At 38.6% G+C, this 72,089-nt stretch overlaps 1 protein-coding gene across 1 annotated transcript; it reads left to right on the top strand.

Annotated features, from left to right (window-relative positions):
• Nucleotides 1-16,505: 16,505 nt before the first annotated feature.
• On the top strand, nt 16,506-53,892 carry LOC122642683 (DDT domain-containing protein PTM-like). Its single transcript, XM_043836234.1, has 10 exons — nt 16,506-17,363; nt 17,406-18,195; nt 18,298-18,912; nt 31,849-33,025; nt 33,132-33,417; nt 33,525-33,649; nt 33,751-34,211; nt 47,949-47,977; nt 51,961-52,701; nt 52,900-53,892. Exons 1-10 carry the CDS (start codon nt 16,610-16,612, stop codon nt 53,850-53,852), a joined length of 5,931 nt encoding a protein of 1,976 aa, XP_043692169.1. The 5' UTR covers nt 16,506-16,609; the 3' UTR covers nt 53,853-53,892.
• Nucleotides 53,893-72,089: the final 18,197 nt, after the last annotated feature.

The following is a 72,089-nucleotide window of genomic DNA, read 5'->3' as shown; positions in this document are numbered from 1 at the left end:
TAAGTGTTATGACAAGGGGAGTTTTACGGTGATTTGCTACTTACCCTCTCATAAACAAGCTATTATGGACTCGTCCCCTTGGTGGTTTAACAAATGTCATCTTCGCTTGGTTAAACACTCGATTGATGACCCTTATTACACTTTTGAGAGGGATCCCTATTTGGATCCAATTACATAACATTCCTGCTTATTGCTTTAACTTGCATGGTATTTGTTTATCGATTTCTAATATTGGCAAACCTTTGGAATTTATGCTTAACTTCAGTGAGTTGGGCCTGCCTACCAACACAGCTCCTGCCAAGATTGTTTTTGATAAAAGGAAGCCTATCATCATCTTGGCTCTGTTCAAAGTTACTGATGGCAGCTCTATCTCAGTGCCCATTACTTATGAACTACTCTTCTTTTCTCGTGCTGCGAGCGCATCTACCACAGCATGTCTCACTGCCCATATATTCGAGGACACTTGGACCCCCAACTGCCTCCATTGGGATTTTTCAACAATGCACTGATGACACCCCTTCTGCCCAATGCTACCTCGGGTGTTGTTCATCCTAATGACCCCTTTGCGACGGTGTCTCAATCCTCTTCGGATATGGACATTTCCTCTTCTACTGCAGCTCCTGTTATTGCACCAACTGAGAAGTCTTCAGCAAAGCCTATTCCTATTATGGCTGGTCATCCGCCTTCCCAGGTTCTGACTCAGGGAAGCCCTTCTACTTTTGACTCGGCTATGTTACCTCCACTTGGGGGCAACTTCACCCTACCAACTCCGTCTTTGTTTTTGGTTGCTGATGAACTGAACTGGTCCCTCCCTGAACACATCCCTGCTCCCAGTGTGACTCTATCTCAGGCGACATCTGGTGGCCAACGCCCTGTTATGGCGGATTCTTCTCTATTCCAAACTATCTCTTCGGCTGATCTTCCTCAAATGTTGTTTGGGTGTCAAGGCCCTTTTATGAACCCTTGTTCTATGCAGTCTACCGCTGATCACAGTGGTCTGAATTCCTGTTCGCATGGAGTTCATTTTCCTAGAACGGATCTAGCATTACAAACTCTTTTTTTTCAAGTGCTTTTTGTTTTAGCAAGTTTATTGGGAGTTCAAGTAATCTACCTGCACTCAAGAAACGAAAGCTCTCTTTACTGACCTGGAACAACTCCATCTTGCCAGATTTCTCCACCATTAAGGAATCTCTTTCTCAGTCTCTGCTCTCCTCATCTGACCCTCGGGCTCTGATTAGTCTTCTTCGAGGATGGTTTGCTGAACTTTTTCCTTCGTCTTCGGAGGGTGTTGGTATGCTTAATGTTCTTGGCCCTCATAATTCTGAGTTCACTGCTAATGACCCTAATGCGCCGAATCCGATCCAGGTAAGTAATTTCTTCCTCATCTACTCAGATTTTTCTTTATTTTGGTGTGTCTTCTTTCTGGTTTTTCTTTCCTTATCGTGGTGTTGGTTCAGTCTTGCTCGTAAAGCAAAATTTTGGTGTTTTATCCCTCGCAGGCTATTATCTGTTGGTCTCTTTCTTTTCTTGTGGATAGTTAACTCCTATTTGTTGCTTATTATCTTTCTCTTATTTGAGTGTCCAATGATTATATTTTCATGGAATGTGCGAGGGATCCACAGTCCCTTCACAAAAAGTTGCATCTTATTATACCCCGACCTAGTGTTTTCTTGTGAAACTAAGTGTGGGAAGCATGAAGAATTGAATTTCAAGTATCTCCAACACAATTACAAAACTATTGCATCTATCAGAAGTAGTGGAACTAAAGGTTTGAAGGGTGGACTCTGGGTTCTCTCTTCACGTTGTCTAAACTCTTCGGTCTTATCCATTAACCCTTATTTTATTGCTATCAATGTTTCTTCGAACTCAGGTTATGGGTTATTTTTGTTTATACCCCCCTCAAGCTTCAAACCGTTTACCTTTCTGGAAGGAATTGAATACTTTTCTTTCCTCTCTTTCTCATTGTTATATGCTTATTGGGGACTTTAATGAAATAATTTCACCTTCTGAAAAACTTGGAGGCAATCCTTTCTCTCTCCACCCATCTTCTCATGGCCTTCTATCCCTCATTTTAGATCAATCTCTTGAACCCATTTATCCCTTTGGCTCTTGGTACACTTGGTCAAACAAACAAAAACAACCTAATATAATTAAAGAATGTCTTGATCAAGTTCTTGTTTCACCTTCCTGGCTAATTCATTTCCCTGATTCCTCTGTTTCCAAACTCCCCTCATTAGGTTCTGACTACAATCCAATTTACCTTAATACTAATCCTGATAAAAAATTATTTCACTATCAAGCTGCCTGGTTATTTTACACAGCCTTCATATCTTTCTGCTATAATAATTGGAACCTTTTGAATAGTGATACTCTTCAAGCTAAGCTTACTTCTCTTAGCAGAATTCTTAGCTCTTAGAACAAAAATGTTTTTGAACATGTCAACTCTTTAAAAACAAACTATTTTACTCATTTTGGCAAAATTGAAGATTCTAATGCAGACCAAATGAACCCGAAGGAGCTTCAACTAATTGCTTCTAGAATTAAACAGATTTCTGCGATTGAAGAAATGTTCTGATTTCAAAAATCTAGACATGCTCATATTCATGATGGGGATAGAAACACCTAATTTTATCATGCCATCTCCAAAACTCACCTCAAAAAAGTATCTATTCCTTCCTTGATTGATGAGAATGGTCTTAAGGTTGAGGATCCTAGAAGTATGGCTCGTGTCTTTTCAAATCACCTTGAAAATTTTTTTCTTACTTCAAACCCTTTAGATACCAGCTTTGTAGAATGCCTTTTCCCAACTGTTTTGGATTCAAATTCATCATGCTCAATTTCCTCAATACCAAATGTTTCTGAAGTCAAAAAAGCTGTGTTTTCAATTGGTGGCTTCAAAGCACCTGGTCCTGATGGATTCCAGACCTGTTTCTATCATTAGTTTTGGGATTTATCTAGAAAGACATAATGGATTTTGTTTTTACTTTCTTTCAAAATGGTGTTCTTCCCCCTAATTGTAATCATACCCTTTTTTGTATGATTCCTAAGAAGGAAAATGCTTCATCTCTGGTGGATTTCAGACCTATTAGCCTATGTAATGTCACATACAAAATTCCTGCTAAAATAATGGCCAATAGACTGAAACCTCTTCTCTCTTCTTTTATCTCTCCTTTCCAATCTGCTTTATTCCTGGCAGACAAATAGTGGATAATATAATCATTGCTCAGGAAAAATTTTCCTTCCTAAAAAAGAAATCAAAAGGTAAGCTGGGCTTTGCTGCCATTAAGCTTGACATGTCCAAAGCCTATGATAGGATTGAATGGGACTTGATTGGCAATCTTTTTAGATTCCTTAGCTTTAACGAGCATTGGATTTTCTTGGTACATAAACTGATTTCAACTTCTTCATTCTCATTCAAAATTAATGGCCGTCTCTTTGGTTTAATCAACCCTTCAAGGGGACTTAGACAAGACTACCCCTTTAGCCCATACCTGTTTCTCCAAGCTTTGGAAGTTTTATCTAGACTTCTGGATGCTTACAAAGATTCTAGGATGTTTAAGAGTATTAAAATTGCTCGATTTGCCCCTGAAATATCCCATCTCCTTTTTGCGGATGATACCTTCATTTTTCGTAGAGCAACTGAGGAAGACTTCTTATCTATTAGATCTATTCTTGACCTCTTCTCTAACCTCATAGGACAAAAAGTTAATTTTAATAAATGCAAGATTTCTTTTAGTAAAAATGTTTCTCAGGATTGTAGACATCTGTGCTCTCTTCTTCATATGAAGGAAATGTGTTCTAAGTCTGTCTACCTTGGAACTAATCTTTACCATAACAGGTCCAAACACAAGGATCTAAGGCCCTTAGTTGAAAGGGTGTGTGGTAAACTTGCCACCTAGAAAGCAAATTTTCTTTCTTTTGCAGGCAGAAGAGTGATGATTCAATCTGTTCTTGCTTCCACCCCATCATACCTCATGTCTTGTTTTCTTTTTCCGAATAAGACCTGCCAGGAGTTTGTTTCAATCAACCTTAGGTTTTGGAATATTGATTTGGTTAAACGAAAAGGTCACTTAATTGCTTGGGATTTCATCTGTAGACCCTTGAGTCATGGAGGCATGGGCATTAGGAAATCTGTTGTACATAATAAAGCCTTAATTTTTGAAGCTTAGGTGGAGGCTCATTTCTGAACCTCATTCTGCTTGGGCCAAGGTGCTTAAAGCAAACTACTTTCCTCGATCCTCTATTTTTTTTTATACTAAAACAATTGCAAAAAGAGGATCCTAGACCTGGAATAGTATTGCGAAGGTTCTTCTAACCTTAAAAAACATGGCTTTCAGTTCTATTGGCAATGGGCGATCCACCTATTGTTGGTTTGACCCTTGGATTCCATCAGATTCAGGTAATATCTCTCCTCAAACTTTGCCTTTAAATTCCAATTATTCTCATGTTGCTAATTTTATAACTTGTAATACTTGGGATCGAGTTAAATTACAAGAATGCTTCTGCTCTAATTCTGTAAAGCACATTCTTAGGATTAACATCTCTTCATCTGATGATATTTAGAGATGTTCATTAGCCAAGAATGGAAGATTTTCATCAAAATTGGCAGCCAATTACATTTCCAATCTTGACCACTCGAATCCTCTTATATCAAAATGGTGGAAATTTGTTTGGAAACTTAATCTGCATCCTCGATTTAAATTTTTCTTTTGGCGTCTCTTGCATGTAGGACTCCTAGTCAGGGCTTCCATTTCGAAATGGCTCCCAGTCGATCCTTCATGTGTTTTCTGTGACAATTGTAATGAATCGATTTGGCACTTATTCCTATCATGTGATTGGACTAAGAGTATCTGGGCTTTTAGTCCACTTGGACTAAGAACTGAGCATCTTTCTGGCCCATCCTTCATCAACCTTTGTGCTTCTCTACTTGCATCTCATGATGTTGACAAACAATCTCTCATTTGGATGTTTTCTATTATTATTATAATTTGTTGTTTTATTTGGTTTGTAAGAAACAGTGTTAAGTGTGCTACCAAAGCTGACCCAATGGTGGTTATCAAAAATGTTTTAAAATGGGCTTCAGATCTTAAAATCAATCCCCCTATTATGAATCCATCTCTAATTTTTTCTCCAGTTTGTGATTCTCTTACATATAATTCTACCAATACCATGGTGAATCTGACTGGTTTAATGGTCGCAGGAATCTATGAACCTGAACTTAAATTAGTCAAGTGGAACTTTAACATTTTGATAGATGGACAAAGTTTTTTAACAGATGTCAGGTATAGTCAAAGTGTAGGATTCAAAGGAAGCAGAACTCTTCGGTCTTCTTCAAAATTGGGAAAGAGCAAGTTGAGCAACAAAAGAAAGCATCTCAATTCAGCATATTTGGCTATGCAACAAAGAACTTTTTTATCTCTTTACTTACCCTAACTTATATCCCATTCCCTGGAACCTTATACCTCTTTTTTTAACTTAGCTGAAAAAACTAACAACTTTGAGACTATTTTTTTCCACCACTGTAAAGACAAGGCAAGAACCAATGCCTCCTACATGTACTCTTCTTTCTAATCAAAAAAATAAAAAAACATTCATAGTTGAAAATTTAAAAAAGAACCACATATAATTTTGAGAGGGAAAAAGGATGGGCCACTCTATGTCTGTCTCTCTCGCAAGGTTCGTAATCTCGGTATCGGTTGGATCAGATTGGGATCATCCAAACTTAGACAAATATGACACTTTTGCCCCTATTTTTTGTAAAAAAAAATCTGATTTTTTTACCTTTTACCCTTGTCCGTACAGGTGGATCAGATCGGTATCGGTATCGTTCTCGACCGATATCGATCCGATCCGAGATTATGAACCTTGCTCTCCTGTACCCCATTGAAAGGACCATCCTACTTCTCTTATCCCACCCCACCCACTAATCAAGGCTACCCCATATATCTGGAGTTGTTCCTTGCTGGACCAATGGGAATGCGAACAGAAACACTAGTAGGGGTGTTGATTTTGCCTTTCATGGGGGTAGGATGGTCATTCCCCTCCCCTTTATTTGGGCGCAGTTGATACGCTCTCCCGTAAAGTTCTTTTTCTCATTTAAGATTTCGGCCAAAAAAACGTTATAAAAATGGACAAAATAAAAATCGAATTAAGGAATTATTTTTTACCAAACAAAAAATCGGACAAAAAATCTGGATTTTATTTTCAATACTGACAGACCATGTTTTACATTAATAATCAATTATCATATGTGCATAATAAAAGTGATATAAAAATTGAAATAATATTTATTTCATTAATCACAAAGCATGATAAAAATTCAAATTCATAACATTCAATCCAACTAATACCATCATCCATACAAATCCACTTTGGGTGCAGGCCAAGACAGACTAATAAGTACACCTTATACAACTCTAAAGTGCAATAAATTAGAGAATCCTATTCATATAATTCTGTCAAGAAATTTCATGAAACCAAATTCAACATGAATTATAGAACATAAAGTAAAGGAAAAAAAACAAAAGATTTTGATTTTTATAATATTCTGGTATTTTATAACTAAAAAAAATCTTTTTACTTTGGTGAAAAAAAAAATCCTAATTTTAGTTTTTTCCCCCATTCTAATTTTTATAATATTATGATATTTTGTTTTTTAAAAATTTTAATCTATAATTATTTTTCAGTCGATACGAGGTCTAATACTAAAAAAATACATTTTTAAACATTTTCAGCCCAATCTTTTTAAAAAGAAAAAAAAAACAAACATTTTCAACCCATGAAATCCGTATTAAGATCACAACATTTTCACCGGCAAAAAAAGATCACAATATTTTGTCTTATCCTCAATGAGGGTCGAAGAAAAAGTTAAAGGTGACATGAAACAGACAAGACATATAGTACCTAAAACTTTACGGCCGCGTCCCAAGTCTCATCTTGTCTGAGAATAGGTTAGAGGTACACGTATGCCTTAATAATGTATCCCGGAAAAATAAAATAAATAAAAAAATTTGCAACCATTCAACATAGTTGGAAAATGAGTCGTGTTTTCTTTTGAAAGTAAGTCCAAAACATTTATACTTTTCAATTTTCAATTTTCAATTTTAAGGTTGATTGCATTAAATGCATCTTCTTTGTCGTATTTGACTCCTCACAAATAGCAACAATTCTTCATTAGAAAGTTGATGGCATTAAATGCATCTTCTCTGTGGCATTTGACTCCTCTCAAATAGCAACAATTCTTCTTTTTCCAATGTTTAATCTTATCTCTTGGGTAATGGGTACATAAATCTTTTGCAAACTAAAAAATCACAATACATAAAGCTGCTTCAAGCTTTCTCTTTTTGTTTTTTTTTGGGTGAGCAAGCTTTCTCCTTCAATACTTTAAAAGAGGGGATAAATGGTGAAACATGGTGCCTAGGCATTTTTAAGCATGGGCGAGTCTCCAAGAATCTTGACCAGGTTTTAAGAATTTTTTACTCGACTCGGGTGACTCGTTCGAGTCAAAACCTAATTTTCCAACTATGTCATTCAGAGCATGGTATTGAATGGGGTATCGATTAGCTTCAAAACCAATACAATATCAATACGGTATCAGAATAGAAGGGCCGTATAGGATAAGTTTACCCCTGGATTTCCTTACAAAAATAGGTTTTTGACCATTTACCCCTAATCCATACCGTTTCACCAATACAGTATCGGCTAGGTGTTAGTATCGGTCACCTTTAAAACCGTGTAGTATCGACTGTGTCGAGCGATCCAATACTGATACCTCAAAGCATGATTTAGAGGTACAACTCATAGTTAGCAATTCAGATTTGAGAAATATTCGGACGAAGAATTATTCAAAATAATTTGTTCTTATTAATTTAAGTGGAAAATGAACGCTAACCGGTGCAGTGTGTGGTACCTGTGCCTAGACACAGCCTGGTACAAAAAAAGACCGCACCACTAGACCTTTCCACATTTCCAGGGTACACGACAGTCTTTTTGTGTTGGGCTATGTCTGGGTGCAAGTACACGCCCATACACAGCACCAGTTAGCGTTCTTTCTCCTTAATTTAAGATAAGGAAGTGTTTTCTATGGGAGAGCGTGGCCACTACACATGCACTGGGAACAATGGGAGCGTGTATAGAAACATCAATAGGGATGTCAATTTCGCCTTTTATGGAGAGTAGGCGGTCATTTTACCCTCCTCTGTATCTGGGCGCAACCGATACGCTATCCCATAGAATTCTTTTTCCCATTTATGATTTTGGTAAGAAAAAAATGTATAAAAAAGGGGCAAAATAAAAACACCATCTCATAGTTTCCCAATAACATATCATAATATTACCATAGAAAACACCCTTACCTCTAGCTAGTTTGTTTTACTCTCCAATCACTGGAAGCCAAGGCGGCAGTAAGTGTACCTTCTGTTTTTGTTTTTTGAAATATCCTGAAGGGGTTGATGTGCTAGTCATAGTTGGAAAATCAGGTTTTAACTGGGGTGAGTCGCTCAAGTCGAGTCAAAATTTTGGAAAACTAGTCAAGAGTCCAGGTCAGGGTAAAAAATGACGAGATTGGGTCATAAATCGTCCGAGTCAAATAAGACTTGTATTTTTATCCGAGTCATGACAAACTCAACGAGTTTAGTCATTTTTAAAAAAGCCATAAAGTCGGTTTATTTAGAAACTGAGTTGAGTAAAATACTAAATCTATATTCTAAAACAATAAGAAACCCTCAACTCTTCGACTCCCTTCTCTTGTTCAATGGGATAAATTCAAAATGCATTGATATGTGATTCCTTATTTTATCTGGTTTTTCCCATATTTTTTTGTATTTTTTTTTTCAATTTATATATATATATCTATTATATTAAAAATAAAAAATAAAATAAAAGGTGACTCGCCTTTAGCTGGTTTGACAAAGCCGAGTCACCAAGTTTTTTTGAAAGATGAGTTGAGTCAGAAAATTTGGTTTCCAACTATGGTGTCAGTAGGAATTATTTGTCAAATAACAATATCATCCTATAGTTTCCCAAGAACACATCATAACCTTATTATAGAAAACACCCTTACCCCTAATTTGTTTTGGTCTCTAATTACTGGAAGTCGAGGCCAAAACCACCTCAATCTATGGATATTTTATCTCAAAGCTCATCTCGTATATCTCGTGTAACAACCTGAACATTGTAACTCTTATCTTTTGTAATCCTTTTTAACAAGAGTTTTTCACTCACGCACTGTACAACTCAATATAAATATACAAACATGTTAATGGTGTATGAGACTTTCCATTATAGAACTTTACATGGTATCAGAGCTACACCGATTTCTCACCCACTACTAAATATCATGGCTTTTCCTCCTCCTCCTCTACTTCCTCTTTCAATTCGTCCACTACCTCTCCTTCCCCTCCCACTTCTTTTGCCTTTGACAATATCTCTCATGTCCTTCAAATCAAGCTGGACCACGACAACTACCTCTTGTAACGCGCATAATTTCTTTAGTATGTTGATGACTCATCTGTGACCCTCTTCAATGGTTCCTTCCTCCATCGCTGGTTCCACACCATCTTTTGATGACATCGATGCTACCACTATTAACTTGGAGTATACATCATGACAACATCAAGATAAGCTCATTCTCTGCTATCTTCTTCCCACTCTCACTGAATCCGTCTTTGTACATGTCATCGGCCTTGATACCTCCCATGCCACATGGGGAGCCCTGAGAAGATGTATGCTCCTCACACACACGCATAATGCAACTTAAATTCCAACTTCACTCCTTCAATAAGGGTGTTCTTTCCATCACCGACTATGGTCAAAAGGCCACATCCTTAGATGATCATCTTGCTATCACTATGCATTCGATTTCTTAATACCAATTTGTTCCAAGTATTCTTGGCAGCCTTAGATATGAATATGTTGTGTTCATTACATCCATTACCTCACGGCTGGAGCCCATATCTTTGATGGCTTACTTGGATTGCTCTTCAACTAGGAGGTTCTCCTTCAATCCCCCATTGTCGAACCACCCATCGATTCCAACCTCAGTGTAAATGCTGCCATAAAATTTACTGACACACCGACTTCTTCTTCCTTTAACCCTGGGCGTGGGCGTAAAATTTTGGGCACTCCTTCTCAGATGGCTTGGATTCTCACCCTTGTATCACCTATCAAGTTTATCAACACCATGGCCACTCCGCCATTTAATGCCACCAGCGTTACAATCTCAGTTACCGGCCTCCCCCATCACCGGCCTTTGCCATGTACGCTGCTCCATCCACTAGTCACTACAATCCTTATTGGTACTCTGACTCCAATGCTACACATCATCTTATCGCCGACTTTGCCAATCTCAGTACCCATTTTGATTACACTAGCACTGATCAGATTCATGTTGCAAATGGAACAGGTGTGCCTATGCCTCACGTTGGCTCATCTACTTTGTACTCTCCCTAATCCACTTTTGCACTTCAATCTCTTACACATTTCTTCCTTGTTCGAGGGTGCCCAACCTTCGTTCTTTGTGCATTCAAACTAAAGGAAAAAAGAGAGATGAAGCTTCTTGGGGGAAGTTGGCACCACACCGGGAACTTGCAGACAAGATTTTACTAAAAATAGTTTTCAGCGACACTGAAGTATCGACTATTATTACAAGTTCTGAGTCGGTAGTAAACCAATGGATGCAATAAACGTATCATCTCAATTCAGACAGCAAGATGATATTGGTCAGGGTCACGCTACACAACAAGTATTCTAGAAAAAGAAATATAAACCCAGTGGCTACCCTATAATTATGAGTGGGTAGCCGTTGTTTAATGTTGTAGTTTACTAAGGTCAAAAGACTCCATAGACGACTCCAGACGTTTCTATCGGATGAGAGAAACATTTTGTATGACTGTCGGGCAGAACATCCCTATTGTCTATCCTACTTCAACATTCATAATTTAACCATAGATGACCGATCCACCTCCCTTGATGTCGAATTCTATTCATCGACAGCCACTCGATGTTGACCTTATCCCCCTTTGATGTCGACTCGACCCCAGTTCATTGTCGAATTTGTGCAAATCCGAGAAGCCAAAACTTGCCATTTCTTACTCCGATCTCAATTATTTTCGCGACCAAGCTCGAATTTGAAAACTCATATATCAATTTTGGCTCCTTTAGGCCCCAATAAACCACTCTTAAGGCAACTAACCACTTACCCACACCCCATTGGCTCTTACCTTGACTTTACACCCACAGTCGATGCAAAGACACCTCTTTTGGATGATCCAAATCAAGCCCAAGATCCCTACACAAATTTAGGAGTGCACACACTACTCTACATCTATAAATACACCCCTCTCATGTTGAGGAGAGTTACATGGATTTATCCTAGCCTTCACTTCACAAAAATCCCCCATTCAACTCTCCATTCAACCCCCTTTTTAAAGTCATAGCTTTGGCTCTCACTTGGCCTTAGTTTATCACTCCTCCACCTCTTGAGTGCAATTAAAACCCACTTAAAGCTTTAAGATCAAAGCCTTAGTACATACATCCGATAATTCTGGCTTGGCAATGAAGCATCGCATACAAGAGACAAGAGAAGCCACAACAAGCGGTAATACTTGCTCAACGTGCAAACACCCTGAGTTACAAAAGGGAAACCTCCATGACTTCGTATTGATCATTTTCGAACTACGTAGGTCTCTCTTTACTCTTAAACCTTACTTGATTTTCGTGGTTTCCACCTTTTACTTCGTTTTGCATCTCCGGAGGACTGTGATCCCGTCTCTCTAGATGGTGATCACAAATACTCCTTGCCTTTTTCTTTCTTTTCTTCTTTTGTATGTTGTATCTTACCTACATGCATACATATTTTTATGATCCCCATCCCCCATAGTGTAAGACTCCCTCATGTTAGCATTCATGTTGTCAATTTTCATGTTTCTTTTTTGCACATGCATCCTCATGCGTTTGTTGCATCATCATGCTTAGATTAGAGTCAATCATGCTTAGGTCATTTAAGTTTTTAAGTCCTTTCTTATTTTTCTTGTATACTAACCCTTGCCTTGCAGCCGAACTTACAAGTATGTTTCCTTACCTTCTCTTTGCGTTTTATTTATCTTACTTGTACTTTATATTTTTGCCCAAAGCATGTTATGACCTTATGCTGCCTAGCCACAGAAAGATTGGCAAGTCCGGGCAGATTGGGGTACCTAATACCTTCCCCAGACCATAACTTGATCTGTACCCAGACCAATAGACCATTTGTCCCCCAAAAAGGGCATAGCATAAGACTCATTACATTACAAACTCAGGTTCTAGACCCTCCTCTAGGTGGCGACTCCCTACATACGATTTAGCTCTCTATCTCTCTCCTCTCTCTTCTCCCCAAAGAGGGATGAGGTGGAGGACATGTGGTGATCCCCCGCTATGTCATTGCTCTCACAGATGATCATTACTCTTATTATTATTTACCCTTTCTCTTTATCGTTCATTTTTATCAGTCCTCTTAACATTGAACAATTCATATGTATATGACCAAGCTCTTCATAACAATCTTTATATTCTTTTTAACAGTCAATTAAACAATAAGCAAATCATTTCATACAGTATAACCCTTCAAAACAAACATGAACATACACATATTATTTATTGTAAAATCATCCATATTGTACTAGGATCATTACTTTTCCATAACACACATCATTCACGCATTACCAGTAATAATTAACCATCAATTGAGTTAGGTTACTCACTTTGTACTATGACCAATAATAATCCATAGTACTCATCATAAACATAAACATATTTTTTCATAAAATTAGTCATATTGTACTATAATCATTTACTAATCCATAGCACAAATTATTTATATATTACATTTCATATTTAATTATCAGTTGAGTTAGATTACTCACAACAGTCCAGTACTTGATCGTTTTGATACAAAACTTCAATCAATCTTTGGAGTCTTCAATCTCTTGTCTAAGGTAGAGGTCCTATGATAGAAAACATCACATTCAAGAGTATTTCAATCACCAAAAAGTCTCTTTATAGTCTTTGAACAAATCCTAAAGAAAGCATTCAAGAGAATTGAGCATTATAAGGCAATTGAGCAAAATACAGCAGAATTTTAATGCTCTGAGTCGAACTTTTAGGGGATTTTTTACCCACTTTCATGTAGTTTTTAGAAAAACTTAAACATAGGTAATGAAGCCGTTTACTTTTCAATTCCTCCTTAAACACCCTATTTTCATTTCAAATGAATGAGTTATGCCACCCCGAGTATACAGAGGTCAGTTTATCCAGATTTAAAAATTCAGCAATAAATCGGATAATCAAGGGGTTTCAACACTTAAACCTCTATGCACAAAATTAAATATATAATTTCATCAAAATAAGCATCCTAAACACACTAGCATGCTTAAATTAAACATGCATTAAGAATCTACAAAACCAAAAAGATAATTACCTTGAATGCTCTCTTTGTTCGTCAATAACTAAAGTTTTTCTTTGATTCCTCAATCAAATCGTTTCAATTCTTTAATTCAAGTTAAAACCTAGGAGGATACATCATAACTAATATAAATAAACCATCCAAGACACAAATCAAAGCTTAGATGCAAAACAAATTCATTTCAATCTCTTTTACCTTGTTTTTCACCCCAAAATGGTGATTCTCTTCCAATTTCTTGAAATCCAAGGATTTCCTTCTTAAATCACTTAAAACTTATCATGGATATATAACACATCCAAGTCTTAACAAACTATTCTAACATCATTATACAAAACCAAGCCAAAACCAAATGAATTTCAAGTATTATACCTTAAACTCAAGCTCATCCTCGAGTGAACTAGGTTTGCATCTTCCTCTTAAGCGCTTATTAACTTCTTAAACCAAGAATCATCAAACCCCTCTCAAAGATTAAAGATTTTACGAGTAGAATGCTTTTCAAGCTCCCTTTCTTCTGTAAGCCTTTCTCTTCTCCTTTTAGTGTAAAGAATCTTTTCTCTACAATATAATTCTCTTATAAGCCATAATGATAGCTTTATAAATATCTTAACTCGTCAATGGTCTCCCATTATAACCTCACTAAAATCCCTCTCCATTATTTCATTTGATCAATAGAATCACTTGCATGGTTATTAAGTTTTTACATTTTCAATTTTACCCTTGGTGAAATCCTCTAAGTACAAAACTAACATTGCCACTTGAAATGAACCAAAACAATTTAAGGTGAACCAACCCTTGGTTAAACCTTCTCTTCTACAAGAACTCAAGGACTTACATGATTTAAACAGAATAAACCACTTAATTCATAAATAACAAAAGCCTTATAAAAAGTATAAAATACTTAAAATACACAATATTCTTAAAGCATGCTCATATTCAATAAAATAATAATGAACATAAATAAACATATTATAAAAACCATCATTTAAACAATACTTCAAGCATACGAGAATGCACCCGATCAACTCAGGCTTCCGCAAAAACACAAGATACCTCCTAGCACCATGCAAATACAAATAAAATAATATGAGTAAGAATGTGAGATGCGGGACATCACATTAAGGGTGTGCAAGATTTTCCATTATATAACTTTACAGGTTTAGAGTTTAACCCTCCCATTTGTCATTGCGTAATTAGTTTTTAATTCCAGTTAAATTAAATGTAGGATGTCTGACATGAATCAAATGTAACCAAACATGTCCTATGTTGGACATGAATCCAATGCAAATTGACCTGTGCAAGCCATGGTTTAAAAAATTGGATTGACAAATCACCCGATTTAGATCAGAATCAATGGTCACCGATCCTGATTTTGGATGCTTTATATCAGTGGTCAATGAAGTGGAATTATATCAGTCGATTATGAATCATCTTCTTTATAAAAATAGTTGGAACGAATCAATCTCCGACGTGAGTCAATTCTTGATTTCACAGCCGATCTTGCTTTTAACCCAAAATGGACAATTCAATTTTCCAACTCCTTATTGGTGGTAAACTGCACTATGAGGTCATAACGCTTTGTCTCCCGTTATCTCTTTTAGTTTTCCTATTCATCCATCTCAACATTCTTATTTTAATAATAATAATTAATCATATGGTGAAATAAATCTAAAAAATATACTTAAAAATTTAAAGCGTTTTTGAAAACAAGTGGACATATGAAGTTGTATACAAATCGCAGTCATCTCTAATATTTGACAAGCAGACATGCCAAATTATTCTCTCTCTGTTTTTTTTTATTTAAAAAATTGAATTCTCTATCTGTTTATTTATCTAACAAACAGAATCACCACATCATCATTTTACATGGAATGACGAGATTGGTCATAGAGAAAAGGCTTCTATGATACACTGTGCTATCAAATTTTTCCCTCTTAAAATGGAAAGGGAAAATTACATGATTAGCTACTTTTGGGTTTTTATTTACAAAACTGTCCACTCTATGTTTGAGTTAAGAAAAATACACAAAAACAAGTTAAAGTTTACAAAACTGGACAAAATAATGTCTCTCCCTCCCACACTTATTTTTTTAGACATTTTTACCCCTATCATTGCCTTCTCGCCCAGGCATCCTCCATTCCCTGCAACCCTACCCTTGTCCTAGCCACCGCCATTCTCTGCTACCCCAAGTAACAGAGGAAAAAAAGAAAATATTTTTTCAGAGAAAAACTACCGAGGAAGGAAGGAGAGTCACTATTTTGTTTAGTTTTGTAAAATTAAACTTGTTTTTGTCTATTTTTGTTAACTCAAACATAAGGTGGACAGTTTTGTAAGTGAAAACCCCAAAATAGCTAATCATGTAATTTTCCCAAATGGAAACCTTCCAAACATCTATCTCAGCAGTTACGAAGGACAGTAAGTACCACCAGTATCTTGTCTTACGGTCTTACCCACTTATCCTTCGATCCATAATTCATAAAACCGGACTCGGTTCATTACCATTTATCGTTCAATCTGATGTGTGGTTTGGCTTGATTTGATTCATCTTTTTTAATATTTTATCGCTTAAAAAGCCACAAAAGACCCAAATCACGTCTGTTTCATCTGCTTCCGAAAAAACAAACCGGAGTTTCAAAGATTGCAAAAGAATTGACCACAAATTCGGTGGATCACATCAGATTGATCCCATACGGTTTGACCGGATTCAAGTCTTTGAGAAGCTAGACAACATCTCGGGATACTCTCGAGTCTCTACTTTATTTCCGCTTTTTATTACACAATGGTTCGCACACACATGACCCACCTCGACACCCTACCAACAAGGGTTAACTTTTCTTATCCTGCGCACCCATGGTCCCCGACAACTCATCTCCTCCAATCAGAAAAGAGGAAAAAAACATAGAGCTGCCCAATACCAATACAAGCCCACTCGTTACATTTCCCCAACTCCCCTCTGTCTCTCCAGTCTCCACCGTTTTCTCTGATTCAGGCGTTACGGGTTTCTTACTCTTTTATCATGCAGACGCCCTGACCCCCCAACCTCTTCCTCTTGCCAGAATTTCCCTCCTTTGTCAGATTTCACTTCTTATTCCATTAAAACGTTATTTTGCAGAGGTGAATCAGGTACCACTCTGTTTCCTTCTGAAAATCACGGTTGGGATTGTCACATGAGGAATGGAGTTCGTGGGCAGGACTTTGAAGAAACGATTTCGAGGGTTTGGGACTTTCTCTGGTGTTGTTGAATCGTATGACTCTGATTCTGGGCTTTTCAAGATTATTTATGAAGATGGTGATTCTGAAGAGATGGAGCTTGGCGAGGTTGATTCAATTTTGAAGGGAATCGATGTGGGTGAAGCTGACGAACCCGTAGAGAAGAGAAGGCGTGGGCGTCCGAAGAAACGACGTCGGAGAGAGGCTGGAGCCGCAGTTCGTGATGGTTCAGGTAATTCTGCTGATAGTTTAGTGAATGATCGTTGTTCTGGGGAGGGGTCTGAAGATGCCCAGATGAAAGGTGATGTGAGTTGTGGGGGATTTTCTAGAAACTTAGAGAAGGAATGTGAGTTGGGTGGGAATTTGAAGGAGAGTGTCTCTGCCAACGCTAACTTAAGCGAAAGTGTTTCTGGTAACGGGTTTTTAAGGGAAAGTTTTTATTCTGATGGGTTGAATCCAAATGTTCTTTCTGATGAAATTTTGGAGAAAAATGTTTATTCTGATGATAATTTAAAGGGCAATGTTCCTGTTGGACCTGCAAAAGGAGTCCAGAAGGTAAGATTTGCTTTTGATTTGAATAATTTATTTCTTGAAGAAACCGAGGTGGAGAATAATATTTCTGGAGGAGATTTGGTAAATAGTACTTCTGTTGAGACAATTGAAGAAACCCAGATGAAGGCATTTTATGCTGATGGGAATCCTAGAGAAATGACTTCACTCGGAGCTGCTGAAGAAACTCGAATAGAAGGTGGGGTTTCAAATGGAAGTTTGAAGGACGGAATTTGTGGAGCTACGGAAGAAACCCATGTGAATTATAGTACTGGTCTTGCGGACCAAGTGATAAAGAATACTTGTTTAGGGATGGATGAAGGAGTTCAGAAGGAAGATGCTGGTTTTGATAGAGAACTGGAGAGGGAAGCTGTTCCAGAAGGTTTAGAATCCACCTCAGTAAAGGGCAGTGATTTTTCCATGCTTCAATTGGAGGAGTATAGTTCTCATGCAGGTTCTGCAAGCAAGGGGAGTGAAAATGATTTGGGATGCCCAAATAAGGAGGAACCTAGTCAGAAGAAAAGAAGAAGGCTTTCTGAAAATTTTAAGTCTACTACAGAAACTCTGTTGAGAAGGAGTACCCGCAGAGCAAGAGCTGCTGTCTCTTCTACGAAACATGCCTTGATCATGGAGGAGTTCCATGAAACTGATACACCTGCAGTGAACAGTGTATCAGATGAGAAGCCCGTTAGCCCAGGTTTTAGTGGACTCGTAGAGCCAAGCCATCTTCCTCCAAAGCTGGCACTACTGCCTTCGTCAAAAAATCTGAATTTGGACGAGATTCCTATTCTTGATCTTTTCTCTGTTTACTCCTTTTTGAGGTCATTCAGTACTTCACTTTTTTTGAGTCCCTTTGACTTGGAAGCTTTTGTAGCAGCAGTAAAATGCAAGTTTGCTAATTCGCTAATTGATTTTATTCATTTCTCTATCTTGCAAACTCTGAAACTGCATTTGGAGTTTCTTTCTAAGGAGGGCCCTGAATCTGCTTCGGCTTGCCTGAGGTATGCATTTTTCTTACAGTTTCTTTATACTTTAAATCTGTTGTTGGTTATGACATTAGTGGTTGATGTTATTCATTATTTTTGAATTCACTTTGGGTGTAGGGTTCTTAATTGGGAGTTTCTGGACCTAATTACATGGCCTGTTTTTCTGGTTGAGTACCTACTAATTCGTGATTCAGAATTAAAACCTGGTTTTGATCTATGTCAATTGAAGCTTATGGATGACGACTACTATAAACTGCCTGCAGCTCTAAAGGTTGAGATACTTAGGTGTTTATGTGATGATGTCATTGAAGTGGAAGCCATAAGGATGGAGCTTAATAGAAGAATGCTGTCATCTGAGCTTGATTTGGATATTGACAGGAATGTAAGTTTTGTGGGTAACAAGAAGAAGAAGGACCCAGTTGATGATTTGGGTGGTTCTTGCTTGACTCAGGAGATGGTTGATGAAACCAATGACTGGAATAGTGATGAATGTTGTCTCTGTAAGATGGATGGAAGCTTAATATGCTGTGATGGTTGCCCTGCTGCTTATCATTCAAGATGTGTAGGAATTTTAAAGGATCTTCTGCCAGAGGGTGAGTGGTACTGCCCTGAGTGTGTGGTAGGCAAACGTGACCTCCAGAGAAAGTCACCAAGATCTCTCCGTGGAGCGGAACTTCTAGGAATTGATCCTTATGGACGGGTATATTTTGGCAGCTGTGGCTACTTGTTGGTGTAAGTCTGCTACCTAGGTGCAGTTTGAGAATTTTAAACAGTTTGATATGTTGCTGCTGGTTGTTATTAATTCTATTCTCGAGCATAATAGACCCCGCATTGTTAAGTCCATTTCCGTATCAAAGATAAATAACTTTTGATCGTTCTTCAAGTAACTTCTCCTAAGATTAATATTTAGGCTCTTTTTAGATCTTGCTGCATGTCATTAACTTCTTAAGCATGTTAGTATTTTACTGTTGTAGTGGTTCTTCCAGTCATTTTTTTCTCTTTTATTGGGGGGGTCTTTATGAAGTATTTATTTATTTTCCTGCAGCATCGATACCATAAGCAGATTAATGTACGAGACTCGTAAATATGAATTCAATATCTTGCTGTTTGTCACCCAAAGTACTTATGCAACAGCAATGTAACCTGTGGAGCACGTGCCTAAAGGCACCAAACGATCAGCTTAGAACTCAGCTGTGGTTTCTTAAAGACATCTATAATTCTTTAATTTTACTTTTTGAAATTCAAGTTACATTCAGATAATCAGTTGTCCATGCTATGGAGGCTTCCACATCTCCACATATGTGTTGCAGTCTCCAACAATGTTACACTTGCACTCTTGGATTTGGAATCTGGGCTTGCTAGTATTCTTCTCTTTTGGACTTCCCATCATCTGACCTTCAGAAAACTTCGGCATTGCAATAATATTTGAAACCTTTGAGATAAAGGCCCAAAGAACCAGAGATTCTTCCCTACTGACCACAAACAACGCATGCACCTTAGGTTAACACAGTTAAACAACAAAACATGACAGTTGAGGAGTTTGTTGCCAGATTCTACTATTTTGCCACTCGATCTGGTTCTGAGTGGGATGAAGAGGTATTAGTGGCACAATTCCGCAATGGTTTGCACCCTCGTAGAGCTGCACTTGCATCCAATCGACTGTCTACAATGAAAGATGCTGTACAGTTGGCATATTAGGTAGAAGAAAGTCTGAAGCAGCCATACAGTCGAAGGGCTTTTACAGACACTTTTCCTAAGGGTTCCAATTCCAGTCAGCAATAGTCTCTTCTCCCTAGGAAAGTCATTCAGCAAACCACAGGCTATTGATTCATCTATGGAATCTTCATGGCCTAATCGACCATGTTATCCACCTCGGCGTGATTCCGATGTGGAATCTTTACGACCTAGCCGACCATATTCTTTGCCTTGGCGTGGTTCCAACCATGGTACTAAATCTCGTTTCGTTTTGATGTTTCGGTCCGACCGAAATTTCCGAGATACCGAAATTTCGTCGAAATCTCGGTCGAAATATGGTATTTTTCTGTGGGTGTAAAATGCCAAAAATGACCAAGATTTCTGAAATTTTCAAAACGAGATGACCGAAATAACCGAGATTTCCGAAATTTCCAAAATGAGATGACCGAAGAAATTTCATCGAAATTTCCAAAATATTGCATTTTTTCATATCGGACTTGCGTTTCGTTTCGGACAGGTTGAGATACTCGAAATATTCGATATCTCGACCGAAATTTTGCGAGTTTTAGTACTATGGTTCCAGCATACCTCATGGGATGCCAAAGGTTGCCATTCAGTGTTAGACATATTAGTGATCAGTGTCCCAACCATTTGGTGGCTTATATTAATAAGGATTCTCTTATATCTTATGTTCCAGAAGAGCACCTGGGTTTTGAGACAGTTGATTTTGAAGTAGAGCGTGAGCCAGGTGAAGTCAACGGTAATGACAGTGATGTGAGGCGACACCCTTGTTATGTTCTTCTTCCTGTTTTGACCACTCACAAGGTTACTTAGGATGAAGATTGGTGCCACAACAGTATTTTCCAGACTTACATGAAGTGTAATGACCAATTATGTAGTCTGGTGATCGATGGAGGTAGTTGCACTAGTGTCACCTTTGAAGATGTTGTTTGTAAGCTGGGATTGCAGATAGAGCCACATCCAACTCTATAAAGTTACATGTTTGGACAGCACAATCTCAAGGTTATTGATCGGTGTTTGCTCTTTTTTTTTTTGGTAAAAGATCGGTGTTTGCTCACCTACTCTATTGGTGGATTCGTGGATATAGTACAATGCGACGTCCTTCCTTTGAAGCATAGTACTAAAACTCGTTTCGTCTCGGTCGAGATTTCGAGTATCTCGGTCGAGTCGAAACGAAATGCAACATCGAATTGAAAAATGCAATATTTCGAATATTTCAGAAATTTTGGTCATCTCGTTTCAGAAATTTCAGAAATTTCGGAAATCTCGGTAATTTCGGTCATCTCGTTTCGGAAATCTCGGTCATTTTTGGCATTTTACACCCACAAAAAAAATACCATATTTGGACGAAATTTCGGTCAAAACGAAACACCGAAACTAAACAAGATTTAGTACTATGCTCTGAAGGTGTGTCATATTCTTCTTGGTCGACCGTGGTTGTTTGATAAGAAGGCACAACATTGTGGGTATGTGAATACCTACTCTTTCAAGCATGACAACAAAACTATGAAGTTTCTTCCCACCAAAGATCTCCCCGATATTAAACTCAAGAAAGTAGGGAGATGGTTCCTCCTCCAGCGTGTTAACTCAGATGGCCTCCTAGGTCCTTTTTCGAACTTGATGGAGTAGAGTTCTTTTCAGAGGAGGAGAATTGATGTAGTAGCACTTGACTAGTTGGACCAGTATGACCGAGTTTGGAAACCCAAACCCAGACGGAACCGGTCCAATCCAGGTTTTTTGATCTATTAAGGGTTGGAAGCAGTTTATTTATTTAAGCCTTTTATTTGTTTTTAGTTGAATATTTAGGACATATATAGAGTTTGGTTTGGGACTTGTCTCAAGTATGGCCTCGAATAGGACCGTTTGGAGGGCAACGATCCATGTAGCCAACCCCATTTAGGGAGGATATCCCTGAGTTTTTGTCGATGTTGTTGTGCTCTTTCCTTTTACTAGTTTGTTTACGTATTTATTTATTTATTTTTGTTTTTGATAGGATTCATGTAGCCGACCCTATTTAGTGGGGATAAGGCTGAGTTGTTGTTGTTGTATAGAGTTTGGTTGCAAGTTGTTTCAGTTTTAGAGTCTAACTAGGAGTCTGTGGTTTTCTCTTTAAATACTTGCATGTACCCAACAATGGACATTGGACACAGTGAATTAGATAGAAAATATTGGGTTTGCCAATGTGAGTGTGTGGCTGTGTGTTTCCTCTTCCCTTGCAAAGCTCCTTCTCAGAAATCTTCCCTTCTGCTAACTGGTCCTCCACCAGTATTATGTGGAGGTTGTCTTTATTCTGGATTTTTTTCTTCCTGGGATATGACTTGTGGTTTGCTGTTCTGTTCTATATGTTACTGATGGTTACAGTTTTTCATCTGAGATGACTACTGCTGCCTCATGAAATTTGATTTGATTTATTCTACTCCTTGGAGATCTGGTCTGACCTATTGGTGTGATATATTGCTGAGAGTTCTTTAAGAGCTATTTTTGCGATGTGATCATTTTTGTTCTCATCCCGTGCGTTATTTTTCCATGTTTTGTAGTGCTACACATGAGAGGGAGAGCTATTGAAGATTTCTCCCTAATTGGAGTTCTTCTTGTTGAAGTTTTTTTGGATTGAAGATTTAGATTTGGATTGAAGGTTTATATCTTCCTAGAGTTCATCTTGTTGAAGATTTTTCTGGATTTTGTGGCCTGCAGCGTTGAGTTTTTTTTTTTTTTAATCTTCTACCGCTGCTATTTCTGTCCTATTGCTATTTCTATTTCGTGGCCTGCAGTGATGAGTTCTTCATCTTCGCACGCTGCTATCTTCTTGCCTGCGGCTTGTGGCTGAAGTTTTTCTGCCGTTTATATTGTTTGTTGCTATCTGGATTTCTTCTTATCGAAGATTCTTTATGTTGCTGCTAATCCGGTTCTCTCTCTGTTGCTGCTAATGTGGTTCTTTTGTTTGCCACATGTCTGGATGTGGTTTCTGGCCACTGGTCTCTGCTTCTGCTTGTAGTTCTTTCAAGCTTGATATACACACACACACACACACACACTCCAGATTGAGGGGATATTTTTGTGATGGTTTTTTTTTTTTTATATTATTTTGGTCTTGTGTGTAAATACACATAAGACAGGGACTTTATTGTAGTTCCTTTTATTTTTGTGTTTCTAAAACCGATTGGTAAGCTCTCTATTTTCTTTCCCCTGTTCTCTTCTCTCTTTTCTTCTTCTTCTTCTTGTTCTCCTCTGTGGCTCTGTGCGTTTTTTGCGCATCTTACCTTGATAACTCTGGTTAAAATAAATGATACTCTGTCACCTTAGAGCCTTTACCCTTTAGAAGAAAAGTTATTTAAAGAACTTCCTTTTTGTGCTAATTTTTTTTCTTCATGAATATTTTTTTTTGATGATAAAAAGAAATATATTAAAAACTAACTAACCGAAAAATATACAGAGTTTTTAGTCTGTGCATGCCTAGCTATATTAAAGGCCACAGCTATACAAAAATTGTCTCCCTGTTTGTTAAAACAGATATCTTGGGATATATTAGATATATAGGTTAAGTCTTTTATAAGATGCCAAGACCAAGGAGATTTGGTTGGAGATGGAAGAACATCCGTGATCTGTTGATTGGAGCACCACACTTCTTTTATCTTCGACCCCATACTGGCCGCATGGTCGAGGCCTAACCGGATGCTAATTAGTTCTGGTTCCATATAATCAGTAGAAGTTATATGTCCTGCATCAAAACAGATAAACTTGCCATCTAGCAAAAAGATATAGGACCATCCTGCCAAAGTTAGTCCAAGTATATAGTATCCTGCACAAATTAAAACAGGAAAATTGTGTTTTGGTAATGAAGAAAAGGAATCAAAAGATGGACCTAAGAAATTCTCCTCAGAACTACAATATACATCATAGGACGAAATTAAAGGGCGAGGGGGATACTTTCAAATCAGCTAACCACTGTTTAACCTGTTTCAACACCCAAATTGGATTAGGCTTTTCTGACCCAATGACTACCTTGTTCCTGATTGTCCAAATAAAGTAACAGGTAATAATAAAAACACTAAAAAACCAACTCAGAGATTGTTTATCTAATGTACGGTTGAAAAAGATTGCCAAGCAGAAATCTTTTAGAGATGCATGATCCAAAAACTCAGTTCGCAGCCCCAGAGGTCTGGCTACCGAAATATGTTTGACCCAATCGCAAGATAGGAATAAGTGCTATAAGGATTCAACAGAGTTTCCACATAGAGCACAAGAGGAGTCGATCTGAAGCCATTTGGAAAGAGTCGCCTTGATTGGAAGACCTGCATTTAGTACACGCCAGAAGAAGATTTTAAATTTGGGGGTGAATCTTAAGCTTCCAAAAGAAATTCCACCAAGAGGCGATAAAAAATTATTATTGTTAACAGAAACAGAAATTAGCTCTTTAGCAGCTAGTTTAGTGCTACAAATTCCATTCTTGGCCCTAGTACACCACCAACTGTCCTCAGAATTAGATGAATTTATCTATTGAATGTGAGATGAAATGTGCAAAGGTAGTAAATCGTTTAGTAAATCAGAATTCCATCTAGATCCCATGGTAAAATAATCAACCTTCCTAATTCGATCAGAAAGATTAAGAGAATTCAGCAGATAGGTTATCAGACTACTAGGTTGAGAAGGGATCCAATAGTCAGTAAAAAAAAAAGTAGATTTGCCATTACCTATCTTCCTGACTACAATTTTCTCTAGGGATGGGATGATATGAGAGATACTATTCCAAGTCCAGGAACCCTTCCTCGCATAGAGTTTTGGAATCAAAGAAAGAGAGTTTAGGAAAGTATCTAGCTTTTAGAACTTGAGACCATAAAGAAGAACAATCAGTGATAAGTCTCCAACCTAATTTTATTAGTAAGGCTTTATTGTGGTGTTCAGCCTTACGAAACCCCAATCCCCCTTTGGCTTTAGGGACACACATTTTATCCCAGGAAATGAGAGAGGATTTTTTCTTCTTTTTCCCCGAATTTCCCATCCAAAAATTAAGACAAATAGAATTAATATTCCGACAAACTTTAAGGGGAAACAAGAAACAATTCATCAAATATGCAGGAGTAGAAGCTAGCACAGATTGAATTAAAACATTACGCCCTGCATAAGATAAAAAATTGGACTTCCATGAGGAAAGCTTTTTTTCCATTCTTAAAACAGCTCCACTCAATTCCTTCACTTTAGACCTGCAATGGAAAAGGTTAGTTCCTAGATAAATGGAGTCTTTTGACATTTCCTTAATACCAATTAGAGAGCTAAGATGAATCCTGTCTTTAAAAGAGACATTTTTGCTAAAGTGAATTCCACTCTTGGAGAAATTGATTTCTTGTCCAGATAGATCAGAAAAGAGATCCAAGATAGCTTTAATGGTTAGCAGATCATCCAGAGTGGCTCGACAGAAAATAAACATATCGTTAGCAAATAAAAGATGTGAGATTTTAGGTGCTGACCTCGAAATGTTTGGAAAGAACTTCCATAGCCACAATAAATAGGTATGGGCTGAGGGGACATCCCTGCCGGATACCCCTCGAAGCATGAAACAGTTCAAAGGGACTTCCATCCAATTTGATAGAGAAGGAAGCAGAGGAGGTTAGAGAGTTAATTAAGTTACCCCATTTCTCCCCAAATCCTAAGAATCGAAAGAGGGAAGTGATCAGATTCCATTCAATTCTATCATAAGCTTTTGACATGTCAATTTTAATAGCCACATACCCCATCTTACCTTTAGTATGATCAAGAAAATGAAAGATTTCCTGTGCAACAATAATGTTATCAGTAATTTGCCTACCAAGAATGAAAGTAGCCTGAAAGGCAGATATGAAGTAGCTTAAAAAACCTTTTAGCCTGTTAGCAATCAACTTTGATAAAATTTTGTGAGTCACATTGCAAAGACTAATGGGTCTAAAATCTCCAACTTTAGACGCACTCTTAGTCTTGGGAATTAAACAGATAAGAGTGTGGTTAACCCCCAGGGGAATAAGTCCATCTTCAAAGAAATTTAAAACCAGGGCCAGCAAGTCAGGATGGATCAGACTCCAAATTTTTTGAAAAAAACAAGCTTGGAACCCATAAAAACTAGGAGCTTTCAAAGGGCCAAATGAGAAAACAACTTTTTTGATTTCATCCAAAGATGGGGGAGAGCAAAGAAAAGAAGCATCCTCAAGAGACCAGACCTGGGGAAAAAGGCATTCGATGAAATCAGCACCCAAAGGGTTAGAACTGGTAAATACATCCTTAAGATGAGATGCAAAAACATGGGCCATTATTTTGGGGTCTTCAATCTTATGTCCCTCTCCATCCCAAATGAAATCAATTCTTCTCTTTCGTAGATTTGACTTCGCCACAGCGTGGTAAAACTTGGTATTTCTGTTGCCATCTTTGATGTAAAGGTGCCTTGATTTTTGAAGCCAAAAAGCCTCCTCCGCATCAAAGATCCAATTCAAATGTCTATGAATCTTGTTCATCAAATCAAGATCAGGCACAGAACCATCAGAACAAGAAAGGAAATTATTGATCAGGTGATTTTTAAGATTATTAACATGGCCAAATGTGTTCTTGTTCCAAAGCTTTAAGGAATTAGATAGTGAAGAGAGTTTAGAAGCAATGGAATCCTGTGGATCAGAATTCCAGGAGGAGTTATAAAAGGACGAAAAATCAGGGTGGTGAATCCATGCTTCCTGAAAATGAAAAAGTTTCTTATAACTTGGTCTTGAACAAGAAGTTGAGAGAAGTAAAGGGTTATGGTCAGATCCAATAGGTGAAAGGTTAGATATTGAAGCAAGGTGAAAGGTAGACAACCAAGAAGGGGAAGCCATCACACAACCCAGACATTCCTTGATAAGCCGGGGAGGTTTTTGTTTGTTGGACCAGGTGAAACAGGAACCTTTGAATTTCACATCCTCAAGAGAAAAAGCATTGATTATATATCTTAGCTTGTGGGTAGCCATTGTGGGTTGGAAAGCAGTGCCACCGAGTATTTCAGAATTGAAAAGCACTTCATTAAAGTCTCCCATAATGCAGAAAGAATCATTCAGAGTGCTCAAATAATCCAATAAATCCATCCAGAATTGAGCACGAGCTGCCATATGAGGAGGAGCATAAAGACAAACTAGCCAAAAAATAAAGTTCCCACCGTTGTTAATTTTGATACTAACGAAGTGTTCAGAAATATTTTTATCCGAAATAATAATGCTCGGATTAGATAGAATCCATAAACCACCCTTTCCTCCCTTCAAGCCAGAGCTATTAATATAGCAGACCGATTTGCCTAAGCCTTAGACTAGCATGATCTATACACTTAGTCTCACAGAGAAAGATGATATCAGGCATATATCTATTAAGATGAAAAGAAAGACATTTTTGAGTAAACTTATTATTAAATCCTCAAGTATTCCAAGACAAAATCAACATTATGGCAAAAAGGAGAGTAAACCACATACAAAAATGATATCCACGACAAGGAGTGAAGGATCGATACAGTGCTCTACGATTCAGATCCCAAATACAGATAGAAAAACTAAGAAGTAATATAAAGAAGACAGAATAATAATTGAAAGATGACTGGAAATGAGTAAAGAAGTGTACCGGATTAAGTGATCATGGTTCCACCGTTGTACCAGGATCCAAGCCAGGGGAAATACCAACATTCGATTTAAGATCAGAGGAACTCAAAAAGGGATCACAATGGATTTCACCAACCCATTTTTTAACCAGAGAAATGAAAGAAGCCGGATCATTGGATGAGGCAATGGTCTGTTCAAGAAACATTCTAAAGGAAGAGAATTCAAAGGCAAGAGAAGGAGGGATAGAAGGGGTGAATACTTGCCTTTTCTTCAGAGAAGGACCCCCAAATGGCTCACCCACAAAAATCACATGATGATCCTCAAAAAAACAGGTTCAAGGGGCACAAGGTCCGAGGCCACCCCAAGCAAAGGATCAACATCCAAAGGCAAAGGCACAGAATCAACATAGAAGCTGCCCATGTGCAAACCCGAGTGCATATTGGCCCGGTTGTCCTCAGAATCAAAGATAAAAGAAAAAGAGTCAAGCTTCGGCTCCACCAACAGAGATGAAATAAACTCATCAGTAGGGGATTCATTAGCATCATTAGGCAAAGCATCAGTAATCATCACAGAGCTATTCATAGAATAATGAGCAACAATTTTAGTGAAGCATCCATTATTCAATCCCACACCAGTACTGTCCGAATCATTAGAAACTGATAAATCCCACTCCATAGCAGTAGGCAAAGCTCCATGAAAATCACCAGAAGCGTTGGAAGTGACACAAATATTAGTAACAACTGTCTCAGCGAAAGTAGGAAGACGAGTAGAAACAACCAAGTTAAGGTTTACAGGATCACCCCGAGCAGGTTGGTTTTCAACAAGAATACCGGTGAAGTTCATACGCAAAGGAGTTGTTAAGGCTTGCTCAAAGAGTCCCAAATTGGGTTAAAAAACATTCGAGCTTGAAACTCCTGAAAGTGTAGGACAAGAAATAACTTCATAACACAATCTACCACATCTACCACAAATTTTGAAGGCCTCATACTTAAGAATAACAGGCAACAAGTCTTCACGGTTATTACTAAATTTGGAATGGATACATACAGGTCTATGCCACGTAATAAGAATTTTAACTCTAGCAACAGGGGGTGCCAAACCCAAATCAGAAATTAGGTAAATGTCCAACACCTTACCCACACAGAATACAGCTTATTTGATAGCATAGTTGTCACGGCGGCATGACGGTCCAAGGCGGTGGAGGCCTGTCTAAGCGCTTAGGCGGTAAAGCGGCCGTCTAAGCGGTAAAGGCGGTCTAGTGTTAGTTTTCCCCTCCCCCTCCTCCCCCCCCCCCCCCAAACACTCAATGCATGTTGGCATGATGCATCATAGTATCATACCTTATATCATTAAAAATAAAATTTAAGCCACCTCAAATCATCAAAATGAAAAATCATACATGACACATAAAAATTCAGAATAATCAAACATCATAAATTAATTAAGAAACTAAAAGACACAGCATAAAATCACAAATGAATAATCAGTATCTAATATTCTAGTATCTATTTTAGGGTTAGTACTACAGAGAAGAAGAAGAAGCAGCAGTTAACCAATAAAAAAAAAAAACAGAGAAGAAGCAGTACCAGTTAGTGCGTTACAGAGAAGCAGCAGGCAGCAGTTAACCAAGTTACCATTACCAAGCCAAAAAAAGAAAAAAGCAGCAGAGAAGAAGAAGCATAGAAGTTACAGATTTTAAACAAAAGAAGCAGCAGCAGTAGAACAAAGAAGAAGTTACCGTTACAGACTAGTGACTACAGAGAAGAAGCATAGATAGAAGTTACCGTTACAGACAAGTGACTACAGAGAAGAAGCATAGATAGAAGCTACTAAGCAAAAAAAAAAAAAAAAAGAAGAAGTTACTGTTACAGAGTACACTCTGCAGAGAAGAAGAAGCATAGAACTATAGAAGTTACCATGCAAACAAGGTGCCGCTGGTCAAGAAGAAACAGCAGAATAGAGAAAAAGGGAGAAAAAAAACTCAACAGACGAATCGATGTTGGAGGAGGAAAAGAAGAAGAATGAAAAAAATGGATAACAATACGAAGAGGAAGAACAGAGAAAAAAATCGCAAAAGAGAGGAAGAGAACTTCCCGGAGAAAATCTGAGGTTGCAGTAGTCACCGGAGCCAGGTTTGTGGTCGCCGGAGTCGCTGGAGCTTGAGCAGAAAAGCAATCGGAATAAAGAAAAGAAAAAAAAAACTAACAGAGAAGAAGAAGAAACATAGAAAAAATCGCAAAAGAGAGGAAGAGAACTTACCAGAGAAAATATGAGGTTGCAGTCGTCATTGGAACCAGGTTTGTGGTCGCCGGAGTTGCTGGAGGCGAGAGCTGGGGCAGGAATCGAAGAACTTACAGGATCATCGGAGCCTAGTTTGTGGTTGCCGGAGTTGCTGGAGGCAAGAGCTGGGGCAGGAATCGAGGGTTTCATTTCTTCCCTTGAGTGAAGGCATGAGACCAGGAGTATCCAGAGTCGAGGGTTTCATTCGATATATCTTTGCCTTTAGGTGATTTGGTGTAAAACAATGTACAGTAATAACGAACACAACCCAATAGAAATATAACAGATAGAATAAAACATAAAAAAAATAAAAAAAATAATAAAATTGCGCCTTGACAATAAACCGCCAAGCGCCTTGCCCACAAGATTTCCGCTTGGACGCCAAGGCGGCGCCTAGGCGATGCCATGACAACTATTGATAGTAAAAAAGGACAAGGCTTCAATAGGCACATGGCTAACCTGGACCCAAATAAGAACAGCTTCCCTTTCAGCAACAAATAGGTCATCATCCAAGGCATGAGGCACAAGATTAAATAGTGCTTTACCGCACCACCATGGGCAAAGAGAGAGAAGTCAATCACGAGCAGCCATTGTTTTCACCTCCACCATGAACAAACCTTCATCAATCCATGAGATTGAAATCAACCCACGTGGCTCCCAGATCACAAAGAACTGGTTACACAAAATCTCTATAGACGGTTTAGAAAACCAACAGTAAACCCAAATAGCATCGGAGTATCCTTGTAGTAAAATCTGCTAAGATAACTTCCATTTGTGTTGGTGCAAACAGAATCCGGAACATGGAGAATACCAGCTCCACTTCTAACAATGGCAGCAGGGTGGAGACGAGAGGGAACCTCAGGCCAACCATGCCCAGAACCATCAAGGCGACGACCCCGATCGGGACGCTGAATGCCAGAACCAGGGGATCTTTGTGGGTGAGCACGAAACGACAAGGAGAGGCAAGATTACAGAGAAACCCCAAAAGGGCAACAACCGTACCAAACCCAGAGGAACACCCAGACGTGAAAAAACCCAACACAGAAACGGCAAGACCCTACCAAGAGGATCAAACCGAGAAGGCAAACAAATAAGATGGCAAGATGGGTGTCCCACTCAGCAAAGGAAGCACCAATCAAGCCAAATAGAAAAAGAAAAAAGGAACCGTAAAGCCAAGAGATCAGGGAAGAATAAGACTCAGACGACAACAATAATGTCAAAGCAAAAACAGAGAAAATAAGAAAGAAAAGAGTTCCTTTGCATTCCCCAAGGCTTGTACCTGTCACGTCGGTAGAACCACTTACTTAATCCAGTAGATGGGAAGGTAGTGAGTAAAAAGAAATGGAAAAGTAGGTGAAGAAATGAAGGCCAGTAGGGGGAAACTACAGTGTAAAGATCATGGCAAGGCTTCAGTGCACACTAAAACCATCCTACAATAAAAAAGGGAGGTACCAGATATTATGTTAAAAGGGTAATGCTGTTTATCAAAGTCATAACCAGTTGGAGTATTCAACATTGTCCAATTCAAACGTTGCTTTTGATATTGTTTTGAGAGAAGCTAGAAAAAGACAAGTTCACAACAGGGAACCAAACTGCAACAGTGCGTAGTTGCAGGGGACCCTAAAAATAATTTATTCTTCTTTCGCTTCTTTTTTGTTTTCCTCTTTAGTTGCTAAACTCTTTCTTTTCCATTGCATTGATAGAGAAAACGAATTCGTAAAAGAAAACATGAATACCGTTTTTTTCTTCATGAATTGCCTATATGTATTCTGGAATCTGGAGTTGATGCCTTTCTCATGAGAATTTTTTTAATAACCCTCAAAAAGTGTCAAATATAAATGGCCTTGCATCTTTTCTCTTTTTGGTTTACAACGACTGGGTTAATGAAGACCACAGACCTTACAATTCCTTGGTTATCTTTCCGGCCAAAATGTGGCTAATGATGGACCTAAAGAGCATTTTCTAAAAAAGGAAAAACTTTCACATTTGACTAATGTAGTCTATAGATAATTTGGCTTTCGCTAGGGAAATTTCATGGCTGCATCCAGGGCCTACATCATTTGGTGATATGAATATATGTTGCTTAAATTTGCAGGTTTGATTCATGTGACACAGACTGTTCATACTATTATTACCACAAGAATGATTTGGATGCCATTATTGAAGTCCTCAAATCATCAGAAAGTCTTTATGGTGAAATAATAAGAGCAGTCTCCATGCATTGGGACATATCTGTTAATCCAAGTGGAGCTAAAGGTCACTCCAACTTACAGTCTCTTGCTGCATGTACTGATGTGGAAATGGAGCCTCAAAGCTGTGCCCTCCATTTGTCCTCAACTATGCCAGTTTTAGAGATGGAAGAAATTAAGAAAGAGGCTATTGATGAAAGGAAGCCAAATGAAAATGGTGTTAATAGCATTACAACTGAAAGTTTTCGTCAGCATGTTTTGGATTCTGTTAGCCAGGTTGATTCAGTAACCATGAACAAGTTTATAGAGATGGTAAGTCCATTTGCAAGCTCTGAGGGCTCTGCAGATATTTCGAATGCTGCTGCAGGCATTCAGGTGTCTCATAAACCTGAATTAGATTGCTCTGATAAATCTGCTTCTACTACAGTTGCATCTGAAATCCCTGAAAAGGTCCACTGTTCTATTGGAACAGATACCTTGCAACATGTTGACCATATTAAACAAGAGACTAATTTGGAATCTGCTCTCCCTGGACCTACATCATCCTTAATTAATCCAAGAGAAGGGATGGTAGCTCAAATGCAGTTTGAACCTGGTTGTTATGTTAACTATTACTATTTTGCTCGGATTGCAGCATCTGTTGCTGAATTGCTAATGCGTAAATCAGCAGACAACATAAATGATGACCCCAAAAGATCTGCTGAGGAAATAATTTCTGCACAGTTAAAGATCATTTGTAAAAAGTCATCAAAATTTGGTTGGTCAACTATGGAGCAGTTATATTTAAATGGACAGGAAGAAAATTGTGGTTGGTGCTTCTCTTGCAAAAGTCCATCTGAAAGTGAGAGCTGCTTGTTTAACGTGAGTTCTCCTGGAAGTCGTAAAAGTGAGGCAGTTGGTCTTTGTTCTAAGAGAAACCGGAAAAGCCATCTTATTGATGTCATTTGTCAAATTCTCTTCATTGAAGAACGTTTGCGTGGGCTTCTATCAGGCCCATGGCAGAATCCGCATCATATTAAGCTGTGGCGCAAAAGTGTTCTTAAAGCATCGAATGTTGCATCAGTGAAATGTCAGCTACTCAATGTAAGGAGTTATCTGAATTTAGAATAGTAGCTTTTCATATTTTGTATAAGTGGCTGTTCTTTTTCTCCTTTGCTACTTGTTTGGTTAATTTACCTTGATTCTACAGTTGGAGTCAAATTTGCGCCGGATTGCACTATCAGCAGAGTGGTTAAAACAGGTGGATTCTGTTGTTACAATGGGTTCAGCTTCACATGTCTTGGCAACTGCAGTAAATGTTTCCTCTAAGCATGGGATCAGCAAAAAACGAGCCAGATTTTTGGATGCTGATTCCAACTCTTATTCAATTGCTGCTGCCAAATCAGGTATCTTCTGGAGGGGTGGAAAGCTGTCACGCCAAGTTTTCCATTGGAAGGGCTTGCCTCGCTCCTTGGCCTCCAAGGGAGGCCGACAAGGTTTGCATTTATTTTTTCACTTGGATGTTTGAGTAGCGGAACTGGAATCTGAAAAATATATAGTAATTTTTTTTAAAAAAAAAATTGGTTGAGTTAAAATTTTGCAGGTGGCTGTAACAAGATACCGGGAATATATTATGCTGATGGTACAGATTTAGCTAAGAGAAGTAGATACATTGCTTGGCGAGCTGCTCTCGAGATGTCGACAAGTGTCCCACACCTTGCTTTGCTGGTAATAATTACTGGACCTCATTATCTCAAACTATCTTCTTATTTAAGTGTTATCTCAGAACATTTTTCGTCCTTGATCTTTTAATTTTACTATCTTATCAGGTTAGAGAGCTTGATTCGTATATTAGATGGGATGAGCTTGAGAACAATAAAGTTCTTTCTCTGTTATCCAAGGAATCTAGAAAATTAATGAGGTCATTCAAGAAGGTGACTATACGCAGGAAGTGCGTGGAAGCATCACAGGTGAAGTATCTTCTGGATTTTGGAAAGAGAAAAAGTATTCCTGAAACTGTCAGCAGACATGGAACCATGCTTGAAATATCCTCTAGTGAGAGGAAGAAATATTGGCTGGATGAGTGTCATGTTCCTTTGAATCTCTTGAGGGCTTTCGAAGAAAGAAAACTAGCTCGGATGGCCAATAAGAAGAGTCCAGCAAAGCTTCCTGGTGAGGGTGGCAGAGTAATGAAACCCTCCAAGAAAAGGGGACTCTCATACCTTCTATCGAAAGGAGAGATTCCTGAGAACTACCAGTGTGGCCACTGTAACAAAGACCTACCAGTGGGGTACGCCATGATCCTTTTGTGCCAAAATTGGTGTCTTTTCAAAATCCACTTCATTATTTTATGATGAAATTATAAAATGTTTCATCCTCTTCATTTTTCTTTGTGTATTATATACCCTGAACTTGTTGGTATGTATGTTGAATTGTTGATATATCCTTTCAGAACTACAGGATCATGATATCTTTTCAGAACCAGGAGAATGGATGTTTTTTCTATTTTTTTGATATTTCTTCTGGTTCTTGGTACATGTGGAAAGCATTTTTGTGGATTTTTAATATTTCTTTAGTAAATTTTGTGGTCTGATAACCAATAAATTTTTCCAGATAATATATAAAAAAGAGCGTCCCAGTGCACGAGGCTCCCGTAGGGAGAGAGAGAGAGAGAGAGAGAGAGAGGTAGGTTTGAGTGTTATTAATTACTTAGTAAGGGTTAAGGGACTAAGTAATGGAAGGGAGATGGGTTTGAGTGTTCAATTTAGGAGCTTGCAGGTTTTCCTAAGTTTGCTTTTGCTGCACTCATTTTTAGTCGCATCCAAGATTCCATTAGCTGTAGTTGGTGTTCCCTATCTTTTCTTGTTTGTTTTTATTTTTTTGTGCTGCTATCCTCCTAACTATGGCTTTTGTTGAATCTTCTTTGGTTCTATTCATCAATATTACTTGCTGCTATTGGGTGTTGTTCTGCTAAGGTTTTAAATCTTAGATTTCAGTACCATATTAGAACTATCAGTATCATATCATTTAGGTTTTAGTTTCTTGAGGATTTCTGTTTATTCGGGTAAGTACCAAGTACAGTTCATGCTATTTCTAACAGACCCATAGCAGTTCTTTGTCCTTGAACTTGCCCTAATTTCTCTTATCCCTGTAAACTCTAATCTGTTAGGGCTCTATTCCTGCCATGATTTCCTCGCAGTTCAGCTCTGGATCTTTGAAACCTAGGATATCCAGAGTGAGTTGGTAACAAATTTAAACCCTTACCGGGAAAACCCAACCACAGAAAATAATATTGATGAACAGGGAACAAAAGAAATTTAGACTATACCACAATTATGAGAAGAAAATGACAGCAACATAGCCTCAAGAATAATGGAAGTCAAACCCTAACAGCAAGTATAATGGCAACATTGATATAAAAAGAAAATGAGAGAAGATAAGAAAACATAATGACAGCTAGGGGAATCTTGAGAATAGACAAGAAGGAATATTAACCAAAACAAAACCTAGGGAAACTTGCAGGCTCCTCAACTAGAAACTCCAACCCAACTCCCTTCTATTCCATGTGTCCAGTTTTATTCAAAAATTTATAATTATCTCAAAGAAAAGGAATGGAACAAGATAAATATAGACTCTCTAGTAGGTAGACTTGCTAATTTAGATATTCCATATTTACCTGAACTCTTTTCCAATTAACTACTAATTAATACTGACTCTTTCAGGAACAAAATGTACTTGAAACCCTAAAATTTATATCAATTATACCCTACATGGATAATTCAATTCCCAAAGGTCAAAAACCCAATTGATACTTAAGCCGCCCATAGACACTTGAAATAAAGCTGATGCCCATTACAAACTACCCCACTGCTAATAACGCCCAAATCCTAATAGATCTACTATAGAACTTGGCCAATTTTATTGCAATGCTCTTTGATGGCCTAACCATTCTCTTTCGTGAGAAATTTCAGCAGCCCCAAGGGCCAAGGGAATGTTCCCACATGAAGAAGCCCTTGATCTTAGAACGATTTGGAAGAGGGAGTTGGACAGGGTACCTTTTTTTTTTTTTTGGGGGGGGGGGGGGTTAAACAACCTGCCTATCTTCATGTTATGCTTGGCTGGTGTTTTCGTAGATGTTAAGATGTCATGTAACAAAATAACGGAAGCCAATCATAGGAGAAGGGGTTGGTCCCTGAACATCGGGTTGAACAATATGGAACTGTGAATCTGTTCTATTGCGCCATGATAAGGGTAATAAGATTTACAATGCTTATGAAATTGTCAAGATTCACATTGCAAAACATACGATTCAGATGCAACAGAAAATAAGTGCGACAAATGTTTCTTCATAACAGAAAGAGACGGGTGTCCTAGGCGTTGATGCCACAACATAGCATTATCAATCCCATTTTCACCTCTACCATAAGCTTTACTCTCACAAACAAAAGATTGCACAACACTCAAATAGGAAGGCGATGAATAAAGCAGAGGCAACCCTTTCTCCTCACCTCCACTGTCAATCTTCCTCTTCATTACCATATCCTGAAACAGGCAATGAGTAGGAAAAAAGGTAACACTACAGTTCAGTGATTTGGTGATATGACAGATTGACAAAAGATTAGTAGTAAAATTGGGAATGTGCTAATCTGAATCAAGATAAATGGATGGTGAGGCTTGAATATTTCCTTTACCTAGATATAGGTGAAACTGTGCCATCATCTGTCCTGACTTCATTTCTACCCAAACAAATACTGTAGGAGTTAAAATTACTGGACATACTAGTCATATGACCTGAAGCACTGGAGTATATAATCCAGGAGTGGAGGTTGCATAAGTAGAGGTGTAGACTGAGGTACCTGATTGAGCAAATGTGGAAGTGGTAGAAGCAGTAGCAATACTAGTATTCCCAAACCTTGCTAAGACTTGTCGAAAAGTCTCAATCTCTTCTATTGAAAGAGAGCCACCATCAGATTGTGATCCTGAAGTAGGTGGGATCCCAAAATGATCAGTACTGGCAACTACAGAATGAGCTCTGACTCCTCCAGATTGGCTTCCTCTAGATCCACCAACAATCTATTTAGGTGGACGGCCATGGAGATCCCGACAAGTTTCCTTGTTGTGTATGATCTTCCCACAATTTTCACATCTGAGACGATTTTTGTCATCAGCGTAGGTTGTTTCATAGTCTAGAGGAAAGAAGGGACTTACTCAACGCAGATTTCTCAAAGAAGGGACTTAGATCCATAGTTTGTCTTATTGTTTCTTCACTGTGTAGATAGCCAAAACCTCATATAAGGATGCGAGAGGACTTTTCCCAAGATCTGCACACAAATAGGTTCATACTCTGGGTTCAAACCCCCAGGGAGAAAAAGAATAGGTTCTTTCAAGTATCTTATAAAAACTTGGCCCATCCACAAGGTTTTATAGGTGTAATCGTCTTTGGAGGCAATTCACTTATTGAGGAGACTCATGGAAAGATATAGAGAGGGCAAGAAAGATCTTCATATAGTGTTTATAATGTAGTCCTAGATAGGTAGAAGACCTACTAGGAGCCAGATAGATCAAACCCCCACAAAGGTGCTGCTGATTGGGGCAGATTGCAGTATTTTAGGTCAAATCTAGGGTTAGGTTTATGAGAATGGGGTTAAATCTTATATGGTTTTAATGGGCAGGTCTAGGAGAAGCTAATAGGGTAGGTTTGAACAAGGTTTAAACAAAATTTAAAATTTTCAGAAATTAGGTTTAGGGTTTTAGAATTTAGGTTGAAACTAGGGTTTAAACTTGGAATTAGGGCAAGGGGCTAAGGTTGAGTGCTTGGGACAATGAGGGGGTTGTTCGGTTGTAGTATGATGCAATTCTGATGGCTGGTTAGGTCTACACAGGAAATTAAGGCTTTTGGGATTTTGCAGAGACAATGTAAAATAGGGTTTGAGTGGTTGGATGGGGCTGCAAGTTAGGTCGAGTGGAGGAGGAGATGAGAGGGGGCTGTAGTTGAAATTTGGTTGAGATTGGATGGAGGAATAAGGCTGGACAGAATTTAGAACAATTAGGGTTTATGGGGATCGATGGGTTTTTAATGGAGGAGACAACGTGGGTCGATTAGGGCAGGTGGGGCTTGGGTTGGAGGATTAAGAAGAAGAGGGGAATGCTGAAACAGTAAATAACTTACTAATTAAAGAAGATCTTCAATGGCAACAACTTTGAAGACAGATTTGAAGAACCACCTCCCGATCTACAAGATGCAAGGAGTCACTGGAGATCCACCAGCCTTTCAACCCTGATATGACTCACAAGGGGGTCTTGATATTACTCACAAGACAATCTCAGAAGAGAGAAACATCAGTAGAAGTAGCCAACATCAAAGAGACGATTTTTTTAAAAACTTTAGTTGTGTGGGGGAGCCTCCCACATTTTCTATTAATAAGGGCCTAAAAGGTCAAAATCCTATTACAATTTAAACTCTCCTCCATAAATCGTGGAAGGGAGTAGCTAACTTAAAATAACTTGAACTTAAAAGGTAAAAAGACTTATCTACCCCGAATAACTTAAAATAAAAGAGACTAACTTAAATTGAACCAATTGGATGCAACCAATTTGAACCGGTTCAATTAAAAACACAAAAATAAAACTAAGTATAAGACTATACTACGGCTCCTACTATGACCCTATGCTTAGGGTGGTTTCTTCAACTCGAGGAGGCTTGGATCTACATCAACTCTCCCCGACTTAGAAACATTCATCTCCGATGAATGGGTGAAATCCATGCAACACTTATGCAACTTGGGGCTAAGCTTCTTGACACCATTAGTAGGAGTCCAAGTGCTATGCTGTTATGAAGAAACCCGTCCACGAATTTTGTGATGATGAGGGGGAAGGAACATGTGGGCAGCAGCTCTAACACTCCCCGAGCAGAATTTTGTTGAGGCTGGAACATTAGGGACATAATCTTCAAGTTGTGGGGCCTTCTCTTCAAAGAACCAAGGGGGCATCACAAACTCTATGTGTTCAACCTCCATAGGGTCTTCAATGTGGATATCCTTCTCATCGAGCTCCACTTCTTCAAGTGCAGCAACTTGAATGCCTTTCTGTGGATTGTTCACAACCACTTCTCCATCTTCTGCCACGTCATCCATGAAGACTTGAGTAATAAGATGAACACCTCGAGCATCACCACCCAACTCTTCAAAGTAATCAGCTAAGTCATCATCATCATCTGGGGGATATGCATAGAAACTAGGGTCATTGTCATCATCAGGGTTTTCATCTTCCTTCTTAGCCACATTGACAGATTTATGCTTTTGGGGGCACTCCCTAGCATAGTGTCCAATCTCATTGCAATGGAAACACTTGTGAGGATCACTATTGTCCATGGGGGTTTACCCTTATGATCAGCACCTGGAGGAGCTGTAGGGCGGGAAGAACTACCAATAGAGTTGCCTGATCGAGTAGGAACCAACAGCAGAATTTCCAGCTCGAGTATGACCATTGGTAGTAGACTTGAATGCTGTAAAAGTTTTGTTGGTGTCTTCAGTAGAGGAATTAAATCTTCTATTTCCAGCCAATAATTCCTCAGCCTTCAGAGCTTTCTCAAAACAGTCCTTGATTTCTCTAACATCAGCCACTCCAATAGCCCTAACAATATCTGCTCTCAATCCCTGTTGAAACCGAGATAACATCTGAGTGGCTCCTTCTCTAGTGCTAGTAGGAGAAGCAAGGGCATCAAACTGTTGCATGTACTCAGCTATAGTCATAGTCCCTTGGCGTAGGGAGTTGAATTGATCCTGGAGCTGAGCTCTGAAGTGCCTGGGTAGATATTTCTCCTTCAAGTCATACCTCATGTCTTCCCAGGTAGTAGGTGCTTGGCCATCAAGTTCCATGTCCCTCTCTGTAGTGCACCACCATTCTCGGGCAGGGCCAGCCAGCTTGGTACGTGCCAATCTCATATTCCTGTCTTCATGCAAGTCATACCAATCAAAATAATCATCAAGGGCAGCAAGCCAGTCATAGAATACCTGAGGATCATGATTCTCATCGAACTCCTTCAACTCAAGTTTAACCTTTTGGGTGTCATATCTTCGATTGGTAGCTTCATCTGTAGTGAAGTAGGATCTCAAGTGTTCCTCAAAATTAGGCCTTTGAGGGTCTTCTCTAATTCTGTCTATGTCTTCTCTGTATCCATCTCTGTCATGTCTGCTCCTATCTTTGTGATCCCTGTGATTTCTGGAATGATCTCTGTGGTCCCTGCGATTCCTGGAATGATCTCTGTGATGTCTATTTCTTCCCATGGTTCCATGTACTTCAGAGTTGGCTTGGATTCTGTCCTTTTCTAAGGGGAGGTTGCTGTCCCCAAGAGGTGTAGCCTATATCTCTTCCAAACGTGTCATCTTCTCAGTAAGAAGTCTTTGGTCAGCTTGCATAGCTTGCTGATCTGCCGAGAGCTTTTGGAGCATTGCCATGATTGCAGTCATGGGATCAGGTTGGGGTGGCAGATCTGGATTCATCACTGGATTGCCATGGTGGTCCATGGCTCTGATACCACTTAATGTAGTCCTATATAGGTAGAAGACCTACTAGGAGCTAGGTAGATCAAACCCCCACAAAGGTGCTGACTGATTGGGGCAGATTGGAGTATTTTAGGTCAAATCTAGGGTTAGGTTTATGAGAATGGAGTTAAATCTTATATAGTTTTAATGGGCAGGTCTAGGAAGAGCTAATAGGGTAGGTTTGAACAAGGTTTAGACAAAATTAAAAAATTTCAGAAATTAAGGTTTGGGTTTCAGGTTTTAGAATTTAGTTTGAAACTAGGGTTTAAACTTGGAATTAGGGCAAGGGGCTAAGGTCGAGTGCTAGGGACAATGAGGGGGTTGTTCGGTTGTAGTATGATGCAATTCTGAAGGCTGGTTAGGTCTACACAGGAATTTAGGGGTTTCGGGGTTTTACAGAGACAATGTAAAATAGGGTTTGAGTGGTTGGATGGGGCTGCAAGTTAGGTCGAGTGGAGGAGGAGATGAGAGGGGGCTGTAGTTGAAATTTGGTTGAGAACTTGAGATTGGATGGTGGAAAAGGCTGGACACAATTTAGAACAATTAGGGTTTATATCGATGGGTTTTTAATGGAGGAGACAATATGGATCGATTAGGGCAGGTGGGGCTTGGGTTGGAGGATTAAGAAGAAGAGGGGAATGCTGAAACAGTAACTAACTTACTAATTAAAGATCTTCAATGGCAACAACCTTGAAGACAGATTTGAAGAAGAACTTCCCGATCTACAAGATGCAAGGAGTCATTGGAGATCCACCAGCCCTTCAACCCTGATATGACTTACAAGGGAGGTCTTGATATGACTCACAAGACAATCTCAGAAGAGAAACAGCAGCAGCAGTAGCCAGCAATAAAGAGACGATTTTTTTAAAAACTTTAATTGTGTGGGGGAGCCTCCCACGTTTCCTATTAATGAGGGCCTAAAAGGCCTAAATCCTATTACAATTTAAACTCTCCATTCATAAATCATGGAAGGGAGTAGCTAACTTAAAATTGTTGGTTGAACCGTGGGTTAGAGAGAGGGAAGAAAATAATAGAATTGATTTAATGAGAGAAAGACCCCCTCTATTTATAATCAAGGTACTAAAACTCGGGTCTCGGTGCCAACTCGACTCTTGGAAAAACCGAGACGAGTCGAGATCTCACCGAGTTGGTGCATTTTTTTTTTTCAACTCGAAGCCTCAACTTTGGGTCAACTCGAGATCTGGACCCGAGATCTGAGATCTCGCCAAGATATGTCGAGTTTTGTCCAATTAGGTAAGGTATTTAAGTGGTAGGTGGGTTAAAATAATGGGTCGAAACCGAGATCCAACCGAGATCCGAGATCTCGCCGAGATCTCACCGAGATATTGCACTTTTGAGACTCGCAGGCAATCTCGTCTCGAGATTTCGAAAATTCGAGAAACTCGGCGAGATCTCGCCGAGATCTCGCGAGTTCTCGAACCTTGTTTATAATAGAGGGGAGGTTACAACTTACATAAGCTAGGCGATGTGGGACTAAACCCACACAGCCAACTAAACACTTAATAACATAAAATACCCCCAAAAGATTCAGAATACCCCCACGGTATTCTGGAGTACATTATTCTAACACTCCCCCTCAAGCTGGATTGTACAAATAAGAAAGAAGGAAGATCCAGCTTGGACTAAAAGAAGAAAAAAAACTCTCTCCATAACAACGCTAACACTCCCCCTCAAGTTGGCGCATACAAAGTACTAATGCCCAACTTGAATGAAAAATGGGAAAAATAAGTTGGAGCAGAATCCAGCTCCAACAAGAATGCAGCTCCCAAATAGACCTTCAAGAACTTGAAAAAAATAGACCTTCAAACTTGGGCAGACGTGATCAATTGTTACCAATCTTCAATAATTGTCCAGGGATGAATCTTTGACTGATAATCTTGAAGGTAAGTAACTAGGGTAGCAAGCAGATGAGTCAGGCAGCAATAAAGATCAAGCAACAGAAACAACCAAACTGTAGGATCTCATATGGGCAGGCAATAACCAAACATCTTCAAAACTTTTAACACCAGCCTCCCCCTTACGGCAAACGTAACCCAATAACAAGGTAGATACTTATTGGCAATGGTGAAACCTCTGACCTTCTATGTTTTGCACCAAGTGTCCCTGCATGTGCTGCTCTCTACAATGGCTGCAGGTATACTGTATATAATCCCCCCCTCACTTGTAGTGCACGTGGACATAAGAGAGATTAGGTTAGAGATAGGGCAAAACATAACATTCCAGAATGGTTCAATGGCTGCCAAGTGTAAGGGAAAAAGAAGAAATGGTAAAGAAGAGAATACCATTAACTTCCAAGGGTGTTATGGGTAATATCAAAGGTATGTTTTGGGAGATAGTGAAGGAAAACTAGTAGTGAGATAATGAAGGAGGAGTAAATTATGCAACATAAAGTTCCAACCATCTTCCATCGATCAAACAAACACTTTTGATGGAAAGCCCTGCAGGGGAGAAACTCCTAACTCCAATGGTCAAATCTGAGAAGTATACAGATCTGATTTGAAGTAAGGAAATGTGCCATCTTTCAAGGCTTGATCAATCTTCAAACAGGGAGGAGCAATTGTGCGAAAAACTCCAAGGTAGAAACTCCCACATGCTAAACAGTACTAACGAAGATATCCGGACAGCAGTTGAATGAAGAAGCTTCAACAAAAATTGGATCAAATCTGAATCAGTAACAATGCTAGGATTCAAGCTCCAAAGGATGCTGGATTTGAGCCAGAAAAGCTCCACATAACTGAATAGGTTCGTAGGTGCAGTCAATAACCGTAGAACACACTGTTGTAATCCCAAATAGGCTGATCTCCAGGGTAGCAGATTCGAGTCTTCAATAACGAAAGAAATTCGATCTCCAATAAGAGGAAACACAGTCACAATTATAGGGCAGCAGTATTCCACATGAAGGCAGCAGTAACACATCAACCGGTCATGCTTACAGCAGCTAAGCAATAACACCAGCCAGGTAGGTAGTGAAGCTCATAATAACCAGCCAAATAAGATAGATAACCAGACAAATCTATAGTTGAAGCAGCCAGCCATATAGGAATAAGAAAAACAGCTTGATAATTGAAGAAACCAAGCCAACAGAAAGAATTGGAATTTTTTACAAAAAAACCTGATGTAAGATGCTGAATAATGGGCTGAAGACTCCTCTGATGTTTATAACACTCTCCTAAAAAAATCAGCAATAGTGGACTGCCCTATCCCTTAGATCGATCATTGCCAGGGTTTTGTAAAAAATCCTGAAAGTGAATATCAATTGTAGGGAAGGGGTCTTCAACAAAGGTGAGGCTGACATGTCAAAGGTGCTTGCTTATTGTAATACTTGCTGACCAAAAACTGCTGGAATGGATCTCCAGTTCGAATGACCAATCTCCTTGGTAATTGAGACTTGATCTTCACATGGGAGAAATACCAAAAAATCGCAGATAATGAGGGCAGCAGCTATCTTGGGTAGTAGACCTTCTTCAAGCCATAAATAGTTGAAGTAGAATGTCCTTCGTGATGGTTGAAACACCAACAAAAAATTCCAATAGCAGCAAACAACCGTAACCCAAAATCGATATGGGTAGGGTTTTGAAAAAAACCCTGAAAAGAAGGATCGATTGGGGTTAGGGGTCTTCAAATTCTTGGAAAGAGGCAAAAAACTGAGGTCGAGTGGTTTCTGTAGGTGGAGTAATCATCCCTCAAAAAAAGGCAGCAAGAATTCAAACCTGCACCCTTAAGGTTGATTTCAATTAGGGTTTAACAGGGAACCATAAAAGGCAGGGTGAGAAGATTTTGCTGTAGGGACAGATCCAGCCATCAGATTCTGTTCAAATTGAGGTTGATTAGGGCATGGATCAGGTGGGAAATATCCATGAAATATTGGCTGCATCTGTCAAAGGAAACCCCAACATCGATTAGAGTCAGGGTTTGGAAAAACCCTGACAAGGTGAAATCGATTTGGGGATCTAGGCTGGAAAAAATAATAATTGATGGAGAGAAAGAAAAGAGGGAAGTTAGGTGTATGAATAGGGTAACATAGGGCTGGAAAAAGGCTGCATAGGGTGTTCCTCTATTAGAGGATCAGGTTTATCGAGATCTGATCTCAAAGAAGGGGGAACTCCAAAATCGCAGAAGAGGCTTCCAGCTGTTTTTTTTAATAAAAAATGATAGGAGAGAACGGGGGCAGCACTAAATCATCGATATGATGTTTACCTCATTAGTGCTGCCCTTGTTTTTGTGCTAAAAAGGAGCAAAACAGGAGCAGGAAAAAAACGAGAAAAAAAAGGGAGAAGAAGAGGAGAGATTGATTGGAAGGAAAGGAGAGACAAATTAGGGTTTTTCTCTCTAACCTAGATCAGACCAGCTTTGATACCATGTTGGTTGAACCGTGGGTTAGAGAGAGGGAAGAAAATAATAGAATTGATTTAATGAGAGAAAGACCCCCTCTACTTATAATAGAGGGGAGGTTACAACTTACATAAGCTAGGCGATGTGGGACTAAACCCACACAGCCAACTAAACACTTAATAACATAAAATACCCCCAAAAGGACCAGAATACCCCCACGGTATTCTGGAGTACATTATTCTAACAAAAATAACCTGAACTTAAAAGGTAAAAAGACTTATCTCCCCTAATAACTTAAAATAAAAGAGACTAACTTAAATTAAACCAATTGGATGCAACCAATTTGAACCGGTTCAATTAGAAACACAAAAGTAAAACTAAGTATAGAACTGAAATAAAATAAGTATAAGACTATATTACGGCTCCTACTATGACCCTATGCTTAGGGTGGTTTCTTCAACTCGAGGAGGCTTGGATCTACATCAGTTTATATCTCTGGAAAAAGCCTATGGCAAAGAGTTAATCTGGAATATTCTAGAGAAGAGGGGTGTTTAGTATATACATGGACTTAATTAAAGATATGTATGCTGATGTGGTGACTAGCATTAGAACATTGGGGGGCCAAGGTAGTGAATTCTCAATCTCAATTGGGTTACACTGAGGATCAGCCTTAAGCCCTTACTTGTTTGCGCTTATCATGGACGACTAAATCAGAGGCATACAAGATGAGGTACCTTGGTGTATGTTCTTTGCAAATGATATTGTTTTGGTAGATGAGGCAAAAGCAGGGATTAACGCCAAATTGGAACTATGGAGAACTGCCTTGAATTCAAAAGGTCTGAAGATAAGTAGAAATAAAACTGAACATATGGTGTGTAACTTTAGCAGCTCTGGGATGGATAATGAGGGAGTGGATATTGATGAGGGGGAGATCCCGCAAAGTGATCACTTTAGATATATGGGATCAATCGTAAACAAGGAGGGTGACATAGATGATGATGTTGCCCAAAGGATTAAACTAGGGTGGATGAAGTTGAGAGCTACGACGGGAGTTCTGTGTGATCTACATATCCCTTTAAAGCTTAAAGGAAAATTTTATAGGATTGTCATTAGACCAGCTATGATGTATGGGACGGAATGCTAGGCTGTGAAGATTGAAGAGGTGTCATATAAATAAACTTGGTGTTGCAGAGATGAGAATGTTGAGATGGATGTGTGGGAAAACTAGAAAGAATAAAGTAAGGAATGATCTTATTAGAGCTGGGTTGGGAGTTGCTCCTATACATGATAAACTTAGAGAGAGTCGTTTGAGGTGGTTTAATCATGTTCAATGGAGGCCTCCGGATGCCCCAGTTCGGAAGAGTGACCTGATCCTAATTGAGGGAACCAAAAGAACCAGGGGAAGGCCTAAGATAACCATAGAAGAAGTGGTGAGGAAAGACATGCTTTGCTTAGGCCTTGTTCCTAGTATGACCTCAAATAGAGCTGATTGGAGATCAAAGATACACATGCGGTCAACCCCTTTTAGCTGGACTTTGATGATGTGATGCTGCCCTATGTTTTACACTCCATTTTGAGACCTAGAGCAGAATGTCGGGTTGTTAAGAAGCGGTTCGTAGTTATGGTAGATGCCCTAGAGTTTGTGTTGATGTTGTATGCCCACCCCCTTTATTTCTTTATTATTTCGCTTCCGTCTCTTTTAGGATCCATGTAGCCAACCCCATTAAGTTGGGATAAGGTTATGATGTTGTTGGTCATATTCCTCCCATAAGCTTGAGAATATTCACACATATTCCCCCAGGGAGAAAAATAATAGGTTCTTTCTTCAAGTATCTTTTTAGTGCGGCTCTGACATGGAGTCCACTGACCCACTGATGTTTGACATTATGAGACATTACAGGAAGCTTGGTCTGGTTGGATACCCAAAGGGAGTCCACACTCTACCTACAACCAAGATATTGAACTTTCTAGGTAAAACTTACTTCTCCCCGAAGTTAGAAACAATTGCAGAAATTCACAGAAATATCATAAACCAACCAATAGCAGTAGCATTTCATGAGCAAACCACTCAGGCTTGGCTGATGTAAGCCCACAGGTGTGAAAGCCATGAGATGCTTAATGTTTTCAGTGAACAGCAGAACAGGTACTACTTGTTGGAGTTTCTGTCCTCAGTGTATGTGACCTCTGAATCTGATGTTACTGCTACTAGAAGGGAGCCCTAGGCTGAACTGGAAGGTACTGGCCTTCTTCCCTAAATGACCCTAGTTTGTGTGAAATTAAACCCCACAACCAAAACCTTGCAGTAGAACCTTTCTGCCCTAATGGAGCTGCTGCGCTAGCACCAGGTAAGCTCTCAACTTGACATTCGGATTGCCATTAGAGTGCCATAGGGCGACCTGAAACGTACAGGTTTCATGCCCGAAAAACCTCTGCTGAGAGAGAAAACTCTGCAACTATACCTAGCGGACTGTCTATTATACTTGGAGACAGTTGTGGTTCATGGTGGGTGCTTCCATACGGCCTTAGCAGCTCCGGATTTTCACATCCAAGGATCAAAGATTATAGTTCTCACATGCTCTGGGTATATAGAAACCCTTCTCTGTCAGGTACCCAACCAAAGAGTGGGAGCTGTGAAGCTTTACCCGACTCGCAAAACAATAAACCGCTCTGATACCAAGTTCAAACTGCTGTGGTTAGCTGCCCTGCAGGGATTAGGTATAGATAGATAGATAGAGATTATATAGATGGATAGATAGACAGTTGTGAAGTCATCGATTCTGTCTCCTCTATATGCTATTCACTTTGTTAATAAACAGTAAAGTACTGTTATAGCCTTGTAAGCAACGCTATTGCCCTTCATGTACAATTTACATGACTATGCCCAAAATACCCTAACAAGCTTTTCCAACAGGGACATGTATGCTTCTGTTAGCATTTTATGTTGTTTCATTGTTAGTTTCATTAGCTCTTGTACCAGATGTGCATTATTTCAGATATTCTTGACGAGCTTTTGCATGTAAGGGACATTGTACATTAAGACTGCATATCCTTGTTAGATTTTCTGCCCTTTATCACTTCCACTGTGATCCATCATGTTGCTTATGTACTAATTCTAATTCTCTGATTGGCAGGGAAGCTGTAAGTTGCCATTACTGCAAAGGTTAGTATTTGATGTTTTCCTTAATCTGCATCGGCTTCTTTATTTGAATTATTTTTGTATTTTGTTTCTATTTAATCATTTTCTAGTAGCACTAGTTGTTTTGCTTTATAGAAATTCAGGAAAATTCATGTAGAAATATTTGTTCAAGTTTGTGTTTAGGAGTATTGGTACTAGCTTTTTCGTTGCGATGGATAATGGTGTCAGGGACCATTTGGGTTCACTCATTCACACATCTGTCTTTGGTTCATATTGACATGTGCGCATTGTCTTTGTTGCTTAGAATCCCAGGTGTATATAGATGATCTTTGAAACTCTATTTTTTTTATCCTTCTAGTCTACTACTTGAACGATATGAAATATATCAGATACTATGTGTGTATCGTAGGAAAATAAAGGGTTCCTTATTTACTATATGGAGAACCATCTAATATTAGTCGAAATAGTAAATATTATCTACTAAAAATTGACAAACCCAGAGAACCCTCTTAATTCTATTTGTGTATTGTAGGAAAATAAAGGGTCCCTTCCCCACCTTTTCTTTGCAATTAAATTTTTATTCATCCAAAAAAAAATTAATGTAAGATAAGCCTAACGACTCAAACTAGGTCTTCTGAGTCCAAAATGGAATGCTCGCTCAATATCTGAACTAAAGACAGATCTGACACATGAAAGAAATAAAAAATAACAACCAAGAACTTGATTAGTATAGTGGTAGAGCAATAATTTCATAGGAGAAAGCTTTGAGAAAGCATAATGAACATCAACTATGGCAAAGGGAGAGGGCTTGAAGCCTGCGAGCCCTTAAAGGTAATCTGTAAGAATTTCAAGATCTCATTTACAGAATCAGAACATTCCATTATGGAGCTATCCACGTCCCATATTTATAAACGCATAATAGATAACTAATGGACTAAGGAAAGAATAAAAGACTAAAACATGTGGTGTGTGGTAGACTTGAACTATACTACTTCAGCCTGGACTTAACTGACTGGGGACCAGATTTCTGGAACAACTTGTTTTCCTTACGTAAACCTAATCTAATCTGAATAAAGAACTTAAAACCTCTTTGTGGTTGAACCTTTTTCATATACAACAACAATAATTCAGCCTTATCCCAACTAAATGGGGTCGACTACATGGATCCTTTCCCTCCAATCAGCTCTATTCAAGGTCATACTTGATACAAGGCCTAGGCTATGCCTGTCTTTCTCACCACTTCTCTTAAGGTCATTTTAGGCCTGCTCCTGGCTCTTTTAGTTCCTTCAATCAGAATCAAATCACTCCTCCGTACTGGAGCATCCAAATTCCAAAGACCTCAATTGAACATGGCCATGCTACTTCAAACAACTTTCTCGTAGCTTATCACTTATCGGAGCTACTCCCAAATCAGCTCTAATATGGTCATTCCTGGCGTTATCCTTCCTAGTTTTGCCACTCTTCCATCTCAACATCCTCATCTCTGCTACACTGAGTTTTCTATATGATGTTTCTTAACTACCCAACATTCTGCACAATACATCATAGCTGGTCGTATGATTGTCCTATAAAATTTTCCCTTTTAAAGGAATACGTCGATTACGCAACATTCTTGATGCACCTCTCTACTTCATCCACTCTATTTTAATTCTCTGTGAAATATCATCTTTTGTATCACCTTCTTTATTTATGATTGAACCCAGATACCTAAAATTATCACTTTGCGGAATCTCCCTCTCATCAATTTTCACCGCCTCATTATCCATCCTAGTGTAACTAAAGTTACACACGTTATCTTTCGTCTTTGTTCTATTTATCTTAAACCTTTTGATTTCAAGGTTAATCTCCATAACTCCAACTTGGTGTTAATCCTCGCTTTTGTCTTATCCCCTAAAGCAATATCATCAACAAAAAGCATACACCAAAGAACCTCATCTTGAATGTCTTTGGTTATATCATCCATGATAAACGCAAAAAATAAGGGTTTAAAGTTGATCCTTGATGTAACCCAATTGTGATTGGGAATTCACTACCTTGACCCCTCACAGTTCTTACACTTGTCTTCTTTAGTACTTGCTAGATTAACTCTCTAGGGACTCTGTCATAAGCTTTTTCTAGGTCAATAAAGACCATATGGAGATCCTTCTTGCAATCTCTAAATCTTTCCATGAGTCCTCTAAGTAAATTGCTTCTATAGTGGATCTTCCTGGCATAAAACCAAATTGGTTTCTTGGTAATAGTATTTTCTTGTATTAGGTAGGTTTCAATAACCCTTTCCCATAATTTCATAGTATGACTCATTAGTTTTACGCCTTTTTAGTTATTGCAACTCTGAATATCACCTTTATTTTTTGTAAATTGGAACCACAATGCTTCTCCTCCATTTATCTGTCATTTTCCTTGTGCTCATAATCTTATTAAACAGCTTGGTTAGCCAAAATAAACCACAAATTCCTAAGCTCTTCCACACTTCTATTGGAACCTCATTTGGGCCTTGTGTCTTGCCTACTTTCATCCTTCTTAAAGCTTCTTTTACTTTAGACATCCTAATTTTTCATTTAGTAAGCTGCAGAAATACTCTTTCCACCTCTCCTTAATGTCCTCATCCCTTATTAGTACTTTACCATTTTCACTTTTAATACATCTAACTTGGTCGAGATCTTTACTCTTCCTTTCCCTCATTTTAGCTATTTTATAGATAACTCTTTCCCTTTCCTTTGTGCTCAGATTGTTATAAAGATCTTTATATTTCTCGCCCTTGCTTTTCCCACAATATTCTTAGCTTCATTTCTGGCAAATTTGAAGCTAAGAAGATTGTTGGAAAAGCAGGGCAAAGAAATATGTAAATCCCACATAACATGAAAATTTATGCCGCATAACTTGATATTGATCCCACACAGTCTGTACAACAGCAATACAATACTCCCAGTACATGTTAAGCTTATGGTAATCAATTCTTTTGAAATCTATAAGTCTTGGAGCACTGCTGGTTATGTTCCTGCTTCAAGATATACAAAGGGGAGGTAGAGCCAAAAGAAAAAAGAGGGTGGGGGAAGGAAATTAAGAAGAAAAGAAAGGGTAAAAAAAAAGAAAAAAATAAAACAGATGAAGACCAGCCCGCAACAGAAGAAACACCATTATCCACTCTCTAACTTAACACACACAACTTCAAGACTGGGAGACCCACAAGATTACCTTGCCATGTATAATGACATTTAAGATGACAAAAATGCTGTAGAAGAGTTGTGGGGGCCAACTGCGCAAGACCTCCACAAAACATATGAAATTATTTACAATTAAGATGGAATCTTTCTTGTCTGTATTCCCCCATACTTGACCAAGCCCTTGTAGATCTCCTAGCAAGTGACGTGGTTGCTAGCTTCTCCTTTCAGGCCTCCACAACCAGTAACTTCCTCTCATTGTACATTCAGAAATAAATCAGTCCCATCACTCTCTCTTGAGCTGCTTCAATATTTCAAAGTAAGTACAAAAGTAACTAAAAGCTAATGTCTGCCCTTCACTGAAAATGAAAGCCAACTCCTGGTTATCTCCACAGTCCACAGCTGTTTTTCAATGCTGGGCCTTGAATTCACATGCAACTTATTTGGAATATTTTCCAGATTCTGGCAAACTTGGGAAATGAAAACTAGTTTGCAGTTAGAAGGCTTCAAATGGAGTACTTTGATATCATTGTTTTAACTTTGCTTTCCTGTGTTATACTGTAAGCTCAAACTTAAAAAAAATAAAATAATATAAAAAACCTTTAAGAATGTCCTCAAGTTGGAACAATTTGATCATACTCAAGATTATGTTGCAAGGTAGCTTGGTTCCTTTTTTTTTTGGTGTTGGATACTTGGATGTGGATAAGTAATTGAGGAAGCTTGTCATTTATCATTTCTCTGTAGAATGAGATAATCAGCTTCATGGGTAGCATTTGGCATGTGTTTTCTGATTAGTTGGTTCATCTGTGAACTAACTGTTATATCGTATCACTATTTTCTTTTCAGGCTTTTTCCATAAAAGGCATGTCAGGAAGTCTGACAGGGCCATTACTGCCAACTGCATGTATACATGCCACAAATGTCAGGATGTGAAAGTGAAACATACAAAGATTAAAATGGTGAAGGTAAAAAAGAGACCACAAAAGAGTAAAAAGGCCCCCAAAGATGGACCATTGGAACAGTCATCGGACAGTAAGAAAGCCACCACAGGGGGGATGTCGCTACGGCCACGAAACAATGATAAATCTACCACAGATGCAAGGTCAGTACGATCTCAGAACAATAAAAAAGCCTCCAAAGATGGATCTCCTGTAGATTCATGGAATTGTAAAAAACCTTTGACTGACAGACGTTCAGTGCGGTCAGGGAAAAGCAAAAAAATCTTAAGAGTTGGACGGCCAAAACGTGCAGTCAAGAAAGTGAAATATGCATTGTTGCAAAGTAAAAGGCTTGGTGTATGCAAAAAAGGGAAACATGTCCAATCTAAAAATGAAATATCCAATAACTCTGTTATAGGCATTTGCTGGCACAAGAGAAAGAGAACAGAGGTTTGTCATGCTTACTGGCTAAATGGTCTTCGGTTATCTCGTAAAGTGAATGACGACCGTACAATTCCTTTTAAAGAAAGGAAACTTATTCTTCCATCCAAAAACTCAAGTGCTGCCAATATGCAATACAAATGCTGTCTTTGTAGTGGAGGAAGATATGCATCCACAATAATCTATATTGGTTGTGAAAGCTGTGAAGGTACATGAAGCATGTATTGCTACCTACTTAATTTATTTGTAATTTTGTAGGCTTCTCAACACTAACAGCTGAATTTTATCCATCCATATTTACCTAGATTAAGGGAAAAGAATTTAATCATATGAAGCAATCTTGTCTGACCTAATTCAGCTGATGTTCTATTTGCTGATTGTTTTCCTTATTTTATCTGTAATGCAGATTGGTTTCATGGAGATGCCTTTGGTCTTACTGAGGAAAAACTTGGCAGTGTTCTTGGATTTAGGTGCCACAGATGCCGCCAGAGAAATCCACCTCTCTGCCCATATTTGCAAGATGCAATGGTTCAACTACATGATGTTAAAAAAGATGTAGAGATGCAATATAATGAGGATGTATCTGATGCTGGCCTTTTTCTGATTGGGGGCGATGACAAAGTGAAGCCACCACATACAAATTCTCCATGTTTGTTACATATGCATGCATCTACTCATGAGCAGAAAGCAGATGCAATTGCAGATTCTGATCAGATTATTATGGTGGATTGTTTGATGGAATCAAAAGAAGGGCATGCATTTGCCAGTAATGATCGGAAAGAAGATAAAATTGCAGATTCTAATGATATGGAGCAGAAAGCAGATCCAGATTCTAATCATACTCTTCTGTTGGAGTGTAAAACTGAATCAGAAAAGACAAATATTTTTTCTGATGAATTGCTTGTTAGAGAAGGGCATCCATCTTGCAGATTTGGTGAGAATGTAATAGAAACAGAGGTGGAGTCATTAAGAAATAATAAAGTGGAAACAGTTTTGGTGGAGATGACAGCCAGCTCAGAGATGATGCTGGTGGCTGGAACACTTGGTGACTACAGTGAGTTGCCCGAGCAGAAAGTGGATGCTGTTTCAGATTTTAATCAGACTCTCATATTGGATTGTGAAATTGAATCAGAAAAACAATATTTCATTTCTGGTGAATTGCTCAAATCTGATGATAATGTAATAGCAACAGCAGTGTCATCTTTAGGAAATAATGAGGTGGAAGATGTTTCAGCAGAGATGGTACCCAGCTCAGAAAAAGTGCTGGTTGCTAGAACACTTGATGACTCCAGTGGGTTGCATAACACAACGACTCTGTCATCAATTGAACTATTGGATACCAGAGAAAACAAAGTGTAGATTGATTTTTTTGTTCTAAATATTTAACAATTTATCTTGCTGATGCTGTGTCAGCTGCCATACCATTCAACCAATTGTGAATTTCTAATATTGTTGCAGGGAGGCAGAAAGGAAGCTTTCTAATGCTGATTCATTTGAAATTACAAATTAGATTGTTTTTGACAATTAATCATTCTTCCCATAGATTATGGATTTATAGAGGAGGCCCATATATTTTTTTGTCTTCATTAAGATGTTGGTGCACTGGCTTCTCATTTTCTGTTTAGTGCACCTATCTTTATTTGGTGCACTGCTTTCATTGATCCATGGATACTGACATTACTCACTGTTTTTCTCAGCCATGTGATGGTAGTTTACTATTACTAAGTATTGCCAATGCATACTCCATCTAATTGCAAGCATAGTATGAGGTCTCGGCGAGATCTCGGCCATCTCGTCTCGGTTTCATCAAGTTTTGAGACGAGATGGGTTACGATACTAAAATAGTACATTTTCTCGGCCCATATCTCGGAAGTTTCGTCTCAGAGAAACTGTTCCACATATAAAAGGTGCATTATTTCGGTTGAAATCTCGACCAGCCTCGCTGCTCTCGGTGAGTTTCGACACTTTTTCTTAACCAAAACTCTCTATTTGCTCAATTTTTTTATCAAATACAATCCAATCTTGCTTGCATCCATTAAAGTTCTTGCTAAACAACAACATTTGGCTCTTGAATTGCTGCACATCATCATTTGGAAGAGATCGCAACTTGAAGGTAATGCATTATTTAATGGTTTATAATTTGATGTCTTTTCATTCCTAATGCTTATTTAGGTTGTTTTACTTGAATTATATATGTCTTCTAGTACTAAAGATTGTATGAGATAGGCCATATCACTATACAACGTAGACTACCAACCACAGGTCCAAAGCCAAACTACCATTTTGAGGGAGTTTTTAAAATAATTTAAGGGTTCCATTATGCTTATAGGGCTTAAAATAGGCTGGACAGCAACTTTCATGGCCTAGATAGGTCATATGCCCACCGAAACCAGGGGCCGAAAAAAAATAATAATTACAGATCTCGTCTCGGTTTTGGGCCTGACCGAAACCAGGTCTGGAACTGAGACCTCAAACCTTGATTTGAAGAAGTTTCAATCTTGTTCTTGAACTAGGTTGTTACAGGTCTGAAATTGGATCGTGGGTTGAAATTCAAGAAAAAACTAAGGATAAAAATGAAATTGAAAATGTCTCTGTTCTTTTGTCCTATTTCTCTAAATTGAAGACAATTCCAAATGTAAGAATTTCAAGAGAGATAAGTGGATTTTATTTCTCTCCAGTTTATGTTATTTCTCTCTCTTAACTTTTCTCCACCTTTTTTGTTTTTACTATTCTTCTGTAAGCTTTTGTACTAGGATCAATTTCCTCTAATTTTCTATGAATGTCTCATTTCAGTGATCCTTGAAACTGGCACAAATGCCAGAGGTTGTTAAAAAAATTGAGAACTATGCTTCTCCCATATGTTCCTTGCTTGTACGCCTACATATATTCTTGACTAAGAATTTCATGACTTAAATCATATCTTGTTACCTGCTTGTTGCAAAAGATTCAAGAAGTCCTTTTATCTGAGGCATTACAGGTTTTGCATAACCTTCAAAGGGCGCTGCTATGAAGACTAATATAAATGATCAAGATTGTCTTCCAATCTGTTTTCATGCTTTAAAGAGGAGCCAAGTGCTTATTTTGGTTTCTTGAAATATTCTTTGTGAACTTCTGTGTTTTTGATTATCTGAAACAACTGATATTTCCACATCCAAATTCATATACAATTTAATTTCAAATGTATATTGGTCACATCCTTCTGTTTTCTTTTACCATTTCGATGTGATGTTGCAGATTTGCAGGCACTTTCCTATTACTAATAATTGTCGAAGTTCTGTGTAAGTTGCTGAAAATTCACGTTTATTATACTCTTCATGAAAGTCAAAATATCAAATTTATTCTTTATGTAGTCTCTCAAGGTTTTTAGATTTGCAATTTAACTTGTGTATTTGTGTTGGTTTTGAACATCTTTCCCTTTCAATTTCTATCATAGAGGTTTTTGGCTTAATGATTCAGTCCCCTTCTCAATAGAGGAATTTAAGTCGGTGTTTAATGTAAATGTACTACTTTATGGGGGGAAAAAAAACTGAAGGGAAAGAATGAGATGTTTCAACTCTTACTCGGAAGTTGGAATTCCTTTCCTTGAACTAGTATGTGATATGGCAAGTTGAGCATGTCTAGGCCATAAAATATGATTTAAAGTGGACCCAGCAAGCATACTGGGTCCAATGGAACCCAATGATCTTTTGGTGTGGCTAAACATTCTAGTAGGTTTGTACTTCGAGATTGTCAGGTGACAAGGATGGTATATTTTTGGATTTCGGAGAATTGGATAAAATGGACTTTGAAGAGTTGATTGCATGATATGGAATCATGCAGTTAGATATGTCTGGTGATTCTCTGAATCTTGAGAATCGATCATATACTACAGAAATTTGACTGCATTAAAGATGATGAAAAGAGATGGATCTCTTCTAAAATTTGTTTGGTAGTGTTAAGGTTTGTACCATGGGGGTAAAATACTTTGTATGTGTACCACAATAGGGGAGTGTTCCTATTGTGGTTAGTTGTTATCTTTATCTTTGGTTTTATTAATTCCTAGTTAGGCTAGACTCTTGGATTTCTATTACAGCAAGGACTTCTAGTCCTTCTCTATTTGTAATTGAGCTTATATATGCAGGAGACGGCCAAATATCATCGACTGCAATTTCTCTTTGGCAGTCTCGACTTCTTCTTCCTCAATTCTCTCTTTGTCTTCTCTCCTCTGTATTCCACCTGCATGTATTGGTTCCAGGTTCTGGGTTTGTTACATGGTATCAAAGCTGTAATCAGTACTTGCTTTTCCCTTGATAGTCGTTTTGAGAGTCATTCAAGGTTTCTGGTTGTGGTGTGTAAGCACCTAGGCTGTCCATTCCTCTTTGGGAAACCCTAGTTGGTTGAAGAAGAAGAAATATGGTATCCTATACTGGTGAAGCTAATGTATGATGAATCATACCTGATTCACTCAATCTTGTTCTGCTTGCTGCTGGTATTTGCTGCTGATGATATATCCTGCTGATTGATGCTTTGATCGGTCAAAGGAGAAAAAAAAAAAATTTGCTGGATTTTCCCTTGAAGTTCCACAGTCGACTTGCGCTGGATTGCTTCTGTTATCTCCTTCTTTGGATTGCTGCTGTGACTTACTGTTTGTTTTCTGCTATTGTTCGATTTGCTACTGCCCTTTGTCGTTTGCTACATACGAAGGCAAACGGTTTGCTGCTGCCATTTATCGATTTACTGAAGTTGCTGTTCTTGGTAATGTTGCTGAAGTTATTATCGTATATCGACCCTGTTGATTATCGTCTAAGAAGTTGCTGTTGATAAGTGATTATCAATTGATGCTGCTGCATTCTTCCGGTCTCCCCTTGGTTATCAATGGCAGTATTCTTTCCCTGGTTTCACGGCTGCCCTCAAAATCTCAATTCAGGCCCAGGTGAAGTCGTCCACTGTTGGTTTCGTGATTCAGGGTTTGTTGGTTGTGTGACTGTCAAGGAGAAGAATACAGTCACGTTACCCTCTTTTTAAGTGCTTCTTCCCCTTTTGCCTTTCCTCGTTTCTTTTATTTTATTAATTGATTTTCCATTTATGCTCCTTACTACTTCTGTTATCCCTTTATGTCCATATTTTATCATACCATTCCAAGTTTACCCTTTGGCTTTGCTTGTGCTTATAATTGGATTTCAACTAAATTATACCCATGCCATTCCATTTTTAACTTAGAGATATTTATAGTTCCACCATTCCTTCTCTTTTATCTACCCTAGGGCCTATTGAGCATTCTGATTATTTCCCAAACTGCCATTGCCTTTTAATACTTGGACTCTTGTTGATTTGGTGGGCCCATAAACAATTCAAGCTGTGTTTTTGAACCTCAGCTTGCATTATTTGGTATACTTGCTTGGGTGGTCCCATAAGTGTGGCCAGAATTTATAACATTGCCTTTCCATCGTTAAATTGAGAGCTGGTTATTTACGAGTCTGCCCCCCTATTTGGTACACTTGGGATAAATTACGAAATTTCCACTCCATTATAACTAAGTCTCTATTGCCATTTGTGGGCCCATAGCACCCAATTTAGTGTCTTGGAACCATAGTTGTCATGACGATCCAAGTCGGTGGAGGGGTGTCACATCGATATATCGACATGTCGCCCGCCATGGCGATCATGTCGACCATGTTTTATTTTTTATTTTCTCTATTTTTAATGTCATTTAGTATGCTATAATATATATCCTATAACATCAAAAATCAACATGAAAGTGTACTACTAATATACTATGGTTTAATTCATGAAAGTGTAATATCCATTAGTGTATATGAAAGTATGAAAACATAGATTAGCCTATCAAATAATTGAAAGCAGTAGTCTCTGTGTGTGTATGTGTGTCTGTGTGCAAGGTAAGAAGAAGAAAAAATAAAAATAAAAACACCTTCTCTGTGACTGTGCAAGCCTGCAACTGCAAGGCAAGAAGAAGAAAAAAAAAACAGAGAGAACTACTGGCTGTAATAAATCCCTCCCCCCCCCCCCCCCCTTCTGTCTCTCGACTCTCTCCCTATCTCTGTGTGTGTATGTGTGGCTGTGTGCAAGGCAAGAAGAAGGAAAAAAAAAACACCTTCTCTGTCTATGTGCAAGCCTGCAACTGCAAGGCAAGAAGAAGAAACAAAAAACCGAGAGGTCTATGACTGTGTGCAAGCCTGCAACCGCAAGGCAAGAAGAAGAAAAAAGAAAAAAGAAAAAAAACTGAGAGGTCTGTGACTGTGTGCAAGCCTGCAACTGCAAGGCAAGAAGAAGAACTGAAGAAGAAGAAGTTAAGAAGACGAAGAAGTGAGAAGAAGAAGAAGAACTGAGGAGAGAATTGCCGGAAGTGAAGAAGACGAAGAAGTGAGAAGAAGAACTGAAGAAGAAGAAGAAGAAGGAGGATCAAGTTGCCGGAGGACTGGGAGGAGATCGGAGAAGAAGAAGAAGAACCAAATAAAAAATAAATAAATAATTTACTTACCTGGAGGTTGCCGGAGGGGTTCGAACTTGCGGAGAGTTGCAAGAACTGAAGCTTCAGTTCTTCTTCTTCTTCTCACTTCTACGTCTTCTTCAGTTCTTCATCTTCTTCTTCTCACTTCTTCGTCTTCTTAACTCCTTCAGTCTCTGTGTCTCTGTCTCACGAACTCTCTCCTCTGTCTCAACCTTTCACTTTGTGATTTCTAAAATCTCCCAAATTCCAATTCCAATTAGTAATAGTGTTTCAAAATTAGGGTATAGTACTATAGTGTACTGTTTAATGGTTTTAATTTTTTTATGTTAATGTGTCCAATACAAATAAAGGAAAAAGCATTTAAGCTCTTAACTGGTTTTAAAATAAAAAAAAATTTAAAACCTAAGTTTTATACACTAATATCGATCAATATGCCGATATATTGTGGTATGGCGTCCATGGCGGCACCATAGCGACGCCATGGAGGCCATATCGGGCGATATTTGTACATCATCTATGTCGAAGCTCGATATGCTTGCTTCTCCAGCGCCAGGACGCCATGACAACTATGCTTGGAACCCTATATCACATCAGTTCAGGGTTGCAATTTTCTGAAGATTGATACTTGCATGGAGTGTTGGTTGTTATTGTTATTCTTGGAGATTATTTGCTCAGATTTGTTTAAATCTGGCCTATCTGGTATTCTATTTGCTACCGTGAGGGGGTGATTAGAGATTATTTTATTGGGATCTTATTTGCGGTTGCTTTTGATTATGGGATTTATGTGATGCTCATCTGCCGTGATGCTGGTTATCGCTGCCCATGATGGTGAGTTATTCTTTATTGCATTGTTCAAGTGTAGCCACGTGTAATGCTACACGTGAAAGAGGGGGGGGGAGATTGGAGATTATTATTATTTGCTCAAGTTATCAGTTGAAGATTATTACTATTTACTTGTTCGTGTCATCTGCTCGTGTCCTCAACAACAATTTTATCTTATGAAGATAGTTAATTGTGATGTTCAGCAACAATGCAATTTATCAGTAGTCTTGCTTTGCATGTGTACAACGATAGGGGGAGTGTCCCTATTGTACTCCTCTTATCGTGGTTAGTTGTTATCTTTATCTTTGGTTCTATTATTTCTTAGTTAGGCTAGACTCTTAGACTTCTAGTCCTTCTCTATTTGTAATTGAGCTTTATATATTTGCGATGAGGGAGACAGCCAAATATCATTGACGGAAGTTTCTCTTTGGCAGTCTTTACGTCTTCTTCCTCAACTCTCTCTGTCTTCTCTCCTCTGTGTTCCGCTTGCAGGTACTGGTTCTGGGTTATGGGTTTGTTACAGGTAGATTAAGAAGAAAAGAGAGCACTTTGTTGCTCACTAGCTTCGTCTATAGTCATGGTTTTGATTTTGGGCTTTTGTTTCCTTTTTGTCTCTATATTGCCGTTTATATGAGTAGCTCCTTTTTACTTGGTGGACTAATACCTTAATTTAATAAATGTCAATCTTGCCTATAAACCACCCTAATGTAGAAGGGGTTCAGCTAAGAGCCACTCTACAGTAGGATCGATAAACCCACAAATCCAAAATAGAAACAAGAGTCAGAATTAGAAAGTATATGAAATCAACCAAACCAACCGAAGGAATTCACCTAGCTTTGGATCGAATGATGCATGTATAGGATAGAAACACTGCTAAAAGTTTCAATTGATTCTGATGGTTGAGATGGAAGATATGACAACAACTCCCAAATTAGAAACTAAATCTCTGCAGGCCAAACTAGCCACCACTTTGGGTTCTAACTTGGATCAAGTGTAGGATCTATGGAGAGAGGGCTCTGCTTCAAATTTGATGAAAGTCTGTTGGGTAGAAGTGAAGCTATGGGGGTGGAATGAAAATAGAAAGTTTCAGCCTGTGGAATGGGGTGGAAGTGAAGATCGAGTGGAGGGAATGAAAGGGGGATGTTGTGTTTCAAAACCCAGCAGGGTTGGTGAAGGATTGGGGGAGTTAAGGAATTGGTAAGGTGCAGTCAAAGGAGTTGCAGAGTTGCAGCAACAGCTCCAATCAATGGAACAACCAGCAGCAGCAACAACAGTGTTGGAGAGGTGTCTTCAACCTTAAGTGATGACCTTCAGCAGCAGCAGCAGCAGCAGCAACTTGGAACAACAGCAACAACCCTCGAGTGGTATTCTGGGTAGTGGAGTGATCACTTCAGCTCTCTGACTAGATGGAGAAGATGACAATGGAGGCGTTGAGATAGGTGGATTTGGCTCTCTCAGCCAGGCTCCTTCAGCTCTTCAAGTCACAGTCAAATTGAGAAAGGAAACATATGTGCTAAAAGCAATCTTCATTCACTATAGAATTCATGTGGGAGGCATTAACAGCCTTTACAATATAAAGAGGGCTATACTTGCACCTCAAGTAAGAAGAGAAATAGAAACTTAATAAGTTGCAACATGAAAATAGAAACTACTCTAATTAACTAGGACTGAAATAAAATAGAAACATAAATAAAATCTTCAATCTCCTAAGGGTGTGAGATCCCATGTGGTCCCCACCAAAGATACCATTCGGCCAGCACTTGAAGTCCAAAATTGTCAATTAAAATTGATAGTAATACCCCCATGATTGTTCTAGTAATATGCTAACCAAGCCAAAATAAGGGGTTGTGATGCTGTTCACGTGAACAGTATTTTGGCCTTTTTTTCTTCATGTTTTGTCCTACATTAGACCCCCCAAAAAAGTCTCAATCCAAAGAATGGGAAAATTACAAATTAACAAATTGTTTGATGCAGAATTGGTACATCGATTGAGTTTCAAACTTGGTCCATACCTGGCCCATATTGTAGTATTATTTAATTCCAATTTCCCGAGCTATATTCTGCCGAAGGATAGCCATAGGCCAGCTTTATTTTTTTTTTGGGGGGGGGGGGGGGGGCTGTCGATCTTGCAGATTTGAAGGGGGATTAATCGGAAAATTATCCCCTCGGGTTCTCTGCCCGGTACAGTTACCTAGTGCCTCTAATAAGAGGGGGATGGATCCCACCTGGGCAGGGGGTAAGGTGATCATTTCTGCCTCCTATGAGAGGAACCAGATGAACTGTACCAGACAGGGAACATGAGAGGATAAAGATCTGGATTAATCAGACTGATCAAATTTATTTGGAGAAAATTTCGAGAAGATTCCGTGGGACCCATGCCAGTCTGCATTTGAGAAAGGTGCTGCAAAGAATCCATATTGCGTGAGAGATTCCAACTCAAATCTCTGATAAATTAGTCACTTTTACCCAATTCCCAGGCCACACTTTTAATAACCCAACCTGTATCACCATAAATTACATTTTACCTTCTCACCCTCCAACTAACTACTCCCCCTCAACCCTAATCCCCCATCATCGTCTAACACGGCCCCTATATCCCGAACCCAAGAAAACCTTAATTTCCCCCATTCATCATCTCACCAAAATTCTGATTCCCCTGTTAAGATGGCATCTGCAACCCAATCAAAGGTTTACCAGCCTAAGATTTCAAACAAAGAGCATTTAGAGCAGTACGAGCAAAGTGACTCTCCCAAACCCCCATCTGTCGCAATTTCAAAAGAAAACAGGGTAAAAAGAATGAGAACGTTCACCTCTGATGATGATCAAGACGATGATTCCATTGAGCTCAAAATCTTCCAGAAAATCTCTGCTGGAATTCTTGATATCTTCAAATCTCCTGATATTCTCTCAGCCCAAATGAAAGACTGGGTTTGTGAACTGAAGACAGAAGTAGTGACCCACCATTCTTCACAGAAAAGAGAACTATCAGAATTGGTGAAGATCTTAAGGTTGGCACTGAGGAAGGAGAGGACAAGGAATCGACTCCACCACCTACTTCGGTAAAGTTTTCTGTTCATGATCATTTTATTGTTGTCATCACTGTTTTTCTCTTCATTTCTTGGCTTCTACTTAAGTTTTCTAAACGGTTCATTTTGCGAACTCATTCTCTTCCTTTTCATCAAGTTAATTTTTAGTTGGAATGTAAGGGGTATTCGTTCTAAGTCTACCCATAGAGCTCTATCTTCTCATTTAAATAAATGGAAACCTGATTTACTGTTTTTGTGTGAAACAAAATTCTCTAATCCTGATTTTACTTGCTTACCAAAAAAATGTAAAACTTTTAATTCCATTGGTTTTATTGGGAGTTCGGGCTCTAGGGGGATTCAGTGGAGGACCTTGGTTAATTGGTAATAACAATCTTTCCTTTTCTAATACTTTTCTTGGTTCCCGTTTTGCCCAAACCCTCAGAGAGGATTGGGCTTCTGGGCAGAATTAAAAACGTTCATTTCTACCTGTACCTTACCCATCTCTATCATTGGAGACTTCAATGAACTATTGACCCCCGAGGATAAATTTGGAGGCACTTGTTCCAACCCAAACAACCCTTCAACCATGTCATGCAATGACCTACTTATTAATTTCCAACTTGAGGAGGTTGTACCTTGCGGATCCACGTTCACCTGGACAAACCAACAAAAGCCACCAAATAGAATAATGGAACACCTAGATAGATGTATCTGCAACCCAAACTGGTTCATCCTTTTTTCCACAGCCCGTCTCACTATCCTTCCGTCCTTTAGTTCTGACCACAATCCACTAATTCTTTGCACTGCCCCCATAATTAGATCCTTTAAAAAGGTCTTCCATTGCCAAGCCGCTTGGACCAAGCACCCCTCTTTCAATTCTTTCCTCTCACAATAATGGCTGAACCTTACATAAGACAATATCACTGCCAAATTATCCTCACTCCCAAATGCCTCAAAACTTGGAACTAGGAGGTTTTTGGTTCACTTTCAAATCTCAAGGATTGTCTTTTTGCCAAACTGAGTCTCTTGGAAGCACAACCTCCTGATGAAAACTCTATTCATCTTATAAAAGATACGGAACTGACTCTCACTTAGATCCTTGAAGCTGAAGAACTCTTCTGGATGCAAAAATCAAATCTCTCCTATATTAGTGATGGGGATAGGAACACCAAATATTACCATTCTGTGGCAAACAGCAACCTTAGAGCATATTCTTCTATCCATCTGATTGATCCACAGGGTAATAGAATTATTGACCCCCCACTCATCGCCTCTAAATTTGCGGCCTATTTCCAAGTCCTTTAATTTTCACTTCTGTGGACCCTCTAGACTCCTCTTTCGTGGAATGTCTCTTCAACCCTATCATCTATGCCTCTGACAATTTGTTACTTAACAACCCTCTGTCAGTAGAGGAAATCAAAGGTGTTGTGTTTAACATTGGAGCTTTCAAAGCACCAGGAATGGATGGCTTTCCAGCCTTCTTCTACCAACAGCACTGGGAACTTATTAAAAAATGATCTCATTAAACTGACCAGTGATTTCTTCTACCACCAACTATGAACCACACCCTTATTGCCCTAGTCCCAAAAAAGACGGGGCCAAATACGGTTGAGGATTTCCGACCCATTAGCCTTTGCAATGTCACTTATAGAATTCTTTCTAAAATCATTGCAAATAGGCTTAAACCTTACCTCAACTCCTTCATCTCACCCTTCCAATCTTCTTTTGTCAAGGGAAGACAGATTTCTGACAACATCATTATTGGCCAAGAAAACTTTCATTTCCTTAAAAATAAAAAGAAAGGAAAAATGGGTTACCTAGCCCTTTAACTGGACATGTCAAAAGCCTATGACAGGATTGAATGGGGTTTCATCCGGGCAATTTTTGAATATTTGGGTTTTGACAATCATTGGTGTGATACGATCTGTGTCCTTTTTGCCTGCTCGTTCTCAATTAAACTTCAAGGCACCGGTTTCAATTATTTTGAACCTTCTAAGGGCATTAGACAAGGCTGCCCTTTGAGCCCATATCTCTTCATTACTGTTATGGAATGCCTTTCTAGACTACTTCATACTTATAGAGACCTCAATCTTTTTAAAGGCATCAGAGTGGCATGAAATGCACCTAAAATCACTCATCTTTTCTTCACTGATGACACATTCCTTTTCTGCCGGGCAACCTTAGAAGATGTTACAACCCTCAAATTTGTTATTGGACTTTTCGAAGACCTCTGTAGCCAACAGAAATTTTTTGAAAAGAGTAGAGTATCTTCTTTAGTCCTAACACATCAATCCCCTTAAAATCTTCCATAAAAAATATCCTGGGTATCAAAGATATGACACCTGATTCTATTATCCTAGGAACCCCACCATTCCCATCCTCTTCTAAATCAGCTTGTTTAAAAAACATTATCCACAGAGTCAAGAACAAACTCTCCAATTGGAAGGCACACTTGCTATCCCAAGCAGGTCGCACCATACTCATTAATTCATTAAATCAGTTCTTAACTTTGTCCCTTCTTTTCTTATGTCTTGTTTCTCTTTTCCAAAATCCATCACTTCGACTCTTGATTCTATTAATGCAAATTTTTGGAAAGGGACGCAATCTAGTGAGAAAAGTCTAACCCTTTTATCCTGGTCTAAAATTTGCAAGCCCAAAAACCGAGGAGGGGTTGGAATCAGAGATTCAACAACCCATAATAAAGCTCTCCTGTTGAAATTGGGTTGGCGTATTCTAACCCAACCAAATCAACTTTGGGTTCGAATCCTTAAATCTAGATACTTCCCTCACTCAAACCTACTGGATAGGAACTTCTCCCCTAAGAATGTTACTTGGACTTGGAATGGCATTAAGAAAATAATTCCTGACCTATCCAAAAGGACCTGTTGGACAGGAGGAGATGATCGTTCTATTGACATCTAGACTCACCCTTGGATCCCCTCACTCACGTCTTATTCCATACCCACTTCCATACATCGTCATCCTCTCTACAACAAGGTTCGTGACCTTATGATTAATAGGAATTGGAACCAATCTCTTATCCACAACCTCTTTCCACCACATATTGCACAACTCATTTTGAACACCCCAATCTCCACACACCCACATAGAGATTTCATTTTCACCCTCCTTACCAAATCTGGATGTCTATCAACCAAAGCTGCTGAATCCTTTTATCACCCAGTCAAACCAAAACAGCCACAACCATTGCTGTAAGTTTCTTTGGAAATTAAAGATACATCCAAACTTTAAAATCTTTGCTTGGAAGCTCTTAAATAGTGGTATATCCTCCAAATCAAGACTTCAAAAGATCATACCTGTGGATAACATTTGTTGTCTATGCCATCAAAGTCAGGAAACTGACTGACATCTTTTTTTTGTCATGCCCATTCACAAAAAGAATTTGGGCGGCTAGCTCCCTCGGCATCCGAACAGAATTCGTGGAAGCCTCGAATATCTTTGATCTGGTTGAGCACTTCATCACCAATACAATGTTTTCATCAACATAAAAGACCCACATCATCGGCATCGCCTGTATCACTGTATACTTCATAAGGCAGATTAGAAACTAAGAACTCTTTCAAAACATAAAACCTGATCCAACTAGAATTTTAAACTTGATCAAACATTGGGAATGTGACCTCAATCTCTCACCTTAACATTTTGAACCAGTTGTAGCACAAGAGAAGTTAACACCTTTGGATTTCTATCTAAGCTTACCTTTGGAAGGAAAGGTCATTCTCATTTCAGATGAAGTTTTGATAATGTATCCAAAAAAGGAGCTTGGGCGTCTATTCTTATTACTGACAACAAAATCATATCGGCACATTTGAATTTTGATGGAACAGGATCTGCAGAAGAATCAGAAGCCAGAGGCATCTTGCAAGGAGTCACAGATACACTATGGGAAGATAAGGAATAGCATTGGAAATCTGGACAGATTGCCAAAACATGGTGGACTACCTCCAAAACAAGCAGCTTTGGCCCTGGGAAATCTTTGGATTACTTTTTGGCATTACTTCTGTGTTTAAACTTTTTAATTCAGTTTGTACTTTAAAAGTAGATAGAACTGCTACTTCTCTACCCCCCCCCCCCACTTAGCAAACTATGTACATTCCACCTCCTTATCAGGGGAATTAGTCACTATTCTCTCTAATCTGTACTCAGTTTAAATATTTTCAATAAATTTTACTTCATCAAAAAAAAAAAAAAAAAGAATTACATTGAATCAAATTTTATTAGTTAAAGGAAATTAATAAGTGAAATTCTTAGGTCAAACCTAAATGACCATACATTTTTGTAAGAAACTTTAGATTTTGTTTATGAAAAGACAATGGATTAACAAGTTCTTCACAATCTTTCTTTCTAGATTGCAATGAAGGTGAACATTGGCTACTCCCAAAATCATTTTATTGAGGTGTTTCATCTTTCTTTGGCATTATGTATAGTTATTTCTTGTCCGATTGTCAGTTGTTATGGTTGTAAAGTTCAAATTGTTTTCCTTTGGTTAACGGTTTTAAATTTATGATAGTTTCAGACCTAGAACAACCAACAATGACAACTAGAAGAAGGAAAACTTGTACTAACGATTGGAGAAAATATCTTAACCTCCCTATCATTAGTAGTAGGTTAAGTTTATAATTAAAAGTGTAAATAGTTATAAGTATGCCTTTATTACTTATGTAACACATAAGATACATAATACCTTAATAAGCAAAGATATTATACCCTTGTGGTACTAACTTTTAACACTCCCCCTCAAGTTGGAGCATAAATATAATTGATGTAGAGCTCAAATAATACCAGCGTAGGAAGAAAAAAAACACCATGTCCAAAATTAGAACTTGGACTTGGGTTCAAGTACGCCCGCTATTCTGGTTCTGGCCAATACTAGTGGCATGGTTTTTAGAATACATATGTGGGCCATAGTCTGAAGAGAAGTTGCTGGAATATTCTATTAGAGATTGCTACTACTTTAGTTTTTTAGTTGTGAAGTCAATAACGATGGGCTGATAGATGATCAGCGATGGCCCTACCTTTGATAGATTTTTGTGTGACATGCTTGATGTCAAACTTTGAGAGTAATAGGAGCCATTGAGCGAACCGCCCTGTTAACGCTGGTTTCTCAAATAGGTACTTTATTGGATCCATTCTGGAAACCAACATCACATGATGGGCAAGCATGTAATGTCTCAGGCGCTTCGTAGCCCATATTAACGCTGCACAAGTCTTTTCCAGGGCTGTATATCGTTCTTCGTATCAAATGTCCGGAACAGAAAGAAAAAATGCCTATAAAAATAAGGGGAAAGGCAGACATAGAATAAAGAAAAAAGGAGGAAGGCAAAGTGGACGGTTCATCTAGGGGAGTATCGTAATCATTACTGCTCCTCCAAAGTGGACGGTTCATCTAGGGGAGTATCGTAATCATTACCGCTCCTCCAGCTCTTCATGCCTCCTATCATTCGTCATTATCCACTTCATAGGGGCGGTTTCCATTGGGTTATCCCTATGGGTTTGCACCTGGGGTAGGCCAAGCTTCGCCGAGCCGACTAGCATCCCTTTCCACTACGCATTTATCGAACAAGGAAGACGACTTTAGGATCGAATTTGCAATTTGTGGTGAACTGGTCATCCCATACCTTCTGCCTATCTCATGTGTGTGGAACCAGGTCTTTTTCTGTTCTAGCCTCACTGAAGTAGGTAGGGCTGGGAGAGAAACGATCCCCTATTGTCTGTAGGCCTTCGATTCCACCGGGGTCTTACGGTCTCTGAGAAAGGGGAGAACTACCTAACTAAAGAAGAATAGTGCTCTTTCTAAGAGTAGGCGTGGAGAGCTTTTTGCGGGGAAACTTGCAAGTACAGTTTCGGGGGTGGCTACCACATCTATTGATTTGAAGTCTCCATTGGCAAACTCTAATCGGATTTCTTTGTTCAAACCACTGATCCTACTCTGGCTCGGAAGGACTTTTTTCTTTACTGCTTAGCCCCAACGACAAACGAACCTACGGGTAGGGCATTTTCGGGGAGTAGCCCGATTCGGCTTATTATTTTTGGAATTACTTGAAAGCTAAGTACTCTCCCATGCATGGAGAGTTACTAAAATTATTTATTGTCAATCTTAAAAAAATGTTAAATAAATCATCGCATGTAGTTATATAAGATATTTTTTTTTTTGTTATAATGTAGCTACATAGTTTTTTTTTTTAGTAATAATATATTGTATCTTTTTCTTCTTCTTTTTTTGTGTGGTAATAATGTACCTATATAGTATCTACTATGTATGATATGTGTTCATTCTAGCCCAACAAGTCGATTGCTTGGTATAAAAAATCTAATAAATAGGTAAAACTCAATTTTAAATATTGAAAGAAAATAAAATAGTGTTCATTTAATGAAAAGAACAAGTGGTAAATATTTAATTGGCAATCTTCAATTTGAATGAAAAGATATATGGTAAATATATGATTATTAATTATACATGTGGGAATATTTACTATTATAAATTAGGGAAAGAGATCTCTGCTTGGTCGCATGGCCTTTACACTGGCGTCTAGGCCAATGGGGGAAGCATGCCTAGGTATCTACCGAGGGGTAGAAGCATCATTTCAAGGTGCCCTGTGAGAGGGCGTAGGAAACAATACCAAGTAAAGATCTTTTTCCCTATAAATTATATGTGGTAAATATATAGTCTAGGTTTTGACTCAGGTGAGTTACCCAGTCGAGTAAAAAAAAAATAAAAACCTAGTCAGAAGTCATGAAGACTCACCCAGGTTTAAGAAATGACCAAACTAGGTCTAAGTCAGTACAAGTTTTCATTAACTCGATGTTATTGCCTTAGTCGTGTGAAACTAACTGAGTCTTTTTTTTGGGGGGGGGGGGGTCATATACTATTCATAGACTATAAGTTTGATTGCATCTAAACAAAACCCTAGAATTTTATTTGTTGTCTACAATATTAACCTCTTTTTTCTTCTCATCTATGAAACAATTGTAGCCTCAGCCCCTCCTCACTCAGAGAAGGTGAAGAATGAAGATATTAAGAAAATAAAAAAATATGTATATAACTCACCCTGACCAGATTTGACTCAGTGAGTCACTAGGTTTTGAAAAGGACGAGTCAAGTCTAAAAACTTGATTTTGCAACTATGAGGGTACTCATAGGGGTGTCAACTGGTCCGGTTTTGAGCTATCGGTCAGATTCTCTAGCGGTTCTGGCTCTAAGGTGTCAAGACAAGATCCAGACCAATAAGCTCACCGGTTCCAAATCTGAGATCCAGGACCATTAACTAATGGGTGGTCCAGTTCCGGTTCCTAATTAGGTCCAAACATGTCCTTGTTGAGTAGCCAATGTAAAGCATTTTTCCCATTGGAACTAGAAATCTCAAGTAAACTAGAATCATTCAAAAGCAATTCATTAACTACTGGTGTGTGTCCTCTATGTGCAACAGATATGAGAGGGGTAGAATACTAGAATTTGAGGGGCCAAGTGTCTTGTTTAGTCTTGGGTCATGTTCTAATAGCAACTGGACAACAACTGTATAATAAAAGTCATTTTAATTGTATGTTAAAATAGTAAAGATCATCTTTTGACATTTTAAAACAGAAAAATGGTGCAAGACAAGTTCAAGTGTATTCACTTCTTCCGGTTCCAATGGTTCCTTAACGGTTCTGGGGACCAAACCAGATCCGGACCAATAACCTATCACTAAGACCAGATCTGGACCAATAAGCTATTGGGTGGGTCGGTTCCGGTTCCTAGCGGGACAGTTTCAGTCCGGTTACCGGTTCCGATCCAAAATTGACACCCCTAGGTACACAACCGTCGTTGTACACTTGAGCTCTCTTTGTTCATGATAAATCAACATAATTAAACTTTAATTATAGTAAAATTCTTTCCAAATAAATCTCCTTAGTCTTATCTCTTTAAAATCCCAATAGATCTCTCCGCCTTCACCCTTCTTCTTTTAATCCTCCAACCACTTTTCTTAAAAAATTATAAAAAAATCCCAACCTCTCTCTCTCCCATTACCATTACATAAAATTATAATGTGTGTGTGTTTTATAAGGATATCTTATTATTTACAGAGCTCCTAAATTTTATGAACATATAGATCCCTAGGTCCCCTATATATTAACGGGTCAAGTTATAGCTGAATCAGAGTTTATCATGTGGCAAAATAGTGCTTTAAAAATCTAGGCAGTGAGAGATTGCACTATTTGTCGGAGTACCATAGGCATGCATGAATTACATGGGATGCATTTATCCAAGTCATAATCTGGATTAACCACATGTGAAAATTTCGGAGTCTAATTCAATTAAATTCTATGTAATTCATCCATGCCTATGAAATCGGGATCAGCTTCAACCAATTTTAATCTGAATCAGAGATCAAATCGGATTTTTAAATCCTTGGGATTTCTCTTTTATCATCAAGAAAGTTTAACCCTCCAGTCCTCGACCTAACACAAACCACCTAAGATACTATTAATGCAAATAATTTGTTAATTTCTTCATCCTGCCTACTTCTTTTGAGTTTTGACTATTGAAGATAAGGATGTCAATTGTTTTGGTTTCGATTATTCGGTTCAATTTTAGCTCGGTTTAAGAAACAAAATGTAGAAATCAAAACTGGATTGAACCAAGAAAGGAATACAATTTCAAAACCAAAACCGAATCGACTCAGTTCGATTCGGTTTCGATTTTTATTCGGTTTTGTATTCAGCTTCTTAGTGGGTTTTAATTTGGTTTCATATTCGGTCTATGTCCTATTTTAAATGTATGGGCCAACTTTTTTACATCTTCACCAATAGAAACCCTTATTTTTCCCAAATACTAAAATGGAAAAGAATTTATCATCCACATTTGATTAAAAATAAAAAAATAATATAATTTTATATGATTTTTTATTTGGTTTGAAAATAGGTAATTCGATTTGGTTTAACGGTTTTAAGCATGAACACAAAAAAACCCTAGAAAAGTTTCCAGCTTTGGAAACCAAAACCGAGCCGATTTACTTCGATTGGGTTTTAAACGGCCGGGTTCGATTTCAGCTTTAAATTGACATCCTTCGGTGAAGATTTTCTCAAATCTTAACCCCAAGACTCAAAGAGTGCCTTCTATGGGATTTAATTAAAGCGTAAGAAAGAGTCTAACCAAGTGGAAGTGGAACTCTACCCATAAAGGCTGTCCAATTTGGTTAAGAGTTGGCTAACTAAATTGGTATCCCTAAAGCCAAACCACTTTTATTAGATGAGTCAGTCTAATGAGCCAGTCCTATCAATTAAAATGTGCTATGGATC

This window comes from Telopea speciosissima, chromosome 10 (assembly GCF_018873765.1).
Source record: "Telopea speciosissima isolate NSW1024214 ecotype Mountain lineage chromosome 10, Tspe_v1, whole genome shotgun sequence".
NCBI classification, from domain to species: domain Eukaryota; kingdom Viridiplantae; phylum Streptophyta; class Magnoliopsida; order Proteales; family Proteaceae; genus Telopea; species Telopea speciosissima.
Note: the sequence above shows the minus strand (reverse complement) of the source record. Positions and strands in the feature narration are given on the sequence as shown.

Excerpts from the sequence above, each read along its gene's own strand:
- LOC122642683 (XM_043836234.1), top strand. The coding sequence starts at position 16,610 with ATGGAGTTCGTGGGCAGGACTTTGAAGAAACGATTTCGAGGGTTTGGG. Across the intron at positions 33,026-33,131 it reads TGAAATGTCAGCTACTCAAT|TTGGAGTCAAATTTGCGCCG; the intron begins GTAAGGAGTTAT and ends TTGATTCTACAG. Across the intron at positions 47,978-51,960 it reads AAGTTGCCATTACTGCAAAG|GCTTTTTCCATAAAAGGCAT; the intron begins GTTAGTATTTGA and ends TTTTCTTTTCAG.